The following is a 72,089-nucleotide window of genomic DNA, read 5'->3' as shown; positions in this document are numbered from 1 at the left end:
ACAGCTCCCAGCAATAAACAAGTTCAGAAAGCTGAGAGATGCTGCTTTAGATTATTCCCTGCCTCTCATTTTGTGCGCGTGTGTGCACCTATGTATGCAAGTATGTCATTTTTCATAGCTGCTTAAAAACCAATTATAAATCAAAACAGAAATATTAAGACAAATCTGAAGTTGTGTTTTTTATACAAGAAACATGGTGATTCTGAAATTCTCCACTCGAGTTGTTTGATTTTATTCTTCAATTTGTTTGTTCATGGCACACTATCTTGCATGCTTTTATTATATGACTGCAAATTATTAGATCATTATTCATAGATTAAACATGTTTTGGATTTAGAGTTGCTAGGTAACTTTTTTTTTTTTTTCTAAAAAAAAACACTTTGGACTCTTCTTAGTTAAGTTTGTATGCCTGAGAACTATCCAGAAATTAGCATTACTGAAATTAAGTGGCAAGAAATCTAGGGGCTTTCTTTGCTTTTCTGTAAATTGTTCGGCCTTACAGATGAGCACTTGGTCTGCATTGAAGACTTGGATAACAGAAAAGGAGAATTGCATGTATGCCTTCTGTTACTTGAAATTTTGTAAAAGGTGTTGAATCAAATTTCAGACATGACTGTACATCTTTCAGATTACTGAWCTATTGTATTTGGAACAAAGTAGTCTCAGATAATGTTTTTACTGTTGTGTTTTATAAAAGAGTGTGCTTATTTGCATTTCTGCAGAACATCTATCGTTGCCATCTGTTGTCTAGAACCGTTTTACTGAAATTTCACTTTGAAGTGAAATTTAGTGGAGATACGGAAATATGAAATAAGATACCCTAAGAATAAGAATGTGAAATTCTTGTGGTGTAAACTTCTATTAAAACACTGTGTGCTTCTTTAAGAGAAAAATCATGTATGCCACTCACAATGCTGTAATGCAGAAATACATGGAAGCTCTTCAAAATTACTGGGATTTTTTTTTTTTTTTTTGAGAGAGATGGCTCTTCCGGGGGAAATTGATGGTATTATTCCTTACAAATACTATTTCCTTCCGTCCAGTTGATCCAAAAATAACTAGTTAAAACCTTACTAAATGTAGACATTATCTTACAAAATCAGAGCAGCAACTTATTTAGTATCCTGAAGTAACCATCTACCTGAGGCTTGAGAAAGGGATTTTGCAAGAGGTTTAGCATGTAGTTACTGCACAGTGATTCAGGAAGACTCTTCCTAAAGGGAAGCGTTTACTGGTTGGCTCTGTGCCCTGAAGTGTGAATGTTCCAGACTGCCTGATTTTCATCTAACCTAATATAAACATGGTTTTATGTTCTCTCAGGTAGATCTCACTTTGAAAAAAGTTTGCTGTCGAGGATGTGGTGGTGATCAGTTGAAGCTGTTGTCATAACTGAATATTACACCACGTAAAGGAAGCTTGTTTTTAACTAGCAGCATTTCAAAATACTAGCTTGCTTTTTGGCTGGTGGTATTTGATTTATTTGGCTTTTTCTACGACTTTCCCTTTCTCATCTTCCCTTGGAACTCTGCTTGCTCTATTTTGAGATTAGCAGAACTGTGAACACAGTATGCAAGGAAAGGATATATAATTACTTCTGCTTTTTCTGATTAGTAACTTTAATGTCTGCTCCTTAAGCAAATGACTTAAATTAACACCAATTAGCAATCTTTCTGGTAAGAAACTCTCCGCTGAAACGAATTCCGGATGTGAGTAATTACCTCAAATGACTTACTGCACAGATCAGCAGTGGTCAGTACTCCACCTTGGTGTGCCATGCCCCTGCCCCGTGTGCTGGCTAGGATTTCCCTTGAAATTGTCACAGATGGCGTTTGCTGTTGACATGCTTTACTTTGTCAACAGCAAAATATGGCAGGAAGGAAGAAGATTGCTGTGCTTGGTATCAGTTCTACTATGAAACTTGTAGTTGTTAAGCATTGAGGGTGGGAGAGGAAGTCGCAATTTTTGTTTTGGGTGCAAACTSAGAAATTCTTCCAGTATAAAAAGTTTTTTTTTTCTGTGCATGATGTTCAGTATTTCTCTGCTTTGTTTGTATTCTAGCTCTAAAAAGTTGTTTTGTCTGGCTGTACRAGTTACACCATCTTTTCCATTCAGTACAGCTGTCCATAGGTCTATAGAAGGATTTTATGTGACTTACTGGCTGTTAAGTTTGACTTCCAGTAAAAATATTGGGTAAATTTTGAGAAATKAAGTCAGCATTTTCCAAACAAAACTGAATATAGCTGTTTGTCTCCCAGGAAATAGTTCTGATATTTACTGTATTGATAAGAAAAGAAAAATTAAGGCACACTGCTAGGCTGAGGAAAAGAAAGATATTAAGGGGAARTGGTATTTTTCCCCCAATTTGGTAAATGAACACACAAACATTCTGTCAGTAAGTGACCACCTGCGCATGATCAAGCATTTCTATGGATCCAAACTGAAGTGGAAAAGGTGAAATTTTCTTGATTTCTATAAATAAAATGTTTTACCTACCAGCTGATTAAAACTACCAGCTTTTCTGGAGTAACTTCTGTTAGTAAGAAACCTTTATTTGTATATGTACTCATGCACAAGTATTCTTAGATAATACTGTTTAGAGTTTAGTGAATTACATTAATCAGTGTGTAATTATGGAAATACAGCTTCCTTTAGGTCTATGCAATGTCCTAGCTGTCTTATACAGATCTGTCGTTAATCTCAGATGACATCTGTACTTAAGACATGTATTATTTTAAATAAAATTTGTATGCAACTACACTGATACAATTCACTCTTTCTGGAGTTCACTATTCGTATAGCTTTTCAAGCTGTAACTGTTAATATATTCTSTAACTGCAGATTTGCTTTTTGGAGTAAATGGTTATTGGCTACAAAGATAAATGTTCATATAAAAATGTATTATTTTTATAAAGCAGTCACAAATATCTGAGGAAACTAGTATTGATTTTTGTGCTTCTCATCTCTCCATGTCCTCTGCCAAATCCCACAGAAGTGCAAATATGAGTAATAAGGTTTTTTTTGCTAGCCATGTACAATGTTGGACTTCAATGATGATATTCTACTGAGTGTGTTTTGGTCTTTAGTTCTAGAAGGTAGTCAAATTTATGAGTTTTCATCACACTTTTTCTCTGTTGTCCTTCAAACAGAAGGGAAAAGAACATAATGCATTTGTAAGATTTTTTTTTTTAAAAATGCTGATTTTCATTTTGTGAATAAAATTATTGAATTACAGTTTTGGGGGGAAAAGAACAAATAGGAAGGATAAAACACATTTTTTCTTACTGTGATCTAGTTTAATGGAAGAAAGTTTCAAATGGGGTAAACCTGAGTGATGAGATTTTGATGTACTTGTTTCTTTTTATGCACCTAACGTCTTTAACTAGAAATACTRATTTGGAAAGAGAAAAAACAACTATTGTATGAGTGAAATAAGTGCACAGTAGACCAAATTTTTAGTGTTTGATGGAGTACATTGCCAAGATCTCTGAGCTTGTGTGACCCTTATCCAGGAATTTGCACAGCGTTGGGCAGTTCTAACAGCCCWCATCGTGAAGAGCTTGAAAGATGGGGATTTTTAATTCATGTACTTCTCAAACACAGATAAACTGGCTATGTACCACAGCAAGAGGATTTGCAGTACTACTCATGGGATTCTGCCTTCACAGTGCCTCTACTTCTATATGGAATAAGGATGTTTCTGCATCAACAATACTGGTCTGCTTATACTGACTGAAGATGATCCTCCTTGACAGTGAATGGCAATCCTCTTTGTACAGTTTAAAGACTTGTCTCTCTCTTTTTTTTTTTAACATTGCAACCTCTCTGGAAAATAAAGACAAAAGTTTACTTTAAACTTTAACTCTGATGTGTCAGGGAAAGGGAAGAGAATATTTATGAATTTATTCCTTGAGAATTTTGACTGAAGCTGTTGCCTAGAAAAGATTCATAGCTTGATAGTGCTAACAAAATGATCATATTTATAAATGGTTGCATAAACTAGAGGAAAATGCAAGTATGATTTTATAAAGAGCTCTTGCTTGTTCTGGAGCCATCTTTATTCTTTATTCTGCTGCAGCTCAACTAAGCTGAACTCCGAGATGGACAAACACTGAAGAGGCTAAAAATAAGGGAAGACAGTTAAAGTTTAGTGTTGTTATGCTGTTAATGGAAGCATGTAACGTATAAGTTGGCAACCCTAAAATCAGTATTTGCCTTCAGTAGCATTTGAGATAGTATTTTTTCCTTGCATATAAAGTAACAATGCTGTTTGCATCTTTATAAGATTGGTGTATGTTTTGTGCAGTTACAGTCATGAATGAAATTCTGGGCAGAGGTTGCACCTTGATGTTTCCAGGCAATAGTGTTTCTGTGGAGCCCCTCTCCTCTGGATAGGAACAGTTTAATCTTATTAGGATTGATTTGTCCCTAGGTCCTTGCTTTTTTGGACTATATGGCCTTCATTACTCTCTGCAACGTGATCTTTGATRTACTTTGAAAAAGATTTCAGCTCTTAACATTGTTTAGAGGAGAGTGTATGTGTGAAAATTACTTTGCCTGGTCTAGTGAAAAAAACAAACTTATCAGCAATGYCTGGTTATGCCAATCTGCCATTTTATTGTTGATTTTTTAAAAAATGGAGACGCTAACCAGAATGAAATGCTATAATGCAAGAGTAAGAAGAGTGAAGAGAAACATTGTCACTCCTTTAAAAAGAAAGAAGAAAAATTAAAAGTGAGGAACTGAATTTTGGGGGGGGGGAAGTATCAGGTCATTGTAAACAAGTCATATATAGCAGCCTATTTCTCTTAAACACATGATGTTCATGGTAGAAAAAGATTAGGAAGGTGTGGTGTGATAATGGATATTGTCAGAACAGAAAAACTAGCTGGAAATAAACCTTTTAAATAACCCTTTCCTGATAAAGGAGATAGAGAAACTGGGAAGAAAACCTTATGATTCTTGAACTGAAATATAGAAGAATTTGAGAGAAGACCTGAAACAGGAGGAAARAAATATGAGGAAAGTATGTGTATGTGATGAGGTGGAGGGAGAAGTGACACAGAAATGAGAAARGCGACAACCTGATTTATTGTAGGAACTGACTACATTGAAAGCATAATGTAACAGGTTAGAATTGGTTTTCTATTGATTCTTAAATATTAGGCTTGGTTGTAAGAGGTGAAAGTATTGCATGCTTTCTGGGTTGTCTTGATTTACTTTATATTATATAGTTGTAGGTGTCTGATAATACTCATGGCATCTTGTAAACTTGCTTTTTTTGCTAGATAACAGGTTGAATGTTTGGATGACTAAATATTTTTGTAACCTATTCATATCACTGTTTTCCTGGCTGTGGATTGAGCATGCAAAACTAGCCATAGGCAGCTCAGTGATGTGCTAAAAGTGATCGCATTGCAAGTCATGCATGAGGCATATGCAAGCTGAGTTAAATATTTGCACTTATACAGAAAATCTCCAAGACAGATTTCAAAAATTCATAGTTTTCAATTGTCGTCTTGATTAYTTAATGACATACCAAAGAGTCTGTGCCTTCAGCTGGTGTTGGGCTTGTACTGCAGTTTATTTTATCTAATAATATATTAAATTATTATCTAATAATATATTAAATTATTATTATGCAGATATATTATCTAATACTCATGCCAGGATCTTGGGCTTGTTGTGCAGTGGAGCTTTAATTGCAGAAGGAAAGCTAATGGGAAGACAAGTTTTGAGCCAGTTCATAGTCACAGGTGGCATGAAGACMCAATGAAGCTAACATGGATGAACGTCTGGCCCCTATTTCCTTGTTTCTGTTTGAAACCTGTCTGAAGTGTGGCATTTACCGGCCACATCTTCATGGTGGATAATTAGCTTGACTGCAGAAATTGATTAATCAAGCCAGTTCAGTGTGCAGCAGAACTGAGGTGGCACGATAAGGTTTGGATTGAGAGGCTAAGGGTGACTGAACAAATTCTTCATGTTGGCATTACCTCAAAGAAAAATGTAACATGAAACCATTGCCTGGGTTTTGCTGTTGTTAAATTGTTATTAGACTTAATTTGCACRAGGTTGAAAACCATTTTTAAGGAGTTTAAAAACCTGTGTAGGTGACATTGCATATTATAAAAAGTGGGCAAGAATTACTGGTTCTTTGTTTTTAGAATGAATGGATTTTTTGCTTTTAGAATAAAAATATGAGAAAATGCATGCRTATGCTCTGGAGTTGGATATATCAGTTTTCAGCTTGCTGGTCTGAATTTGAAATTTCTTTACTCATTTGACCTCTCATATGAAAAGGCACACTGAAATGATAGTGAAAAAGAATACTCATTTTCAGTGTAGCAATGTAGGATTGTATTTTTAATAATGTTTTTTGTGGACCTTCTTTGCAGATATTTGCAACATCCTGTCATTTTAAAGAGTGAACTTGGCCTTTGACTTTCCTGACATCAAAGATTTATTTAATTTATATGGYAATTTTTGTAACTCTTTTCTTGGTGTTCTGTACTCGGAATAGTAGATACTCAAATTTTGCCATGTTATTACTATAACAAGTTTTGTAATCTTGTCTACAGTTTTAAAGTAGTGGTGCCATATTTACTTTAATTGCCAAGCTAAAAGAAGTCCATTGTATTAATCAGGCTTTACTGTAACAGATGGTCCTTTGTGAGGGGCCAATAAATCAATAGTCTGCTTGATCTTGGCTGATAAAAGGGAATTTAAAGAAACTCAGGGCTTTTAAGTTTGTTTAATAAAACTTGAGTTGAACTTGTTACTATTTAAACAAGAAAAACCCAAAACAAAGAATCTTTTATACAGCATAGAGATTAAGCATTACTAACTGTAACTTACATTGCCTAATAACTTCTGCGTTCTCAGAATTGGTAGATGTCTTAAAACAAACCCAAAACTCAATGAGACTTCCAGTCATTTATACCAAAAATATTTGGTAAACTTCTGATCAGTGTATCAAACCATATTTACATGACTATTTGCTGTTTGATGAAATATTCTTAAGACCATTAATAGCTTTGCTCTCATTACTAGGTAAGCTATTTCTGGCAAGCATGAGAAGGGTTTTTAGTGRTGTGTGTTGAAGACTACCTTTTAATAAATAATGCTGAGGCTCGYAGTTAATGCAGATACATGAAGCAGCTGATGCTGTTTAGAAAAGGTTAGAATGAATTCTTGGAGTGTTCTGCTTAAACTCTAAATTTGTTTTCTCTCTCAGTTGCTGCTCCAGATATTAACACACAGATGAACTGTTTTCTTTCCTGTTGATGTAGATCTTTTTCTTTGTTGAAGAGCTAAGCTATATTGGAATAGATGTGGACACTTTTCCCAAGCATTGGATGCATTAATTCTGCAGATCTCCTTAATTTCATTTCAATCTATCTGACTTCTGGTTGCTCCTCTGATTGTTCTAGTACTTTTTGTGTATGCAATATACATTGCAATGTACATGTGCTATACATATGCAATCTAAATTCTACAGCATTCAAATAAAAAGATGGTTATAGTCTAAGGTTACAAATACTTTTTTTATGTTTAATGTTCTTTATATAGATTTTCTTAAGAAATTGGAAGGTTTAGTTYCTTCGTTGTGGAAGGTAAACAAGAATCTTTATCAGCTCTGTTCCTCTCTGAAATCTGTATGTTTGTCGTGAAGTGTTTTTCCTACTCTGCTTTCAGCAACTCAAGACAATTGACAGTTTGTCTAATCTCCTTTTCTATCATTTCCACRCCCTTCTCTCCTGTCCCCCCACTCTACCCCACTGTTAACTGCAACTTAACTGACAGCATCTTGAATTTTATTTTTGGTCAAGATTGCAGTTGTAATGCAGTGACTTACGTAACAGTTTGTTAAATTATCTCTCTTTCTACTTTAACAGTCCTTTCAATGATTTTATAACAGCCCCTTTTCTTCTCTCTCCTTCTGCAAACAAAAATCATTAGCCCCTCCTCCCCCCAAAACTCTTCAGCTTTAAACCCATTGTGTGGATGTTAATAAAGCTATTAAACCTTCTGTTAGTCATCCCTAGAGAATCTTAAATGCCTTGATTTTTATATCAGTGAAAGGAAGGGTGAGGCTTCTTCCAGTGTTGTTTTGGTAGATGGTATGTATCTCATTGGGGAGCTTTAGAAATGTAACAATGGGAGAAACTTTGCTTTAATCATTGCACAGAGCTGTAGACTTCTGCAATAGATGTTTCACTATTAAAACTACAGGATGACGTTTATTTGGGGGTAGATGTGGTCATATTTAAGTAGAATTTTTGCTGCTCTGCCTCTATGAGATTGAATGTACAAAATGTTTCCTAATAAAAGGTATTTCTTACGGACCTACAGGATGCAAAGCAATGTTATATAACATTGTGACTTTAAAAAAAAATGCTCGTGAATGAACATGCTTACGATAGTCATGATGAATTCTCTCTTCTGAATGGTTATCAGCCTACTTTCAAGCTCCGGGCTTTTATAGGCATAGCTGTTCTTGACACCCTGTTCTCTGAGGCAAATGTCTGACTTTTATCAGTCTTTACTGTCTTTCAGCATGCCTTTAAGTTTAGCTGAATCTCGTGTATATATAGTGTTCTGTTATGACCTGATATGACGATAAAAATGAACATATAAGTTTTGCAAAGGCATCTCTAAAAAGAGGTTCATTTGTATGCATGAATACACATTCTTTACTCCTGACAGAAATACACATGCTTATTGAAGGGCGTAAAACCTGTGGGCAGAAGTCACTGCTGTAAGGTCCAGTTGGGGACCTGATCAGAATTCTTCTGACTTAAGTTGTTCGTTCTTCTGTTTGACATCATTAGATATTTACTTAGTATTTTGGGTGGTAAATGTGGTAGTTCAGCAGCTTCACAATGGCTGCTTCTTAGCAGCATGCTGGCTTAGGAACATATTGAGAGAAGGGCAGAGCTGACAATGCATGGGTAAGAATGACTACTACTGTTACTTTCTCATTTGTATTTGTGAGTCACCCCTCAATTTTAGGTACATTGTTCTAGCCTTTGCCTTTCAAAGGAAATCAGAGATTTGGTTGAAAGGAACCCATGGAGATCACCTTCAGCTGAATGGTCTAAGCAGGACTGTGACCAGCACAAGAGCAAGTCATCCAGAGCTCTTCCTGCCAAGTCCTGAAAGCCTCCCAGGACAGGTTCCACATCCTCTGGGTGGCCTGCCATTGGGCTCACTGCTTTCCAAGCACGAATGATCTCCCAGAYGTCAAACCCCCAGTGCACAGACTGACTGACTGCCCCTTGTTTTATTGTCTCCTTCTCTTGCCTCTCCCTACTGAGGAGGGGGAGGCTTGGCTCTGCCGTTTTTGTAGCTCCTCTTCAAGTGTTGCAGGATTAGATACCCTTCCTCCCACTTTAGCCTCCCTCACATGACTAAATAAGCCCAGCTMCCTAAATACCAGTGGTCTCTTAGAACTTACACAGAATTGAACTCTCCTGTTTTCTTTTAATTAAATAGAATAACTTCATTAAGCAAGATCAGGGAAGTAAATGTCATAAGAACACATTGTAATACTGGATTCAAAACAGGCCCCCAAAACCCAAAAGAAAGTTGCATCTAGCCACGTAATGAAAATATCTGTGCTTTTGTGTATATGTACAAACTACGTAGTGTTTTGCTTTAAAAGAATGTGAATTACTTAAATCTTGTAGTTTCATAGCAGGCCAACTGCCATTCTATCATCTGTRTTTCTGTATAGAAGAGACTTGATATTTTGCTTCAAGCTTTAAATATTTTAAAATAGGGCATTTTGAAGTTTTTTTTCTGCTCAGAGATTATTCATGTATTAGACCATTGCTTATGAGTAATAATAATAAAAATCAGCTGTGGATGGAAACCAGATGAAATCATGTGGATGTGGAAAGGTTTTTTCATTCAATTGAGTTTAAGATCTTTGAGCAGAAGATGGAAACTTTTTAGTACTCCAGTGAGAGAAAAGAAAGGTAGAGAGTGTAGCATTCAGATCATCCAAACAGCTTTGGACTGTTTCTCCTGAGTAGGTGTATTTTGTATAAGCTAAGGAATTGCATGAGCTCAGAGAAATAAATTCTTTGTTTTTTTTGAAATAATTTTTTCAAGTTGAATTTCTGACGTGTCTAATTCRCATTTGCTTCTTCTAATAAATCTTTTATGTTTTTAGGTACCGAAATAAATTAAAAAAAAATTGAGAGCTAGGATAATGGTTCCCTTACCGAGCTAATAGGATAATAGGTCAGTAATGTAGTCTGTCTGGTGAAGACTATTTGTTGCCTTACCATTGAGAGTGGAAATGAAAAAAGAATTTTGGAAGATAACTCTCTACTTAGAAAGCTTAGTACACTCAGCATATTATATTTGTGATGCTACCACATTAAACTAAGAAATTAAAACGGTTCTTTTCAAACTTGTGTTCCCTTCTCTCTCCTCATGTAACAGCATGTCCCATCTTTGCCACACAAAAAATACRACCATTCTTTGGTCTACCTCAACCTTATATCCCAGATGTTTGGGCTCATATAGTTGCCGGAGAGAATTTCTGAATAAGAGAAGGGAGTAAGGAAGGAAGAGGAGAAAGAAAATAAGGACACAGACCTCCTGGAATTTTTCTGAGTGTATCTTTTCAGTTTGAAAAATTCTGATTAATTTTTTGAAAATACTAACTAAACAAACTTAATGCTGGTTAAAATTTGTTTGTGGTTTTAACAGGCTGTGTCACCTGACTTTAATTTGGCTTGGAAGTAAAATTTTGCTTTTTACATGCAGAGAATCTCAGTAAAGAGTTTAAATGAGTGATTTTATGTCTRTCTATTTCACGTTAAACTGAAACTTGTTCTTTTGGTGTTAATTTATATATTGCTAAAGAAATGAGGCTTAGTGCAAAGACGAAACTGTTTACTTTGTTTTTTAATAGCGTAAATAAGACTCTTTGGTTATGGAGARTAATATGTAAATTACCTTACAGTTTTCTGATATCAGCCCTCTATTGGTGTTCAGTAGTCTTCAGAAGTGAATAGACAAATGTTGTTTGTCATTCAGAATAGAGTGGATGGTTTGATACAACTTGTTTTAAAATAGTTAAAGAAAAATAAAGGTTTAAAGCAATGATTTATAACACATGAATCACTGCATAAGTATACCAAAGGCTGACATATTTCTGCTGGTTGATATATAATCTGTTTGATTGAAGTAATTGGTTTTTGGAGACCAGCTTTTTTCAGGTGTTGCATTTAGGGCATAAGAGTAGATTTTGGAGATAGTTTGTAGAACTTGCCTTCCATATAGTTGATTAAATTRTTGAGATTCGACTACAAGGTAGAACAGTATTACAAAACATACTTCTGAGACTTAAATGAGGAACTTCAGATCTGTTTTATTGTCTATGGAGGTCATGTGGAGATACAGTAGGGCACCCAGATAAGAACCTCAAAATATTTGGAAAAAAAAACTTAATTTAGTCAAAAGTATCTTTTAAATATGTTTTTTATTTGCAACTGTGCAGGAAATAGATCTGTGAAATTCATTTTCCAGGCTTTTTGAAAATGGGGTCTAATTAAACACACTGAAGTAGAACTGCTCAGCTCATCTTTCATAATGTTGGGTTGCTTACTTTTGCTGATGTTTAATGAAGGACGGATGGCTTTTTTAACTTTTGAAAGTTGTGTTATTTCCTTTTTGAAAATGGAAATGACAGGCTGTCTGTACTTGTTGATACTTGATATATTAAAAGAAAGGTAATATAGCGGAAACATTTATGTCTCTGGAATTTGGCACTGTGCCTGTTTTCCTACTTCTGTGTATTGCATGGAGCATACAGCAACAGAAGCACTTATAATTGTGTGTATAAGATGTCTGATTCCATTTACAGTGCGTGTCCTGCAGAGTTTAAAAAGTAAAATCAACTATATAATTTGTCAGAGATAGGTCTTTTAAACTCTGACAAATACAAATCAATATGAGTGTTTAAAGTCTTATATGAGTCTTTATATTGAATTTTGTTTTTAAATGAGCTGTATGTGTGTATATAAGTCATAAAATACCTGTTAGAACTCTTGCAAGTAGAAGTAGTCATTACCTGGAACTTACTGTCCTTCATTTCATCTTGATCTTTTTCAGTTTGTCAGGAGCAAATGATATGACAAGCAAGGACTCAAGAGGATAGGTTATATGTCTCTTACTGTATTTGATGTCTTTTAAAGATATTTTATCCCTATGGATTCTGTGGAATCTGTGCGTTGTTGACTGACCTYCATTGTCTCGGTGTTAAATTTTAAACTGTCTTTATACTTTCTCCCATGCTTTCTCTGGAGCGCTCCATAAATGTGTGGCAGGCTGTTTTACCTCCCTAGAGAACACTTATTTGATGGCTGAAAAAAAGAAACCCACAATGACCAGATCTAGAAAAGTAGAGTGTGGTGATTGCTAGTCTTACTGACCTATTTTGTATTTTTTTTCCTTTTACTCCATTAAGTGACTCTTAATTTTGTGTCATGGTTTGTCAACAGTGGAACATATCTTTTTTTATAGTCTAAAGTATTGAATTCCTTCTGTGTGTTCTGGCAGCTAGGTTTTGTAAAACAATGAAAAAGATGGAGCTTAAGGAATTATATAAATTATATTGATATGGGGACAGATATTTGCATTTAGTTAGTGGAAACCTTGAGCTAGTTGGTGTAAGCCTGTAGAGATGAGGCGTCTCTGAAGACGTGTCCCTTATGATTGGGGTTGGCTGTGGCCAAAGTGGGTTATGTCTGAAGCTTGTAAGATTTCTTGAGACTGGTGGGGAGAGCCTGGAAGATGAGACATGTTCTGAGCTCGCTGGCAGTGTTGTTAACAGCTGTTTTGTTCAATRTTTTGTGAGCATTTGTAGTGTACACTTTTATTCCAACTTCTACTGTGACATTGTAAGATCTATGCGATAGATTTTATAGGCCCAAACATGTACTTTGGAAAAGACAAATCTTTTCAAGTGGAGCAATGAATGTTTTGTTTTGAGTCCAACCATGGCATGAACTTGTTGTAGTTAACTGAATTAACATGGAATTTTGTTTCCACTTTGTTTCCTGTCAATTGTAACAAGTCTTCCAGACACAACCTTGTTCTGTGCTTTGYAACAGGGAGGGCAAGGATTCCGAAAACGGTGCGGCGGCTTCCTGTTAATTCTATTTTTCAGTTTATTGTACACCTACTGTATTGCTGGCTAGAATCATTTGTAGCATAGGACACTTCAGGCCTAGGTTTTTGGCAGCAGCACTGGCTTTAAAATGTTCTGCTTGCTGGCATCTTGCTCATTTTTGTAGGGCACCCTCCTCCCCTGCATTTGCTGTGTTTGTGCAGCATATAGAGAGACAGTTTGGGCTGAATGAGTTTCCTGGTCCTTTCTGCAGCGTGGCTGCACTAATGTGCTTAGGGTGGCATGCAGAAAGGGACAGATTCAGGGGCAGGAATGAGCGATGGGGGCAAGAACAGATAGGGATTCTTGTTTTGGCAGTAGTATTGTCTTATCCTGCCTTAGAACGTATGTAAAATTATAGTCTTGGCTCTTCCTTGCGTCCTGAATATGTTTGTGCTGTTGTGGAGCATCTGATGTTGTTTGAAACTGTACAAATAATATTTGACAATGTATATTCAGGCAAATATAGGGTGTTCAGGAACTTTACAGTTTTTGTATGGGATCTCTAGATTAATCTGCTACTTTTAACTTGTATGCAAATTGTATTTGACTCTCTTTGGTGGGAAGAACCATAAGTTTGTAGAATTAATTTGTTTTTTAAACAGATTCAGTTTGGGCTAATCCTCTCTAAAGTTACGTGACTCATTACAAGTTTTGAAGTTCTTGTTTAATTGAACATTTGTTTAACTGAACATGAATTTGGTGTGTGTGTGTTCTTCAAGTGATTCCAGTGCATGATTTTATACACAAAATGGGAGTGCTCAGTGCATGCACCATTCACTGCTGTTTTTGTGGGCCCATAATGTTAGATATATCTTGGCTGATAAGTTTGATACATGCATCTATGATTCATTCTAATATTCTAAGAATTATTAAAAATCAGTATCTCTTAACTATGAGCCATAGCATAGTAGTGATGTTATTTCCAAAGATGTGAACATCCCATTTTTTCATTTTGAAAAAATTAAATAGTGCAAGGGTAATTGGATCTTATTTACATCAATTAAGCCAAGGTGAACTGGGACATGGTCAGTAAGTTTGTCAGCCCAGTTTATCACTTGGTGAGGTTTGTCATGAGAAAAATATTTAGCAGCATATTAGTAGGAGCAAAACTGCCAGTTGTGCAATTCACAGAGTTGAGTGTAAGTGCTAAGTGCAGAGCAGTTCATGTGGCTCCTGGAAGAGGAAGGAAAGTCCTTTACTAGCTGACAACCTACACTGCCAAATCTTCACATAAGCTAGTAACAGTGTTTAAAGAAACTAGTATTTATACAYCCTTAAAATTACCGATATGTCAAATGATGCAAAAAAGAAAATAGTGCRTTATAGTTTTGTAAGTTAAATAAAATGAATCTATACAGTCAGTACCTTTGTATTTCTGAAAGCAGAGACATTGCGTAGGCTGATAAACGTAACGTTCAAATGCTATAATCCTAACATATCATGAAAATTAAAAAATTAAAAAACTACCGTCATGCTCAACTTAGTTGTGTAGTTCTGATATATCCTCTTAAAGTAAAAATACATTCTGACAACATGTTGTTACAGGAACTCTGATGGAATTGACGATGCTACAGATGGTGCTCATGGAGGATTAAATTTGATTCCTTGGTGTTAGGACAGTTAATAATATATGCGCTAGATCTGCTGGTGTCGAAGACTGAAGTAATTCAGTAATGTCAGCAATGTCATGCTTACATACCTGATTCATGGATATAGGATATGATTGTGAATCACATGTGGAAACAAATATATCAGAGCAAAGTGATATAAGTATGTGCTTTAGGAGATGTGTGTATATATTATATATATTTATGTATAGTTTTACATTAAAATATTTAATKACTAATAAACTTCTAATTTATGATTGCAACACATTTTATTAATTTGYCTAAAAGTGTAAGGATTTAGGTGTTAAAGGATGCTTTTTGATCTTAAAACCAAATCTGCAGAACTTTCTATGCCTTTTGAGTAGCTTTGAAGTTTTTTAAACTTTTGTTCTAAAACACTTCGGGGTGGAAATCCTTTACAGGTGCTTTGCCTCCTCCATTTTCRTCATGAAAAGTTTATTAACTTTTAACTTACCAACCGTAATATCATGGCCATTCAATTCTGTAGATCACTCCTCCAGAGAGATCCTTGCTCTGTTTAGCCTCTGAGCTGTACCTGAGTAGAAACTGGCACATTGGATGTTGAATGTATACTTTCATCCATTAGACTGAAGGTCAGACTTCCAGATTAATGCATAGCCTTTTGCCTTTCAGCAGTATTAGTAAGTATAGAGCTGTAAGTAAGAAGCTGAGGTTTTATCTAGAAAGTAGTTACTAGGAAWATTGTTTTAGAAGTTCAGTGGACATACTGTCATTCAAAGGGCATATGTTAATCACTTTTGTGATTTCCAGCCCAAATTAAGGAAGTGGGTTAAATGCTACTTCTTTCCTGAGTTGAAAGATTCTTGAGCGGATTCAAATATATAATGAGACRTATACTGCATCTTTTCCAGCCACCTGTCCTTAGAAAAGGAATATATTTATGAGAATAGCAGAAAAGAACTATTAGACCTAAAATATAGAAAAAGCTGAGGCTTGCTTTAGCCACTTTTTAATGTGCTATGAAGTAACATCAGCAGTTATTTTTAAGTGTATACACACCTGTAGTTCACTTTATCAGCTTAATTAATGTTCAGTTGATAGAAACAATGGCTTAGTAAACCCAGAGTCATGGTTCTTCAATAGCTATAGTTCCTGGAAATGCCGGGCAGAAATAYAGATGATCCTGTTAATTTTGTCTGAGTCAAGGGTGTATTTTATATTTTAGGTGAAACTATTTAGCTTGCAATTTGAACCGATGTGATTTTTTTTTCCCTAGGAACTATTCAGATTTCACATTTCAGTGATTATTATAATATGTACTGGGTCTATACAGGACTTTTTTTTTAAGGTATTTAAAATACTCTTCACTACTGAATTGAGCTACATGGATGAGACACTAAATTTAAACAGCATTCAGTATTTCCTTTTTTGGTCTTGTGTGGTAACACTCATTAGCAATGTGAGAAACACTTTCCTGTTACTAAGTGAAGGCATCAGATCAAAACACAGCATATCCTGTGAACATCCTTTTTTAACTGAATATTCATATCTGTATGTGTGTTTGCATAGTAAGTATTGTTAAGGGTATAAATAAGGTTGGAGAGAAGAAAGGAATGGAGTTTTCCATGGGTTGCCTAAGATGCATCTCCTGGTTTCCCTCATGCTACTTTGTTAGGGTTGGCAGGAGTTCCTCTTCTAAATGAGTCTGCTTTAACCATTGTATACAATAATTATCCAGCTTCCTCTTCTCTTCAAGCCATGCCAGTGGGAAGGGTGTGAGAAGGAGATGGAAGAGCCATGAATTCATCCTTTTGGTTTTTGTCCAGTCAAACAGAGTAGTGTTGTAATTCACTAATTAGATTTCCTAACAATCTAAACGAAGTGTTTATACAGATATTCTGCCTTGTCAGAATAATTCTTGACATGATTAATGTATTCAAAACCCTTTTCAAACTTCCTTTTTAAACAAGTATTGCTGATTTTGGGATAGTTGGAAGATGCTTTGCTCCAATTCTGTTAAATTAAAGCAAAATTACATTAAATTAAAGCAAAATCTAGGGAATTCCTTTCCTTTGAGGAAAAGCTGTTATTTCTTTAAAAAAGATTCTTAGATTGTTTTCTAAAGTAGTGTGTAATGTTTTGAATGCCTTAACAGGTGATCAGAAAGTTAACCATGGCTGCTGTTCTGGTAAAGTTTGTTTCAGTGCTTTTTAATCTAGGAAAGATTAGAAAAGCTCTAATCAAAACCTATCTTAACACATGATTTTACTAATGAAATTATCTGTTTGAACTTCTTTAAATAACCGGCTGCAATTTCACAAATATCTTTGCTTATAGTAAGTGAAATTTAAGTTCACAGTTGTGCAAAATTATTTGAGTGTGGGGAAAGCAGAATCCATGAGTTAGGGGTGACTTAAGGAAATAACAAATCCTTTTTTGCTTTGTTTCGAGTTTTTGTGTTAAAAAAAAAAAAAACTTATAATTGATCTGCATATATTAAAAGATAATAGAACAACCAGAATAAGTGAACACATCTCAATGTGGACAAAACTAGATCTGAAACTTTCATGTAAAGATCACTTGTATACATGTGGTTTAAAGAAATATATTTGGTTTATCTTAAGGTAATTTGAAGTGCTCTTGTTTTTTACTGAAGGGTGTTCGATGGGTTTTAGAAGAATTACGGGAGCTTTCGTGCAGCTAAGCTTCAAGGAGGTGGTTTTCAGTGACACATTCAGTCACTGAACACTACATGTGTATTCAGAAACAAGCATTTTAGATACAAGAGTTTCATCTTTCAGTCTCCTCTGATGCTGTTATATCAACTTGTAAACAATTCCAAAAACTATCTGAATTTCTAATGTGAAGTAGCGGAAAGATTTCATATAGCTATTAAAATTATGAAGAAGTAGGATAAAACAAGACACTGTTGTTGTCTGTCCGTCCATCTGTCCCCTTCCCCCCATTATAATTACTATTATTGCATTTTTCTTTGCAGGAAGCTCATTTGAGTAACATCAGTGTTTTGATTAGAAAATAAGTGTATTCTGCTTTTTTTTGTCAAAATTGTCTGTTGCTTTAATGTTTCCAGTGAAAAGATATGCTTTAATACTGAACTTTATTTAAATGATGAGAGTGAAAAATAAATGTCACAAATGACATTGTCAGGTTGACTGTTATCCTTCTCAGCCTACTTGCCATATGGAGGAGTTTAATTATTATGAGTAGGAGTGATTTGCTTTGAGAGCTTTTAATTGAAAGATTAAATGAAGCTCACTTTGAGGGATGTCTCTTCAAGCATTTGAAGATTTTAATGACACCTTCATGTGTAAGGATTTAAGATAAAGGCAAAAGCTGTATTTTTATTTCTTCTAATGTCAGTGGCTGTTTTGAACATCTGGTAAAATCTCTGAAAACACTTGCTTTTCAGTAATTTCTATAATCCCTGTTGTACCTGACTGTCAGTTTTGTACTTACCTGTCTTTAAAAATCATCATACTTGTGCAGCTTTTTCTTTTCAAGCATTTTGCCTTGAAGTATCACTTTGAATTGAAGAAACTATATTGAAGTACAAAGTCAAATAAAGCAAAAAAGAAATAGAAGGTATAAGGAGATGGAAATTCTAGTTAGCTGAAGATGCAGGGGGGCTGGGGTGGGTATTGTGACCACCTGCTCTGGCTCTGGAGCATGCAAAGAAATCCTGCTTATCTGTCACCAGGGCTTGCTGAAACATAGCTGTTTTAAGCTGAGAATAGCTACTTAAGAATTTGACACTTGCGAACAGCTCTCTTCTGAGAGAACTCCCCTTATCCCAGATGGCCTCTTAGGAAACAAGCAGAACATGGTATGCTCCAAATTCATCAGGAAAAAAGGAAGTCACGGAAACATTGTAGGTTTCCATGGGGCCACCATCTGTTATGTAAAAAGTGCTCTTCCTTCTCGGCGAGCACTGAGCATCTGCACAGGACAAAGATCATGTGTAGTAGCCAGTCTCCCCAAATACTGCCAACAGTTAAATTGCCCTTTCAGCAAACTGACTGGGAATTTAAAGGCATGCCTTTGGTTCCAGGTACCTCTTACAGTCTTGAAAATCACGGAGCATTTTGTGTCTCTTAAAAAGACTCCTTGAGTCACTGGAAATAACTTAGTGCTTAGGTGTTTTGAGACTAGATTAGAGCTTGAAGCACGTGGCTGGGTCCTCCTCTGCCAGGCTTTGGCACAGGCACAGTTTTTGTGCTCCAGTGCCTGTATGCAGAAGGGGGATAACTGCAGGRTTGTTACCAATTTGTTGGTCTGTCAGTCCTGTTCGTAAATCTTTTATGCTTRCAACAGAGTTTAAGGAAAAGTGAGCGCAGGCTAGATGAAAGACTGGGAGGCGATCGTATACCCTCTTGCTTTGGAACTGTGTAAATTCCTTAAAATAATTTCCAGGGCTTTGTCAATGTGAGAAGTTTAACTCCCCTTGCCTTTAGGAAGGGGAGTGGGTGGGCAGCTGTGACTGTGCAGTTCAGGAGAATTTTTAACAAACTTATCTTGTAGCGTTGCCTTATTTAAGCTTTTTTTGTTGTTGTTGTTAATGAAGCCACAGGGAACTGATCCTAGYGTTCAAATGTTTGTTTCCTCTCATCTGTAAAAGCAAACCCAATGCTTTCTATATGCTAATTGGATAACTGCACTGGGTTCCTTATCAGGCTGTGTCTTGCAAGAGGGGGTCACTGACAGCTGCGTTGGCTCTCTGGGTGGATAGTGAAGACTGCTGTTCCCTGCCCCCTCAGAGCTAGGGGGCAGCTAATGAGTGACTCGGGGCAGGAGGAAGGATTGTTTCAAAAGCCTCTGCCAAGCAYGCTGAGCCATAAATATGACATTTAATCTTTCGGTGACAAATTCCCTCCTTATCATGACCGTAAGTTCTAAAATTTCCTCACTTTGGACCGGCATTAAAGATAACTCTGTGTAGAGTGACACGTGGCACAATCGTGTGCCCCTCATCCACCTCTTGTAAACAGCACTTTTTACTTTTATTTGCTTGGTAATTCTTTAGAACTGTTTATTAAAGGAAGGAACAGATTCTAAGTTGTCAGGTTTGCTCCTGAACACTTCTCAGGTTTCTTGATATCATCTCTATTCTTTAATCTGATTGTGGTTTTGAACAACACCTCAAGCTAGGACAGCTAAACATGTAAAATTAGATTTGCCCTTAATGCATGATAAAGTTTTTGAATCCCAGACCTTTGACAGGAAGGGCTCAATGTGAAAGATGAACCATCAAGTGGTTCTCTAACATGTTGCTCTGCCTCAGACCCTTATTTAYGGCGCTTGCCATATCTTGAGACTTCTCCTCTTGTCTTTCATCTTGACTAACTGTATGTTTTTAGAAGTTCCTAATAATGCTTCATCTAGTATTAATTTAAATTTTCTTTTTTGCCTTGCAAATGAGGCAAAATTCTGCAGAGCAGCAGACCATTCAAATTCCATCAGCTGTTTTTTYGGATTGATAGGATTTTATAAGTATTAGTCTTGCTCATTCTTTAGGCAGTGGGAGGTTTTTTTTAGAGACTGTTCATTGAAGAGAGGGATGACAAGTGTTATCAATATGGGAATACTATTTAATTTTACCATATGAAGATGAGCTTGCAGATCAATCTGGATTCTCTTTAGAGTTGGTTAATTTTGTTGCAGTCTAGCTGTGGTCCTATTCTGTATTTTACAGTCACAAGAGGAGCAATTGGAACTCTTATCTTCTCTTTGAGTGGTATCAAGTGTTGCTGGGACCAGGGCATGGGACATTTGAAGCATAGGCAGCCTGTTTACTTTTTTCTATCAAGAAGAGCCATTAGCTTTTTAAAGTGCCTTCATGTTTAAATAACCAAAGATGACAAATTCATGATAGATAAGTGTACTGATTAAGAAACTCATGAACCTCAATGCTGAGAAAGTATTGACTGATAAAACRTTTTAAAGTTGAAAAACAGGATTTTCTTTTGCACATAATGGGAAAAGCGTTTGAGTAACTGCTCACAAACAGTRAATGTTATTTATCTGATAATTTCTCTATGTAAGAATACAACTCAGTACAAATTAAAGACAAGGTGTATTTAAGGTAGCAGTTTATCTGTTCTGATTATTGTGCTTTGTTCTAAGTTAAAGGTATTGTAGATCTAATCTTGCAGTAAAAAGTTGTTCTAATATATGATTATACTTAAGTAGCATCATACTTTGATTTGTTTAGGGCTATGGTATCGAAAATTTAATTCTTTTTTTCTTTTTGGAGTTACTTGCTTCTGTGTTAGATTACGTAAATGTTTTTGGAGGAGTTTGAAGAAGATATGAACACGAATTTAACTGTTAGTCGAACTTTGAGGTGATTCATTACTTTTGCAAATCCTGCTTATTCTGTAGTCTTTTTGCAGAGCTGTTCTTTTCAGCATCTAATTTTTTGATATTTCTTAAATTGTTTATAAATACAGAAAAGCAGAATCATGCCAACTTGTTTATTTTGGAAATACTAACGTCTCTTTGTGGAAACACTTGATCTTATCCATATGTATTTGTGCATCCTTTTTATTACATACATGAGCCTAACTTCTATGGTAACATGAAAGCTTAGTCCTTTGATAGACTGGCAGATACAAAAGTGCTTGCATGTTACTTCAGTCTTTAATTCCATTGATATGRTTGAAGTAGAGTGTGCCTAATTGCACTTTGTGTGGCAGTAGCCAATGTGTTATTACATTGGTGATTATAGTGGAAATTCACTATCTAACTCAAGTTGAACTTCCACAAAATAGCTTCTGTATTCTTCTGCACCTATCATTTAATGGTGTTTGATGCATTAGAATTGATGAAATAGTTAATACAAAGGTCTGTGAAAGACCTATTAGCTATCTTCAACAATGGGGAAGTCTTCGTATATTTTAGAATTTTGGAGCAGTTGTCACTTGTCTTGTGGAAGGGAAAGAACAAAAATATAATGACCTKATATATGGGGAGCCACAGCCTTCAGCTGTGCACAAATCTTATGTAAGTCTTGAGACATGAATGAGAATGAAAACAGTATGTGTTCCTGAGCTGGAATCCAGCTCCACAGTAACTCTACTGTKTTTGATCAGAGCACACAAGACTATCGGGCATTATGCATCAGTTGAATGTTATCCATTGAGTTTTCTATATGATATGCTGCTTTTCTTGGACTACTGCTTATTGCAGGAAACAGAGCTGTCTCCACCTCTCTCCTAAGCTTTCCTACTGGATAAAAAAAGTGGGTTTTTTACACTTTTTATTTCTGTAAGAAATACTATTTTTCACCTAAATTTGACATCTATGACACTGGGGGTTTGTGCAGTGGAGTGTATGTACACCTGCAGAAGCTTGTTTTCTCTCTTGCTTGGAAACTTTATATTTTGGAGCAACAGTAGTTAACATTTCTATTTTGACTCTTTCCCCTCTTTAGACCCCTGCAGTTCACTCAGCCCACCGTGCTTTACTGAGGAGGACCGATTCAGTTTAGAAGCTCTCCGCATGATACATAAGCAGATGGATGATGACAAAGATGGTGGTATTGAAGTAGATGAAAGTGATGAGGTAGGTGTGTAAAGCCTTCAACTATTGCATACCTGTGGACTGTTTTTTCTGTTTTACAGAATCCCTTTGTTTCTGAATTTGAGTGGCTGTTGCTATGTGTGTGCTGTGTAGCCCTTTCCACAGCCAAATGTTGAAGGAAGGTCTAGTTTCTAGAATTGTCAAAACCTGAATATTCCTTTATACTACAATAATGAACAAATTCTCTATGTAAAAGCTACTATTTTTGTAATTAGTGTAAAAGATGGGGAAATGGTTTGGCTTGCAGTGAGGTAATTAAAAGTTGACGTGGTCTTCTAACTGGCATTTTATTTTCTTTGCTTTAAAGTTTTTCCTGCTTAAGGCATTACTGGACTTTTGTTTTCATGTCAGATCTCTTCTAGCCACTTCATGGCACAAAACTACCTGTTACAGAAAAGAGTCTAGAAAGCTTTCTTATTTTTTTCTTTCTTTTTTATGGGCAAGTAATAAGCACCTGCTGCTTTTGGTTAATGGGAGTCCTACTGGCCTAAGGAACGTTATTGATACCTGCCTGAAGCTTTTTGGAATTGTACTTTTAGTGATTGCACTTGAATGGAGTTAGTATGTAGGCTGCTGGTAGCCCTGGCAAAGGAGTTGCGGCTATGCTTGTTTAGCTTTGCCATCTGATTCCCGAAGTGAATGGGGAGGAATGGAGAAATATCCATGTAGTTCCAGTATCTTTGTCGCTTTTACTTTCTGGCAGTTGTCAGGTACTGACTTGAAGAAAGGAAGGAGAGTGAGGATGTCTGCTGTCCCCTAAAAATGAGRGTCTTGATAAGCCTTTCCCTGCTGATGGTGAGTGGGAAAAGAATCTAGGCCTGATTTCTCCTCCAATTTTTTTGTAACATCTCAGGGAAGTAAGATCGTTCTCCCTGAATGAGTTAAGTTGTCAATTATCCTTGTCAAGTTCACCATGATACTACTTAGACTTTCTTCCATGACAACTAAATCAGGTATAAGTGCTGTTTTGGTGTGTGGCAGAACTCTGATTTTTCTGAAGAGCAGCGTACAATAGAGAATGATCTAGATTTTTTTTTTTTTTTTTGAGGAAAAATCTGCTTGGTACCTTACAGAGCACCTTCGTGAGCTCGTTCAGGCACTGGAAATAGCCTAACTGGAGTTTCACAGAAATATATGCTATTTTAGCTAGTTGTCATGGTGCTTGTTTATTTGCTGTTAGTGTTTGGGACAGACACTTTCAGGTCTTTCCAGTCTACAAACCAAAACGTTAGTGACACACCATAAGCTTTCTGAACAATTCCACAGTATTGTGCAATTTTCTTAATTTGCAGGTACTAATTATAAAGGAAAATAAAGAAAAATAAGAAAATACTGAAATATTTATACATGGGAAACTTTGTAAGGATTAAACAGAACTGTCCTTGTTTCCAGTATATTTCTCCATCTTTGAGCTTCAGTTTCATCCTCTTCCAGAGAAATGTCAAGAAAAGTTCAAGCAACAGAAGCTACTTTTAAACCTGTTAGAATGACTGAGATTAGAACAGTCATGAGGATATGCTGTTAGGAGAGACAAGTGAAGCTATATATTTGGAGTATTCTACTGTGCATAAAGCAAGAAGACTGAGAAGTAGCCTTTCTTCTACTAGTTCATTGAAGAAATAGTTAGTAAACRTGTTAAATCAACATTTTCGTTCCTACCTGTAGTTTTCACACAGAGAGTGATGACTGTGTTTTTGCATAGATGTATTTTCTTCCAGGGAGTTGAAAACAAAACTAAAATTAGAATTGCAACTTAATTGCATCTTAAACTAGTAACCTGTGTTCTTGTTTATAACATTCTGGCCAGATTTTTTTATTATTTTACTTTTCAAAAATCTGACAAACTACATTGAACAATATAGTTATCAACTTATCTGATTTACATGTCTGATTAATTTCAGTAGATCAGAATATACACTAAATATGTACTAATATACACTAGTTAAAAACAAATTGTATGCAACACAATAATGCTACTTGCTTTGATTAAGAATGATCGATATTTTAAGAACCACTGTACTAAAAGGCAAGCTTAGATGAAGTACAGCAGAGAAGTGGATTTCCTGCTCTTTCACACTCCATGGTTTTTGCTTGCAGTAAGACTCCTGGAAGGACAGTAAGAGTGTATTGATTAAATATTAAATAGCACAAAAATAGTGTTAGCAGTTTACAAGTGTATATTGACATGGAGGAAGGAAGTCTTTATAAGTTACTTTGAGAGGAAAGGCAACAAGGGCTTAAATYGTTGAACTGTTTTAACTACATCAGTTTGCTAATCTAGCTGAGAATCCAGAGAGCAATTTCAGGTGTTTCATTTGCACACCATCTTTTCTTTTTCTAATATTTCCCATGTCCTCTTTCCTATTGTAGTTTTTCTGTGCAAAACTAACTTCAATATGGAATCATTCTGTAGAGACTATATCCATTTTCAAGTAATGACTGTAATGCTAAAGGATAGTGAAAGAGTTTAATGTGGTGTCTGTTGCACATAGCTAAACTCTTCTCAGCATAATAAATGGAACTTCTCTAGGATATAAGAAAATCGAATCTTTACTAAATCCCTCAATATGCTTCAATGACTGAAAAATCCTGGGCTAAAAAATTGTGTCAGATTCTCCACATGAATTTCATCAGGTTTTGCTACAGTCTTCTCGTATATATATACAGGCTAAATTCCAAAGGTTTCCAGTATTTGAAGAAATAACGTCTTATGAAGTCTTCTAATAGAGAATGACTCTAGTTTGAGCACAGGGTAGTTATTTTTTTTCCCTTTGAGTGTTCATTCTGTTACCTAGACTAGGTGATACAACTTCAAAAACTTTTAAGCTAGAAAGCCTTGAATTTTTGYGTTCACTAGAATATATTTTTCTAATTCTACTTACTAGGATAAAAAAGCTTTTTGTCTTAGTTATGGGTTTTGAGATATTTTTRCATTTGGAATTCACAACTTCCTAAAATTTGCTGAACTGGCTGTATAATGATATACTTCAGAGCAAGAAGTACAATTTAAAGATTGGTTTGGRTAATTATGTTGTACTTTGAAGTAGTTTATGCTGTACTGTACAGCAATTGCTTTTCACAATGTGATATCTTTCTTCASAAATTAAAGAGTACTACAGAAGGGAAGGTGGTAGGATGTAGACCCCCTCCCCTCACCCCCGTGCACACACTTGTCRTTGGGGCAGGCTAATATGCCTTTCCTAATGAGTCAAATTTGCTGCTATTACTGTTTTACTGCCAACATACGGAAGGTAGCAGTTGTTTAAACTGGTTTTAAGATGTAGGCTGTAAAAGGTTAACTGAAAGAGAGAATGTTATTGACTGAGGCTTTAGTCAGGTGGTGTGGGAGGCTGTCTGCCTCAGTAAGCATCTGTTACACCATGCATATATGATTTCCTTAATGATGAAGAGGCACCAGCAATGAGACTTGTATTCATTATTTACCTAGGCTTCTTATCTGTTTCCAAAGAAACTTTACRTTTAGATCCTACACCCAAGTAATAGAATAGGCTGATGTTTTTGAAATAGTAATATCTTAGTGTGGATATTATGTGACTAAAAAGCTAATGGCATGAATTTACAGCTTTGTGTGGGATCTTTGGATAGATCACTTACTAGATTAGGCAGAGAGATTTCTTGTGGTTTTTTTTTAACCAATTTACTTGCATGATTACTGAAAGGGAAAAAAGACTTTGCAAAAAGGAAGTGAGTGGATTAGTGAAAGCATGACATGACTGGAGCATAATCTTTTAGCAGTTTGGTGAAAGAAGGCAACTTGAACATCAGAGGCTAAATGTGTAAGTGCATAACTTAAAAAAATTTGTCTGGAGGCAATAATCAAGAAACTAGCTTTAGTGATCTAAGCAACAGGAGAAGGATGATCTAAAGCAGAAAAAGTAGCTAGCTTGCTCTGATCAGGAATGATATTTATTATTTTGGCTATAGTAGGTTTAATTTGACAGCTTGACAGAGGCAGGCTGTCTGACAGGCCATGATCTTTCTTTAACTGGATTTAACTGGAAAAAATCAGCTCAGAATGGGTGGGTGCTGTGAAGCCATTTTTATGAGGACTCAAGGTCACATTTTCATCTGAGATGCAAATGATCAGAAAGATGGCACAAACATAACATCATGAGAGAGTATGCTGCATTTTTAAGGGAAAATGAAGGGGTGGAGACTAAAAAAGTCAAAGAAAAGGAAATAAAAATGGAGAAGATACTTTAGTCATGAGTAAACAAAGCAGACTAAAAAAATCTAGAACTGGAATGAGTTCAGAATTGGTGCTAATTTGTAATTAAATGTTTTATTATAAAGGAGAAGCAGTTCATGCTCTCATTTCTTTTATTCTATAATTTATTTGCTAGTGATATCCTTGATTGTTTTTTTCTTTTAGCAGTTAAGATGTTCTGTGCATGTGCACATCACAATCTGTATTACAAGTTTTTTTTTGAAATATTATGAAATTGTATCAATATTTTGGCAGAATCTGAAAAAATGAATTTTGACATATAACTTCTAAAGATGAGATTTTTTTCTAAATTACTGTTGAAATAGGACTGCCTGTTCCATTTGCATGAAAATGAGTTGGAAAAATTCTATGKTTTTTTTCATTCTTTAATTTCTTAAGTAACAGATTAAAAAATTCAAAGAAACATAGTTAATTTACTAGATTRGACTAGAGACCTGTTGCTTTCGGTATACTCTTCTGGATGTGCTAAGTACTCAATGTTTCAGAGAAAATTGCAAGTATTTCYATGACAGGAAACCCTAAAGAATCAACTGTAAGATACAGTTTTTCACATTTTAAAATTGTATATTTTGGATGTCAGGAGYGCAAAGTACAAGATTAAAGATCGCTTTCAGAACTTGCTAATCTTATATAACCCTGGATGACTTTGCTTAATGGAAGAGCCCTTTTGTATTCTTGAGCACAAGCAAATTTTTATGCAGAGTTTTTCTGATTGTTACATCTTGGAGTGGCTAATGATTTAGTGAAATATTTTTGAGGAGGGGGGAAATTCATCTGCTATATATGCAGTGTTTAAATAAAATCACAGGTAGMTGTGGGCTAGCGCATGTGGGTGTGTGGAATTAGTGAAATACATACAGTGTGAGAGTGCTGTAACTTTTCCTTTTGAAGATGAGGAGTCTGAGAAGCAGTAACGTCTCTAGGCTTACCCAGAGACTGTTGAAGAAATCCAACTAAATGTTATAGTGCGGTGTTTTTATTTATTTTTAACTTGAAGCTTGTGTGACCTAGTTTGAAAGCCTGATCTCTCTTTTTACACCATTTAGCATATGTTGGGCCCCTGTGAAATTTCAGGAACCTGAGTTGTTAGTATTTCAGCTGGGAGAGATTCTGCTATAAACTGAACTCTCACTTGCTTTTCTTGTCTGCAAACGCACATTCTCAGCAAGAAGCTACATGCCTCTAAAGTTCCCTTTTTTTGTCCATTTTGGGTTTTGTCATAATTGTTCATATAATAAATATTCTTAGATTGGTGTTTGTGCTCATGTAAACTGACTTAAACTTCAGAGTGAGCCTGTTGAGCAAAATTGTGTGGTAAAGAAATACCTACTGGAATGGTTCAGAAACTGTAAGTGTGTAACTGTTTTGCATAATACTGGGATAGTTCCTGAGTCTGTTTTGCATCTCGCTCTGCAGGAACATTCTGTTAAGAACACTTGATCTCTCAAACAAATCTTTTGAGCTGCCTAACCAATGTAACACGTTTTTGCTCCCAAAGCTGGTAGATTACTTTAAGATTCTATTGTTTTCAGTAATAATCTTCATTTATGGTTCAGCTGTAGGTCTGTTTTGATACATTTGAATATAGAGGTGGAAGGTAGCTTTATTCAACATTGAATTTTTTTCTTTTGCTAGTGGTATAGTATATTCCAATAACTTGAAACTAAGATTTTTCTCTTTGACTTTAACAGAAGAGTTGTTTGCATTGAATTTTACTGTTGAGCTGTTAATTCGTTTACCCCTGGTTGTTTGAAAGGGTAAAAGGTTTTTTAGCCTCTTGAAGTTTAGTAGCAACTCTAACCAGCCTAAGCAGGAAACAGCTGTGGTCTGAAAACATTATGRCTCTGTTAGTCAATGACTATGTCCGTGCAAAGAAGTCTTGTAGAGAGGCATCATGTGTTATCATAGGTGCAGTTGCAGAAACCTGTTCTAACGGGTTTTGGATTGGACCTTCCTCATGCCTTACCCTCTTGGAAGTGCTGGAGCTAATACGTAGCTGCCTACACCTATTTCTGCAGCACTGCAGGCATTTAAGTCTTGCTGCAATGAAATGTCCTCTCAAATGCTGACTTGCACTTCAGAAATGGCAAAGTTACTCTACAGCAGAATAGCTACAGGTTTATTTTGTGCTGCAATTGTAATCTTCTTTTTTAATAGACCTTGTAAACTATTTGGGATATAGCTGGTTCCACTTTCACARCTGTGGACCATGTTTTTCAAGTAAAGTTTTCTGTTATGTTTAAATGTTACTTTACTATGTAGCATCCTTAGAAACTGTTTCTATAATAGGAAAAATGAGAACATAATCATWGTAGGTTGTCAATTAAAAAGCACACTTGCCATAATGATAACCTAATAATTATGACTAATCTGATAGCAGTACATGGGGGATATTAAAGACTCTCTAACAGTGACTGCTTTAGGTAGAACTGGCCCTAACTGAGCATAGGGCTTCAGATTATAGGAAAAAGAAAGTTTTAACTTTCTTCTGTGGTGTTTTATTTTTGAAGAAACAGACCTAAAGGAAATAACCCTATTTAAGGAATARCTGTTCCAGGAAGATGGTAATACTAAGCCAGGAAATGTTACTAATTGCTCTTAAAGTAAACTTGTCAGTTAGAGGGTCTATTTTAAGTTTGTAAAACTGAAAATCAAGCATGCAAGCCTTCACTCAGAAGAAAGTATAAACATAGAATATGAGTGTTTCCTTCTGCAATTAATGAGGTAATCTTACTCTTCCACTGAGGCTCGCAAAAGTATGYGGTTGTTCATTTGCTTCTCCACTGGCAAGGAGCAAGGATCTCTTGTAACTTCCATGTTTCTACTGCCCTGCTTCTTTCTGCATTGTCACATATGGCTTTAGCTTTTAAGTGTTCTGTGTGTCAATCCCCTATTGGATTTTAGTCTCTCCCTGTTTCTGAAGGTTCTCTTTTTTACTTTGTTCTTCAATTTAGTTGTTGTTGCATTTACTGGATTTTGGTGCATATTACAATGCTAAAGACTTCCTGAAGAAGCTTGTGACTTACGTGATGTTTTATAATTCTCTTGCACAGCTCTACAGTTGCATTTGCTCCAGGGAGAATGTTTCTGTCTATTGCATTGCTGCATCCTGGGCTCGGGGCTGTGAATTTTTGGAGTGGCACAGTTGTTATGGTACTTTTTTGGATTAAAACTAAGTTTTGAGTGCAAACCRTTTTTGGTTGTTGCTGTTATTTGTTTTAAATAGTACTCTCTGCTTGATTTTGCAGTACCTAGTTTGACAGTTGATTACTTTTTCATTGTTTCGCATAATCTTCATGTAAGCTATCTGTYTTCTTGGTTTCAACTTCGTAGTCTTAATAGGGCCTTCTCCCTGTTGAGCAATTATGTTAGCAAAGATAATCCTTAGATGCTTTCTGTCAGAGTTTATTCTTTTCATCTTCCTGTTTAGAGTTATTTTTCTAACCTYTACTGTGTGTATTTAATGACTAGGGCAACAGAAGAGAGATTAGCTACCATGGCAAGGAACAAAAAAAATCTCGCTTTACCAGTGTGCGTGTGTGTGTGTGTACGTGGTGTGGGGTTTTTTTTATGACTTTTTTCAATTTAAAGCACAATTCTTAATTCTTAAGGAGAACTTCCATATTAGGCCAACTTTGAAAGAAAGATATTAAGAAATGCTGGTTGATCATATCATATTTCTTCATTAGTGAATGCATTAATTTCTTTGAAAAGTGACATTCTTGTATATAACTACACACACTTTAAAATTTACTGTTGTGACAGTCCTGTGTTACAGAGCTTACGGAAGTCATTGGGTTTGTTYTCATAGGAAATGAGAGTAATGTAAATAAGATCAAAAAGAAGTGGGACTTTTTTTTCTTGAAGAAATTCTCATATAAATGCATCATAACTCCTTTTTGAGGAGTAGCTCTGTACTGATTTTCATATGCAAATGACTCAGGATTCTGTTTTGTGTGCATTGGTTTCCTCTTAAAAATAAATAAATAAATAAAGCAAATACTCTGAACAGTCTCTCAGCATAAACTAGATCTTTCCCACTGTTGTCCTGTCCTCCCAGCAAATTCTGTTGTGCACTRCTTAAATTTATTTTCTATATTTCTGATGAAAGTTGAAATTAAACTTGGCAGTTGTTTTTCCTCAACTTGTTAGCATAGCCTGTGTTCCTTTCACAGTTTTGAGAACATCAGTTTATATGTTAACTCTTGCTCCCCCTCCTGGCTTTGTAGCAGAACAACATGAAAAATGGCAATTTTTGCATAAGTTCTTCTTTGCCTTGCTTTTCTAGGTGTYGAGGTAACTTAGAATAGAGTAAATTCAGAACATGTTCTTCTAGTACCTTATGGTGCTAAGGGATGAGCTGTAACACCTTAAAGGTTTTCTACTTATCTGAATTGGTATTTTCCTTCTYTTCCTTATTCCTATCTCAATATGTAGCATTTTACATATTTCCTAACAGCAATGCATCTTTTCCTTGATGGCACCTGTAATTGTTCAAATGTTCTTGTCATAAAATATTTCATGACCTTTGCCGTCAAATAGCAGCAAAGAAAAAAAGTGGGTTTGTTTCTTAGGAGCAAAACTGACTTGGTGGATATGTTTAACTGAAGAGATGCAACGTGTGCTGGAAGCCCCTTTAGATACAGCATGTACCATTCTGTTTGTTGTTAGAAAAAGCATTAGCCTAGAAGACTTGATTTTTGAGACAATTAAATGCCCACATTGGCCATCTGGAGTCTCCAGGGTCAGTGAATCACCAGCCAGCAAGTTGAAGAATGAGTGTTAAATGTTCCTTAACCTTCTTATGAAGGGAGGTAGTCTTTAGAGGAAGGAAGCCACAACATACTTGATTTGTCTTTTTAGTACTTTAATTTTTTTCAAGCTCCCATAGGACGTGTTGGAGGTGGTAGGTGCTGGAGAGGAAAGCTAGAACAAGCAACATCATTTTTTTTTTTTCCTGTTGCTTCAGTTGTGAGGCTATACTTGATATGGACAGGTTTAGAGGTAGTAGTAGGAACAGAAGATCTTTTGTTTTCTTACTGTCTAGTGCCTTTTCTTCAGCTCTGTCTTTCCTAATTGTGAGGTGTGGAAAAAATGAGATAGTTGATCTCTGTGTGCGGATTGCAKGTTAGCTGTGAGAACTGCCAACTTCAGAGTAGTTGTGCCAATTTGAGAAGTACTCAAAGCCCACGTTTGGACTGTGGGGTGTGCAACAGAGGTCGTGGGGCAGATATTTTTGTATGTGTGTACAGACATATATGTATATAGTTGGTGCTTCAGAAATTCTGTGTTTGCCTTGCCCTAACAAGCTGCTATTTTCAGTTCTCATGTATTTTGTAAAGGGATTTTGCAAAATACTAAACTAGTCAGGGCAGTAGTTGAATTTCCTCTCTGAAATGTAGGACACTCCCTATGGTTAGGATTTTAACACTGAAGAAATGAAATGATTAAAGAGGGCATAAGGAAGAATGTGTCTTTGTACATAGAATTTTAAATTTGTAGAACAATTTAGGTTGCAAGAAACCTCCATCAGTTCTAATCCTCTGCTCAAAGCAGGTTYAACTTCAAAATCAAATCATGAATGTGACCAGAAATTTTGCCTGTTTTTCATTTAAGTACTAAAACATAATACTAAAGAGCTGCATAGGTATATGGAGACTGTGTTGCATAGTGCAGCAGGAATGTGTAAGCTGAGAGAATTCAAGCAGGTGACTGAATAGGTGCAATATGACTTACGAAACGCAGTACGAGTATCAAAGTTCTCCTAACGAATTTTAACTGTTTTAATATGTAAAACTAACTAGTCCTAATTTGATAAGGAAATTGAAATGTCACCCTAACATGTAAATTCATAGTAACAGATATTATGGTTGATGTAAAATGAATTGCAAAGGGAACAGTGTCATCTGGTTTGAGCTGTTAGTGAACTACTTCAAAACCAACCAAATCACCAAGAAGAAATACTAATAAGTTACTTGCAGACCATGTAGAAAATGAAAGTGGTTTGTAGTTCGTATGTAATTAGATGTTTTTTGCTTGTATTGAGATATTAAATCCAAGTGAACCTTACGTCCATGCTTCCTTTCTTAGCATTATTGATCTGCAGTTTTGTTGCTCATAGTTTCAAGGTGTGGGGGGCACTGTACAATTCCATGTGCTCGTTTTGAGTTCTACTTCAACATCCATAATTCTAAACTTGAACTTTATTCTGTCTCACCTTATGTGAAAGGTGAGATGGAATATCCAATGCTGACAGTGGGCTCTGGTTTATTCCACAAACCTGACTACTGTACATTATTCACTTTCACTAATTTCTTCCAATTACTTCTACCTATCACTTAAATCGAGCCATGTAATCCTGTGATGCCTCAGAAGTAAACAGTAACAAACTGGTTTGGAATACATGCTTGTATGAGTGATGTAATGTAAACTAAGGCCTGAGTTTTATCAACTGTCCTGTGAGTAGTGTGTACAGCAAAACTTATCTTCCTATTTGGAGCAGTGGACATTCAGAGCTCTCAGAGAAAAGACTGAATAGTCATCTTGATGAGAATAATGACTTAAAGAATCATCTCTTTCTACTGCTGTTTGGCTGAAATTAATGAGAATTAGATAATGTTGTGGATTCTAGTGTGTTGAAAGGCACAGGCTTGTATTCTGCCAAAGAGACTGAGTTTTAATTTGAACTTTGTCTGCCACGCACCCCTCCTCGTAGCTTATATATATTGCGATAGCTTTTTATTTGAACATGTATGTATACCTATTATACATTTATCTCTCTATATATTATATGTTTGCTTATGTAGAGGGAGAATTRATGTTTTTACATGTCAATAAGTAATAGTCCTAGGTGAAGTTACTACTTTATTATTGATCTTRTGATGCAAACTGTTACATATTGTGATCTTGTTCAAGTTTTTAATTTATCCATAGTTGTTTACAGTAAATAAAGAGAACGAGGTTGTTATAAAGGAATTTTCATGTGCTTTCTCCTATACATAGTTATAAAATTCTTCACAAGCGAAGAGAGATATGGTTCTTGGCAATATGAAGTTTCATCTCATTGCATGGTATAAGGACATGAAATACTTCAGCTATGTAGCCTTTCTTTGGATAATGACAAGTTTAAATTTTGGTATACCAACATTGGACTTGCTCAAAAACAAACTTAGATGTCTCCACTTCCAGTAGAACAAGACTTAAGGGGCCTATAGTCAGTGCTTCTCTACCCTTCCAGTACTACTTTCTGTTGTGTAGTTCAGCTAACTGCTATGTCATTTATTGTACTGCTGGAAGAGTAGCAAAGGTTCCAGTTCAGAAACAAACTGCAAAATAGCTCTGAAGAATGTGTTAGAGAGCTGCAGGAGAGGCAGGGAAGCTGTAGTACTAGGTGACCAAGTCTTAACCTTAGGTGGAATAAATGGCATAAGGGTGTCTCCAGGTATCCTTACCCTTCAGAGTAAAATTAATTTCWGTTCATCTAGTCTTTAGCATTTGGTCAGTGCTGTGATTATTCAATCTTCCCTCCAACCCCAGTTTCCTGCCAGTGATGTAATCTATGGATTTGGGACCAAGAGATTGGGAAGGAGCATAGCTGTGGGGAAAATACCTCCCTTGGCAAAARGAACCTGAGACTCAGTAGCAATTTAGCAGCCATTTTAGCGTAGTTCAGTCTGAAGATGGTATTCAATTTGGGTCTTCCATTCAAATGACAATTAAATTGGTATAAAACTATTTCTTTTTCTCAAAGCCCATTTTCTAAATTAAAAAAGATATCTAGGTTTTCCTCTGTTATATTTTTAGAGTTTTATCTGCAATATTGTTCTCTTGCATTTTTCAGTGGTGTGCTACTGACTCTCTTGTATTAAATGGATCTTTTGGAGTTTCAGCTATTGGCCTCGCAAAAAGCTTATCAATGGATATAGGCTTTGATTTTTTTTTTTTTAATATAAGTGAGGTAACCTATCTGTTGCAGAAATTGAACCTTATTTGCAACAAAGACGTCTCAAAGAAAAAGTTGATGCTATCTGTTCTACAGTGAATTGTATTTTGTAGCATTTTCCTCAAGTTCTGGGGCTCAGTGTTTGTGGCATCCATTTTTTGTGGCAGTGCCCCTAGCTAACATGATATTCTCTAGGGCTATGGCACTTCTGTGGCTTTTTGCTCATATGTATGTGGAGAAAACAGTTGCTTATGGCTTGTTTAATATTGGTACACCATTAATATRTATGACATGATTACATGATCTCCTTTTTCGTCCTTTTGTTGAGATTTTGGATGAGACGTTTTGGTATTTTGGATGAGACTGTGAACTATAAGSTACTGTGAATGAGATAGCTTTGTGTAATGCTTCTGTGCTTGGAATGCAACTGTTCAGGCATTTTTAGTAAGAAGAAAATTAGGACTAAGAATACTTAGTTTTTTAATTTGATGGAATAACTCAAATTTGTTGTTTAATCAAAAGGTTTTAGTGATACTTAGTTAACCTTTCACAGATCTCAAGCAGTTGCATTTAGCTGGTGTAGCAGGATTCAAGGGGAAATTATTCATAAAGGACTAGCGTGTCTTTAAATCTTATGTGGGCTTGTCTTTCAGGTAGATAATATGCTTATATGTCTTCGGAATAGAGAAGCATGCAGTACGACCTGGTACATTCATGATAAATCACTATAAATCTAAGATATACTTAGTGTTGTCAAATTTATTATGCTAACAATTGCAGCTTCAGTTTTCTTAGGATTTAGTTGCAAAATCGATTCTAGTAAGAATGCTTCATTTCATTTTTGAGTCTCTGAAGTGGTCAGCTTCCATGAATTGTGTGCTGCTTGTATGGAGAAGTTAGTAATGATTCTGCATAATTCACTTGTGGCTTCTGTTTAGAARTCAATTGTTATATTGGAATTTAAGATGATGTTTTCCTTTCCTTCAGTTTCTAAGGGAAGATATGCAATATAAGGATGCCTCTAATAAACATAGTCATCTACACAGAGAAGACAAACATATCACCATTGAGGATCTGTGGAAACGCTGGAAAACCTCTGAAGGTATGTAAAGTGGAGTAACTAGAATTAATAGTGATTATTTAAAAAAACATAATCAGCAATTTTCATCATTAACTTACAGTACACCTCTTTCAAACATCTTCAAAATCTCTATTGATTTATATAAGCCATGGTTTATAGGATAGTATGTAAACATAATGAAAACTCACTCAAGTCAGCTAGTGTTAATTTCCTCTTAATGTGCTGGGTAAATTGAGATAGCCTACATAGACATCAGTATGAGGTGACTGTTGCAAGTATTGAATTGCAAATAAATAAGCTAAGCATGTTTTAATGTAAGCAAGCTGTAAGGATTGCTCTCAANTTTTCTTTTTTTTTTTTTTTTACATATATAATATAGTGTGTTAAGTAAAAAGTCCAATGTGCTTTCATTTTTATGCAAACTTTTTTTGACTATCAAGAACTAAAATTCTTAGTCTAAAGCATTTTGGAAAACCTTTTTCCTCTTGGAATAGCAGGCATTGGAATAACCCTCACTCACCCTCCATTTGAAAGAAACTAAGTAGGTTTAGTCAAATATTTCAAAGTTCACAGAAGTTATTCTTCATGAGCAGTATACTGTTCATTGCTGAATATGTTCCAGGACATAATGATTAAAAATGAATTCTTCAGATGTCAGAAATTAGTCAGATTTGTTACAAATAATATAGGCGACTTCTTTTTTTTTTTATTCAGATGTGCTAATGTGAACGCAGAAACCTAAAAGTTAGTATCAGTTAAGCAACTAAAAGTAGGAACCAGTGAGGAATAAAACTAGGAACATGCCATTGATTCAGCTAATGTAGGAAATCATTTAAATGCAATCTGAAGGAGTATACTGATTAACTTGAATCAAAAGTATTTGTGTAGTAAATGTACTGTCTAGTTTTTTACCAGTAATTTTTAGGCCAATCTCTTCAAATTTTCCATAGGTATTTATTTGCAGAAGACTTTGTGGAATGAATGTACTGCAAATAATTTATGACTACAAAAAAAGATAATTGCAGAGCAAATTATCTGACTACAACTGTTAGTCTGGCTTATGAGTTTATGGGTAACTCTTTAAAAAACTCAGGCTTTAATAATGTCAGAAGTACCTAATCTGTCTGTGAACAGTAGGAATTGGACTGAGAAGGTTGAGAGCTGTCATTGGAGGACTATTGTGTTTTACTGTGTCTGATTATAGTGACTTTGCTCTGCGTCCTGCTGAGTAAACTGAAGTAGCACTACCGGGAAGCCCTTAGTGAGACTCTCGAGTAGTGTTAACAGTAGTCTGGGGTGTAAAGAATGCTTCCCCCCCTCCCCCTCCCCAAAAAAAAAAAGGGTAATTTATGCTGAAGATATTTTACAGTTTTATGGTATCAAATAAAATATGACTGTTAAAGATACTTGATTACTATTTTATCCTATCCTTTCATTTTATTCTTTAAGAAGTAGTTGTTTATTTTTCTTTTCTTCCTTTCACATCTTCATTACTTAAATGCTGTCTTAATTCTGTTTCCCAAATTCATGTTTTTGATTATAAGAACTTTTTTTTTTTAAGATTTGTGTCTGATGTTCTTTTAAACTACCTGAGATGGAAAGTGGTGACTGTTACAAATCATGAAGCCTCTCTTTTACGTTATAAACTATTATTTTTAAATTCAACAGTAGGAAACATAGAAGATTGCTTTTCCTTTTTAGATGTTTTTGGAATTAGGATTCCTACAAGTGCTATAAGATTAAAATGTCAGTTTAATGCAGTTTGGAAAAATTAAGCAAGACAGTGGAAGGTAGTGTAAATGATGGTATCAATAATGCAAAACTTCGTAAGGAGTCTGTGTGAGGGATACAAGYCCTAAATAGTATTTGACAGTTCCTGTTAGTGTCAGACAGTGCCCAGAAGAGTCTTTTGGATCTACCACTCCGTAATTTGTGCTGAGCAGAATTGCTCTTTCCTTTCCATAAAGATTGCTTTGTGTGGATGGTTTTCTCAACTATGCCCGATAATGCGAAATTGCTTTCACTTTAAGATACCAATCTTAAAAGATGGATAAGGTTTGAGGGAAGAAGTAAAGAGCACAATTTACGGAATAACAAGTACACTGTTGTTGTTTCTCTTTCTGGTATTAAGAAAAGTGGAGGTTGTATTTAACTAATTGCTTAGGAAGGGGTATTTGAGGAACTGGCTGTTTATATGGAACTATGAAGACTGTGTCCTTGTAAAAAGGGTGTGTTAAAATTTTTTTAAAGAATCCTTAAGGAATATTCTTTGCTGGTGCAAATTTCAAGGCTGCTGTAGTTTTTGCCTGAAAGGAAAGAATCAAGTTCATAGCTTAAATCAGCAGCCTGCAGCCTAATATTGCTGTGTTGCTGTGCACTTTGAGGCCTTTAGTGCAGAACAAAACTGTTGCTTAATTTAGTTGTTACTTATTTTAATAGTAAGTAAGAATAATCTGTGACTTTTTAAAATTTCATATAAGGCCATAGAGAGAAGGAAAACTTTTTAGAGGAATGGCGAAGAATTAGCACAGTGTTTAAAGCACAGTAGAATACTATTTTCCCAAGGTCTTTCTACTGTATACTTGTTTTATGGTGTTTGTTTTGACTGTCTCGTTCCCTTTTTTTAACTAGACAGGATTTGTGTGTGTACTAAGTCTTTAAACAATTCAAGCTTAGTGATTGGTGGGTTAAATTTGAAGATGCATCTTGGGTATTTTTTTCCTACAGGAACCCTGAAGTGGTAGTAGTTGCAAAAGTAGCAAAGATGGTAGACAAGTGTTTGTTTTGTATGTCTGAATTTCRGTCTTCGTATAATTCCTTTGGAAATTTCTATTTCTCAGGGATGTCTGCCATCTTCTCCCCTCAAAAAAGGGGACTAACACCATGTGGATTTGGGTACTATAAAGAGAGATGTTTAGGTATTTAGTCTCAGTAGCRAGGGAGTCTCAAATTAGTGCAGGAGCCTTCGATAGCTCTGTTCAAGAGGGAGCCAATTAAATTTGACAGTAAATCAAGGTGAGTCTTCTCTGACAACAGGAAAGATGCAGCATTGGGGGAAATGTGTAATTGTCCCTTGGAACTTGATTTTGTAGCAATACAAAACTGTAGTAGTCAAACTTGGAGTTCACAGCTGATGCATTGTTGCTAGGCTAATGAGTCCTCTCAAAAATTAGTTTTAACAAACTGCTGAAAGTAGTTCTTTTTCATTATGGCTATTTGATCTTTAATGTATGCCCAGTAAACTATGAACTATTCTGAACACATAAGCTACTCCCTGGCTGTGTGTGTTTTGTTTTTCCTTTAACTCTTCTCAAGTCCTTCAAGTTTGTATTTGTTATCACCTGTTTTAGTCAGAGGTAATGCTGCACAACAAGTGTTCTTGCAGCAACTGGGAATAAATTGCACACCGTAAAGATGTTATGGTTGCATTGCATGTTCTTAATTTTTGACCATCTTGGGTTTTAGGTATCCAGACACTGGAAACGCATGCAAGCAAGGCATTGCTGAGGATGTGTTGCACAACACTGAATCCCATTCCAAACGGGACTAACACACTATTCCATCCTGTTTAAGAGGAAATAAGAGTTAGTTGTAATGTTAAACCTTTGAAAAGATAATCAGAGTCACTATTTAGCTGCTTCTGTCTCTTTTACTTTTCAATACTGTTTAAAACTCTACTGGTGACAGCATATTCCATACTAATGCTGCTGCTGAAAGTCCTGCTAAAACAGAACTAGCTTTTGAATCCTCCTATATGTTCAATACAGAACAACTTAATGTTTGTGTTTTTGCCTGTGATTTCTGCCTTGCCTGGTTAGGACGTTCTCAACTTTAAGCCTAGTATATGATTATCATTCACTCCTTGCCATAAAACACATGAATCCAGTGTAGTCTGATCTCGGAAAGGAGTAGGAGCCCTGGAAGGAGTACTGGGGTACAGTAACATAGTTTTACTCTACCACCCCTCTTCCCCAAAGCGCTGTGCTAGGTGATAAATTTAACATGAATGAAGTGACAGGTAGCCCCACCTTCTGATCACTAAATATGGGTTAGCAAGGAGCAACTTTCATACAAGATCAGTTTGAAGCTGCTTGTACGTCCCTCACCTTCAGGCATGTTATTGTACATAAAAAACAAAAACAACAACAACAACAACAAAAAAAACAAACCCAAAGCAATTGATACAAGTTTAGAAACTAAGTGCTGCATTGGTGAGTAAACAGTGTGGTTTCTGCACTTCCCTCCCTGGGACATGTTGCTGACATCCTTTTTTTTTTTTTTTTTTCCAAGCTGTCTGTGAAAATAGGTATGAGGGAAGAATTTTGATTAATCCTTTTGCGATATGCATTTAACTCACAGTGGTTGTCAGCTGCTACTCCAGTATCTGAAGGACTGTACTGTTTGGTGCTTAAAATAAGGACCAAATTTATTACCTCAGCTAATTAATAGGAGCTGTCACATTCTAATTGGCAATACTGAACGAGATGAATTTCAGCGGGTTCACTTAACCTTCAGCACTCCCAGGTTATATTGCTTCTCTAGTATCATATTTCAGTAGGCCACGACTGCTTCTGCTGAATAAGAAGGCCAGTTTACTTCTCAATACTACATGCTGTGGTAGAATAAATGTATATATTTATCACAAGTATTGCTTGTTTTGTCTTCAGTAGTGTTGTAAGAACTGGAAGATTTCAATTAAGAATGGGGGTAGGGATTAACAGTGGTCACTAATATAAATCTCCTGGGGTTCCAGTGTGATGTTGTAGAAGGGGTGGTGGTGATTTTTTTAGAATTTGGTCCCAGCTGGAAAAGCAAGGGATTTTGGGGGGCCTGACTCTGGAATTCTACTGATGCAGAACTAATTTACAAATACCACAGCAGATTTTCAGAAAAATTTTGCAGAAAACTAATTTTCTGCTGAATGAAACTGTCTGATAGATTAAGCCATGTTGTGCAACTTCATTTTGGTACCTGCAATACATTGCCTGGTGATGGTTGACTTTTATAACTTGACTAGGTTTTTCCTGCAGTTTGTGTATCTGACTTGTGTGAGACCCCCAAACAGCACAGATATGTAAAGAAATTCTTTAAGTTGAAGGATGCTTCTATGGTGTAAGAAGAATGTGCAAAAAGAAAACTCCGCAATGGAACAGTTGTTTTCAGTTTCTCAAGGGAGCCTTTTGCGTGTCTCCTCCTGACTCCCTGGATCTGTGACCTAATTGAAAAGTTGTTTTCTCTTAAGTATATAGTTGAAAGAGCAGCTAACTTTGGGAGGAAAAARATTAAAAATCTTACAGTTCATACAAAGTAGTAGTATATTTTTAAACAGGGTTTTAAGTGTAGAAAATGTGCTTCGTGCTAATGCAAGCATACTTTGTTCAGCTGCTAGATGAGATCTCAGTCTATCTGGAAGCTTGGGGGTGTTAGTAGTACCTTGTAAGCCTTTCTGCTTGTGTTACACAAGACAGCCAGTTTGCTGTGCATGTTAAGGAAAGAGAATGTGATCAATGTTTTCACTTGTTCACTATAATGTTTTCTTACTTTCTGCCCTTATTATTTTGATCTCCTGTATGCCACATATCTTTAGTTCCTCCGATTTTGATTTTTCTTTCTACTSAATTTGTTGCTCAAAGCATTTTATTTTTAGGCTGTTACAAAAGGAAAAAGTCCTCTTGCCCACTTTGATAATGTGAATCTTTTTGTATTTTATTGTATTATATTTTTTGTAATTTGTATTTTTTGTAACTATTTTCTCGTGATTGAGCCCAACACGTGAACTTCCTGAATTGCTCAATCCATTGATGGTTATCACTACACTCTGTCCAGGTTATTACCCTACTCTGTTAGCTGACTAAAAATACCACATATGGTATTTTAGATTTGGAAGCAACACACTTGCATGTTTTCTTTCCACCTGTAAAGTACTGCTTTTGCTCATTAGCTGTGCATCCTCTCTTAACTGCAGCTGTTCCCATTAGTCTGGGTAAATAGAGAGTCCCTTGGTAGAGCTTATCCTGAGTGACAGGAAGTGGTGACGGCTCTGGTAGGAAATAGGAGTATGTTCTGCAGCTGGCAAACAAGTGTGCTTTAGACAACAAAGATCAGGTGTGGGGGGWTGTAATGGATTCAAGAGCAAGGAATAAGCAAAAGCTTTTGGACTGCTTTTCATGTAAAATGCAAAAAGTTTAGAGATGGGAAAACATAAACATACCATCCCCATCTCTCTTTCTGAGAGATGAGGATAATATGTTTACCTAGCTACTCTGTAGTGTCTACTTGGATGCAGAAATTTCTGTGTCTACAGAAATGGGAAGATAATTGTGCCTAGGACTTTGTATTCAGAGCTAGTTTATTCTAAAGCRTATCTGATTCAGCCCCAACAGAATCTCTCTATTCTTAATCCTTTTAAAACAAAGCTGTAATTAGCAGGCTGACCCTTAAAACTGTTGTTGTAATTTTCTTTTGAATGCTGTTGGAGAGCTGTTGGTTCATATGGAAATCTAGAAGTCTTTTTCTCTCTCTCTCTTTTTTTTTTTTTTTTTTTTTTATGACTTCATGACAAGGACTTTTTGTTGTGGTCAGGAAAAAGGTAGAAAAATTAGATATTCCCAGAGAAGAGAAAAAAGCATTTGGTTATTGGATCAGAAGATCCAGGCCTAACTCTAACCAGGTCTTAGCTTTTAAAATTAATTTTGATTGAGAAATACTTACAGTAGAAATAGTTGTAAGACTTTCTCATGTACATGGAAACCGTGTGGTGCACTTYATAACTCAGTCTTCCTGAATCTTAAATTCTTGTTAGTTTGGGGATAAGATGGATTYGGTAGGGTATTATACTGTTAGTTTAACACTAGCATTAAATTGCTAAGCCTTCACAGCATGATTTGCAGTTTTTTAGTCAGACAGTTAGTCAGCCATGGAACTTGGTAAAACTGAAGCAAATATTCTGACCTGTTCAAAATATAAATACCACTGTTTCTTCATTTTTGAAGGGTTTAGAATGTCAGTGACTGATTCAGGTGTGTTATAGCATAATGTTGAAGAGGGAAATACTTACGAAAAGAAGGAATAGTTCTTGCTTATGACCTTGTTTTACCCAGCAAATCTATATTTCTTGTCAAATGTGTAGATAGTTTCAGAATGTAAAATCCCAGAATAAGGATTTATTCTCTACGCTAATACTATTTAGTTTAAATAGGGAGTAGCCATTTAAAAGGACAAAACATATTAAAAAGTAATTAGTATTAACTGTTCTGTAAATGGATAACTAAGAAGAATACAGCAAGTATGTGTTCTGATTTTTGTTTGTGAGACTTTGTAGTTGCTACTTTTCTCAGATTGTGTGCTAATGAAGGTATTCAGTACAGCTGGACAATGAATAGGAAAATGTTTTTTTCCTAAATGACTGATCTGTTTTGAGAAATTATCTTGAGTTTCCTACAAAGGAAACATCACACCAGTCTAAATAGCAGAGCAGATATGTAATTGTTACTCTACTGAAAGCAGCTTCAATATACACTTCACTTTTTACAACAAGTTGTGAAAGGTAAGAAGTTACTGAAATTATGGCAGTGTGACTGCAAAATAAATTCAGGAATAGAAGTGAAACTTTGCAATTTATCAACATATAAACTCAGTGAATTGTGCAGCTTCCAAAATCACAGTTTCTGTACTTTCAATATCTGAAGTGCATGGTAAAGCCTGTGTTGTATAGCAAATATATTTGGTGATTTTTGCTATGTCAGATTAAACCAGTGTTCTTGCTGTGAAGTGCTCTGTTTGTGAAGACACTTCCAGAAGAGAAATTAGGCTGACATTTTTCTGGAATCTTAACGTTCTTTTGAGATGCTTAGAATAACTTGTAAATATACTACTTAATTGTTTCTCAGATATGAAATAATCTTTGATTGCAATGTGAAAATGACCTGTTTACAAATGGAGCAGGAATATCTTGCATCAAAGGTTGGAGTAATATGATGAAATAGTCTGTTGTAAGGTCAGTACCTGGAAAGCAGTTTGCAGTACAAAAGCAGAGAAGGAAATGGAATAGTGTCATGAAAAGGAGGTATAGCCATTCATGTAGGTATAATTCAAACTATTTTGTATTGTGGATTTTTTTTTTGAGACATAATTGGGCCTGTGAGATGTGTTCTGTTTCTAGTCATTTGGAATGATGAAAATCTGAAGTGTTTAGGCTTGACTTTACGCAATGCCAAGTAAAATGACTTGTCCTTATTTTGGTTTCAGCGTACACGTTACTAGACTGTAATATGGATTTGAACTAATAAAAATTTCTGCTGTTTGTAACTTACCTGTTGAGTTTTAAGCAGCTCTTTCTAAAGAACGATTGTCAAAATTCACTGAGAATGTACCTGCAGGATAAGATTTCCAAAGAAATCTGTGCCCAACATTATCAGATTATCAGTTTTAGGGAGGGCAAATCTTTCTTGAAAAATCAGATGTTTCTTCTTGCACGCATGCGTTTGTGCACRAGGAGGCAGTCACATGAATGTCTTTTGCAGTGTTGACAAACTTAAGAAGTGGAGAGAAAAGTTGTGCTTTGGTTTTGCCAGTGTAAAGCTGTAAGCAGAAGCAGCTAGAGACCTGTAATGGCCAGAAGCTCACATTTTTAGTAAAAATCTTTGGATTTTTACTGATAGGTAGTGTTTCCTTATTTTCTTACAGCATCCGTAGCTCTGAAAGGCTATGTGGACTGTTGCTATTATGAGTAATGTACATGACAAAAATTTACTTAATTCTATGCACTTTAAAATAACTTTTTTTCTCAGTGGGAATATTATTGTATATAATGCAGGATGTCCTTGGCATATTTGGGATTAATTTAATGGTTTTACTATCGCGTATGTGCTGCCATATTTTCTTTCAGTTTACTTTCTCTCCCTTTTTATTGTTTGAAGGCATGAGCTGCTATGAAGATTCTAGTGAAAACAAGTGTTCAAGGCATTGTCCTGGGAGAGATCAAGAAAGAAAKAACTGGGGTTCAGATCTGTTTAAGTAGCTAAAAGTCACAAGATACTGTACTGTTTGAGAAGGGGGGGAGAGGAATCTAAATTATTCTCTGAAATTTTTAATAACAAAATGTTTCTGTTGGTTACACGCTTGTTTGTTTAAAACTTGCCTGAGCTGCTTTGAGGAACATATAATGAAAAGGCAAAATGTTGTTTTTASTGAATGTGAGTACTAATTTATCTATAATTATATTCAGATAAGTTTTTGTTCACTGTAGCATGTTTTTTTACCCCTTGTCTTTTAAATCATGTTGCTGATATTTCTGATTATCAAAGTTACTAAGCAGATGCTTTTCTTCCAGTTCATAACTGGACTCAAGAGGAGACTCTTCAGTGGCTGTCAGAATTTGTTGAATTGCCCCAATATGAAAAGAATTTTAGAGACAGTAACGTGAAAGGAACAACACTTCCCAGGTGAATATTCCTTCTGTATTAGTTTCAAATGACTCCCTATAGGTGGCTGTTTTTGTCCATATGTGGAACAACTGTCTGAACCTAATAGCTAAGCAGATGTGATCAAATGCAAGAAAAGAGAAGTGCACTTGCAGTTCTGAAGAGCTGGGTGTGTTTTTTTTCTTTTCTTTTTTTTTTTTTCCTGCCAAATTATTTATTATTTCCAGGTAACTTACTTCCTACCACTTCTTTCACCTTGTTTCTTTCTGCTGAAGCAGACAGTCACATAATTCTGTGTGGTACCTAACTCTTTTGCACGATTTCCAGTATATTGTTTGGGTAAGCATCAAAACTATCTGCAGAACCCCTTGAGCATAGCTACTAGATTTCAGTATTGCATATATTTAGAAGAGTTGGTGTTACAAGACTGCAAATAAGCTGGTACCATTTATCTATGCCAAGTAGATTTATTTTGTGTTTCAGAAAGAGAAGAATAAGAAATATAATTTGATACTTCTGCCACATGCTGAGATGCTTTTTGATAACAAAGCTATCACTGTATTATATATCCTATTCTAATTGTGTAACTGTAAAAGTGTATAATACTGTGTGGAAAATTTAATACACTGTATTTTTCCTCATTGACCAGTTCTGGTTAGAGCCTCTGAATAAGTAGGTAACATTGCTTTATCATTAACAGGATAGCAGTAAATGAGCATGCTTTCATGATCTCTCACCTGAAAATAATTGACCGGAGCCATAGACAAAAACTTCAACTGAAAGCCTTGGATGTTGTTCTGTTTGGACCGCTCACACGTTAGTATTTTTTTTTTCTTAGCATTAATTGTAAGAATTCAATTAAAATAATTTCAATGACATTTCTAACTGTATGTAGGACAGCTTATTTTGTTTTGCAGATGTATTGATGGATTATTTGGAATGCATTGTGGAACTAGGAGGAAAAAAAAATACTTAAGTTGTTGGATTTGGGGAAATTATCCACTTATTCTGCAATAGTTTTAGTATATTCCCYCCTAGACTGGGTGTTGGCTTTTCTGTTACAATAAGTGCCCTCTGTATGTGTTTGACTGTGTTTAACTTAGACTTCTAGCTAATGTCAGTCCTCCAAAATAAAGATGTGATGGTGGTGCAGAATCAATCCCAGTGTCTTTTGCACAGACTGTGTTTAAATGCGTTTGGATTTAATGTTCAAGTTCAGCATTTGACTCACTTTAGCTGATGCAGATGTTTCCTCACCATATCCGMAGTGGTCAACATGCTTGTTTGAACATAGTTACAGGTCTGTCCTGGTTCTGTGCATGTCAGGTATCCCTGAATTAGGAAGCCCTTTGAGAGCTTGGTGGTCGTCTAGGAGACTAGTGAGTGACTTTGCAAAAATCAGCCCAGCTCTGGGCAGTAAGATTTTTCTGAGGGGGAAAAAATACATAGTCTTCCCATATACCTTTAATACTCACTATTCCACTGGAACAATTTTGAGATGTTTAGWTTTCCGTATAGGTGGCTTAGTTTTGCAGCATTTTCATAGCCGAGGTTCTTTTTTCTGTTCTCTTGAAGCAGTTAAACTGCTTGTGAAAATTAGATATCCCTGAAATCGGTATAGTTCTTTCACAGTGCTTTACCTGAACTAATAAGCTGTGACAGATTTTCCCCCATATCCGTTGTGATGTTGAGACACATCTAAACTGTCTGTGGAGGTTAGGATATGCAATTCTTAAGTTGTAACCATGATCGGAAACATGCTATGAAGTTTCATGCTATGCTGTTAGTTTAGTCAACTATTAGGACATTAAAATCAGTCCTAGAGACAAAAAGYCAAGGCCTGGTTAAGTCCAATCTTAAAGTGGCTATTCTTTGAAACCAAGCCCCAAATACTTGAAAAACTGATGTTAGCAGAGCGTGGACTACATGCTATACTGGTTATATTGTGACAATTTAACCAGGTCTTCAGATTGGGAAATGAAATGCCTGTTTTGTAGTTAAAATTAACAAAAACTGTTTTAAGTGTTTGTTTTGCAAAAGTTCAAATGACTGTAAAAGTTACACTAACAAGTGGATCATCTTTGGATCAGAAGTGGTTCTGAATCTTGGATATAGCAGTTCTACAGTTCAGATTTTGCTTTTTAAAAGTGTCACTGCTAGCAATATACTTCTTTTAAAATCTACTTTATTTTGGACAAATGCACTTTCATCTCGTTACAGGATACTCTAAAGGGCACAGATTAAGGTGAATTTACTCAAATCATAAAGCAGGACTTCAAGTTCCTCCTAGCCTTATAAAGTGTAATTGGGAAAACTATCACTAAATTCATTATATGGACTGTCATATAAAAGATTAGTAAGCTTAATTCTATGTAATGTAAAGTTTTAGTACAGATTGTATGAGTAGCAAGGTTGATTATTATATGGGAAATCCTCTGGGATGCATTTGAAAGGGGGTTGCTGGGGATCATTTGAGATAAATGAGCTGGAATTCTGTTTAGCGTCAGGTCAGGCTATGAACAGAAAATAATTTCCATGGTGCTTTCTGTATCAGCAAAGCAGATRATCGTGTTGTTCTCTGTTCAGGTCCCCCTCACAACTGGATGAAGGATTTTGTATTAACAGTTTCTATAGTTATTGGTTTTGGAGGCTGCTGGTTTGCATATACTCAGAACAGAACCTCAAGAGAACATATCACAAAAATGATGAAGGACTTGGAAAGTCTCCAAACAGCAGAACAAAGTCTTCTTGACTTGCAGGAAAGGTATAAGAACTAAAATCCAACTCTTCAGTGAGTTGTCCTTGTTTTTGTTTTGAGGTGAAACACAAAAACAGATTCTTTAAAGTCATGAGTGACTTGTTTTCAAGCTGACTTTGAATTTTGTTCATTTTTCACAGAAATGTTGATCTTACAATGGGTTTTTTGGTTGAAATTGCTTCTGGATATTTTAGGATGTAAAATGAACTCAAGGAGAAAAGCAGRGAATAGAGTTTGAATTTTATTTTTATGTATTGATTTTTCCACTTGAACACAGAAAATGCTTCTTTACTGTGGGAGTAGCTGAGCATTGGAATGGATTGCCTAGAGAGGTTGTATAATCTCTGTCTTTGGAGAAATCTRAAACCTAATTGGACATGGTCCTGGGCAACTTGCTGTAGCTGACCCTGCTTGAGCAGGTGGCTTGGACTAGATGAYCTCTAAAGGTCCCTTCAAACCCCAGCTATTCTGTGATCCTGTGGTTTAGAAGTATGTATTGCTGTTTTGATAAAATTATAATTTACTTTGAAATTTGTATTTGCTTTACATGCATAGAAATGAGATTCTCATATCTTTCTCCTGCTTTTTAAACTCTTAAGAATGAAACAGAGCTTGACTAATTATTTTGTACTGCTTATTTAGCATTATATAAAATTGTTAGCTTCTCTGATRTATCTGTAACTTGGTCTTGTAGGAGGATTGGTTATTTTGATCTCTTCGTACCTTTAATGAAGATTTACCTTAAAGTTGGTATATTTTGTCTGGCACTGTGGCCTGCGGTTTACTTACAGGCTTGGAAGTAATTGCTGCTGATTCATGCAGTTTACACATTCTTATTTATCCTTCTGTTGACTGTAACTTTTAGTAAATACACTGTGTATTTCCTCATATTCTTTTTGTTCAACTCTGAAGGCTTGAAAAGGCACAAGAAGAAAATAGAAATGTTGCTGTGGAAAAGCAAAATCTGGAGCGCAAAATGATGGATGAAATCAATGATGCAAAACGGGAAGCTCATCGACTGCGGGAATTGAGGGAAGGAGCTGAATGTGAGCTAAGCAGGCTCAAATATGCAGAGGAGGAGCTAGTACAGGTACCTGCAAACTGTAATTTTAGCATTGACTTTAAATTCATGGTTTTATTAGATGCTTAGTAGTGTTTGAAAGTAGCATTTCTCTGAGGCTAAATTTGAATGAAAAATAAAAGCACTTAATGACTGTCCATCAGTCATGTGCATTATCTAGTAAAATACTCTTGAAGCTATGAAAAGCAGCACACTTTGTATATTAGCCTATGGCCATAATGCATTTGAATTCAGGGAACATAATATGCACTAGAAGAAAGCTTCTTCTTATCTTGTAATGATATCAGAAATAAGTTTGTCATACTCTTCTTAGTAATTTGTGTAATTTATAGTACTAAATCAAAATGTATTGCCTTAGAAGTATATTGAAGCTTCAAGTTAGTGGCTATACTGATCGGAACAAAACCTGAGGGTAATACAGAATACTGAGATTCGTATACTATGTTTCAGAAATGCCTGATCTGCCTTCTTGGCAGCCACTGGCACACATCAAAGTTCTGTAAACTTAAAGATACTGTTTGGGGGAGAGGGGAGTGAAAAGTGTTTGTTTCTTCTGCTGTCAGTTCTAGTGTGATGGTCTTGATGAAAATTGTGTGTTTTTTTTTTTTTTGATAGGTTCGAATGGCTTTAAAAAAAGCTGAGAAGGAGTTTGAGCTGAGAAGTAATTGGTCTGTTCCTGAAGCTTTGCAGAAATGGCTTCAGTTAACACATGAAGTTGAAGTACARTATTACAATATCAAAAGACAACATGCAGAAATGCAGTTAGCAATTGCCAAAGATGAGGTACGGACTTTTATTATTTAGCTACTTAAAGACTCTCTGATCTGTTGCTTCAGTATATCGACTAGTAGGTACAAATTATTCAGATGAGAAYTTGGATATATTTTCTGCTTTGAGGTATATGCTACCTGTCAGTATTGCTCGTGTTTTATCATCTGCGTTAAAGGGATAACTTCTAGTTTTATGCATTTCATTTTTCTTGCATTTTAGGCAGAAAAGATAAAAAAGAAGAGAAGCACTGTATTTGGAACACTGCACGTTGCACACAGCTCCTCTCTGGATGAAGTGGACCATAAAATACTTGAAGCAAAGTAAGAGTTACCAGGATACGTATTTTTTGTGATTTGTTTCTGGAACAATGGAATTTGCAAAGAGTTATGCCATGGAATTTAGCCTCTGAGGGTGGTGTGGTCTCTCTCCCTCTTTTTTTTTTTTTTTTTTTTTTTTATTTTAACATGAAATGAAACTGAATGTTGTAGTGGGAATACTTAGTCTTAAAGCTACCTGGTATGCTAAAATGATTGCTCTCGTGTTGCTTTGTTGTGTGACTAAGAATAGTATAGCAATTTTAATCTTGTATGCTTTTTTTCAGGAAGGCGCTGTCTGAGTTGACGACATGTTTACGAGAGCGTCTTTATCGATGGCAACAGATTGAAAAGATTTGTGGTTTTCAAATAGCGCACAATTCTGGACTACCAAGCTTGACATCCTCTCTCTACTCTGAACACAGCTGGGTAGTGATGCCTCGAGTTTCCATTCCCCCTTACCCAATTGCAGGGGGAGTTGATGACTTAGATGAAGATACTCCTCCAATAGTTTCACAGTTTCATGGTAAGTGATGTGTTCAGTAAAAAAGAAAGGGGAAAAGTTGTGGAGGTGAGGGAATTCAGAGGAAAATGTAAARGCAGGGAGGAGGGGGAATGCTGGAATAAAACAGAAACGGATCAAAGTCAGATGGAGCAGAATGCTATTTAGCTTTCCAAATACATGCTTTGGGATTTGTAGAGAGTAAAAGCTAGGGTTTGCAATGAAGATAATATAGAGAAAAAGCCTTTATTTCCTTTCTTTTTTKGGGGGAGTGGGGTTTGGGAAGGAGGGAAGGGCCTTCAGAAGAAGGCAGCTGAAGTTTTGAAAGTGTGTTTGTTGTGCTTGGTTGCTCCTAAACAAAAGTTTTTAAACTGAAATGCAAAATTTCTTAGTGCCTGTTTTGTACCATATGGAAGGGAATGGAGGTTTTGTAGGATCCCTTGAGCTACTAGGAAGATCACACCCTTTGAGAGAGGCAGTGCTTTCAAAACATTCTTTAGTGACTGGAACAGAATCCTGTTTTTATCCAAGGGAAGCTTTCAGGCAGAATGTTTGTGTTGGGATACATGGGGTTGTTTGAGAGAGGCTGAGAGGCCAAATGTCAGAGGGAGGGAAATCTAGTTTCAGTTAAACTATGATCAAAAAGATATACACTGGGGATTCAGACCACCCTTGTGCCTTGAGTCATTGCGTCAATAAGAGAGCCTGTTTTATGGAATTTGTGATTAACTGGACTCTAGAGGCAAATTAAAAAGATGAGCTCCCACGTAGCTGTTGAGACAAGCAATATCAAGCTGAAGAATGAGTAGGGAAGAAACCTCTATCATATTTGTACATTTTTGCTTCCTGGACTGTCATTCTCAGAATAAATGAGAACTATATTTTAAAGGGAGCATAAGGAGAATGGTTGCTACTTTACTTGCTTATTTTAGTGTAATTGAGGCACATTTTATTCTGAATGTACCAACCTTTTCACAGTATCTTTACATGCTCTTTTGAAAAATCCATTAATCTCCTGGCAGTGCTATTTCTTTTAAATTTTAGTCACTTTTAAAGAATAGTATTGCTTTAGCTTGACCTTCTTTACTATCAAGGCTTTGATTTAAACTTTTGCAACAAATCTCTTGGAAGAAACAGTAATTCATGATGCCTAGAGTCAAAATTTTAAGTCCAYATGGACAGACTTCATCTGTATGGTCTAATTTCAAAGTGAAGTACTCCATTTGTTGTCAGAGTTTTCCAGATTGTCTAAAATGTCAAACCATTTAGATAAATACGTAAGATTCAGACCCCTAATCTTAGTCACAGTCTTTAAGAATACTCATTCTTCTTGTTTAGATATTTCAGGAGAATGAAGCTAGTGAGCAAAGTGCAGTTGGTTCAGAGGAACTAGGATCAGAGAAGGACTGTACAGTTCATAAGGGCATACTTAGATGAAATTTGGCTATATACTTATGCATTTATGGCTTCATTTTTTTTTATTTAACGTTTTGGCTGTTCTGGAAGTCTCTAGCTAATGAATACTATTTAAATTAGTGATAAAAGATGTCATAGTTTAATTACAAGAACTTCAAATGTATTTTCTGAGTTTTGGCAAGGTATTGTAGCCTTCTCTTATGCAAGTGATCACATGAGAGATTTTTTTAATTTTTACTCAGTAAAAAACCTGGACTTGGGCATGGGGAAARAGGGGAAAACATGCTAAATGCTCTGTTTGAGACCAGCAATTTAGGTGGAGTCAAGCCCATCCTTTAGCCAAAAATGACCAATGCATGCAAGGAAGGACAAAGGGGCTTATCTCACTCAGGAGGCTTCAGGCAAAATGCAGTGTGCAGACAGGTCAGTTGAGAGCAAGACTGTTTCACTGACTGGACCTAAACTGAGCTATCTAGTCTGGACCATTACCTGGCCAGCATTCTTTGATTTCTTAAGATTAGCAGAGCTAGAAGTCTGTCAGACTTTTTTATGCTGCTGCAATCAATGTGATAGCCTAAAGCAGTATAAAGCAATAGATCTGTTTAATCAATCCTCAGCTAAAGAACAGAAGGGTCTCAGGAAATAGATAAACTAGATTTGGAATGAGATCATTAGGAAGAAGGAATAGTGAAACTTCTTGCTTTCCATTGACTGATTAGGATTCAGCTGTTTCCTTGATATAATAAGTTTCATTTGTACTAAAAAAATTCTAAGTGTTAAATTTTTTTAGCTGGAGTTTTCATAATCCTGCATATATAACTTAAAAACAATCACAATGTTTGTAATTTCTCTCAAAATTCAGTAGTAAGGCACTTTTTGTTTTATTTCAGCAAACAGGATAGCATCTGATTTACTTAGACGTGTAGTCCAGATTTCTTCAAGGGATTCTCTAGTCTTTTACCTCAGTTCACACTTTTTAAGAAATATTTTTTATAATAATATAAGCTTATTTTTGATCTGTAAGCACCTGTTTCTCAGGTCAGTATAGAATACATCAAAAGTAAAATCAAAAGTTCGAGTTACRTGAAAACTGTCGTGTTCAGACTTGTGAGCCATCCTTTTATGTTCAGCCCAGCAGGAAAAAAAGTCTAGATGTTGGTGAGGTGCAGCTAAGTTGCAGCTGCTTGTCCTTAAGTGGTGGTGACATTCTGCATTCAATGCAGAAATGCAGCTGAAACTTCTGAGATTCCAGGAATGATGATAAATTTAACTGAGGTGAAACTGGCATCTCAAAGGGAGATACGTTTTGTGTGAGGCCAGACATCCTTGTCAGCAAAAATGTTGTTGTTGTTACTATTTAGTGTGCTCTTCTAGGTAAATATTTTGATCATAAGAGCATGGCCTATCTTGTCAAAGCAAAGTGATGCATTCTGTGGGATAGTTTGGGGAAGGGTATAAGTTAGCCTGAAAATATGTCTATAAACGTATTTCTGTAAGAGTATTGCTATCTGATCAGCTTCCGAAGGAGGTATTGGATTAGGAGGTTATAACTCCTTGCTCTGTCAACTTGAATGTTGTTGTGTCCACCCATTGTTAGTAATTTTTGTCCTGAAATTCACAGTTAGTCTGCAAAAAGGAAATGTTATCAAATAAGAAATTTTCCTCCTTGAAGTGAGGTTGAACTAGATATTTCATATTTAACAATACATAAGAAATATAAYTGATCTCTTGTCTAATGTAACTTTCAACTGAAGTAGTGTATTTCAAATGGCTGTTTGGTTACCTTGGTTACTTACCTTGCAAACTTTTTGAAGATTCTTTAARCTACAAATAACTATAGAAGTAAAATGCAGGGTGTTGAGCAACATGCTAATCTMAGCACCCCTATTTTTAGTGTACAAGGGGATGGGAGTTTCAGTAGAGCCTTTGTCTCTCCTCTCAAGAGAGGATAGTGAGCCAGAAGTTTTGGTGCACATAGAATAATGCTTGGCAGGCACAAAACTTTGCAAGTTGAGTGTTGAGTGATGTCATTTGGGGGTTTTGGGGTTTTTTTTTCTTTACCTCAGGGTCCATTGTAAAACCTCCTAGCACACTGGCAAGAAGCAGTAGCTTGTGTCGTTCAAGACGCAATGTTGTGCCATCATCTCCACAGTCTCAACAGGCTTTGCACTCCCCTGACCCTGACATCCTTTCTGTGTCAAGCTGCCCTGCTCTTTATCGAACTGAAGAGGAGGAAGAAGCCATTTACTTCTCTGCTGACAAACAATGGTATGGAGACTAGCAAACAGCACTTGGAACACTGATAGGATTATTTGTGACTATCAGTGCAGAATTAAAAGCTGAATTGAATCGAAAGTTGAGTTCTTCTCTGCTGTGTGTTTGTAAATAGCTAGCATGTTGTATGAAATTAATGTTACAATCCAGGGTGCACTGAACTAACCCTGATTCTCCATTACAATATGTTACTGGCTTTTACATCTGAAACTAGGATCAAAAGCAATGTCAGCTACTGGGCGAAGAGAAGATGGATGGTAACACAATTCTTACAGCATGTTGAGCGTGTACCTACTCTTGTTACATGGCCTCATAGGAAAAGGTTAAATTCCTTTTGGAAGGAGCAAATGAGCTTGTTGAAAGGTAGGGACACTTGTCCTGAAGAAACTTTTTGCATATGATAGGCTTAAATCTCTTTTGATTTCATACCTTCTCTGATTTCATGCACCAGCAAAATAGTTTTTGTTCCTTGAAGTGAGATACAAATGACTGATTCTGGGCAGATCCTGATGCCCACCAAAATGAGATCACAAAATTAATTATCTTAAGATTTGATAATCAGATGATTTAATGGTGCTTCATTGTATCTCTAATATTATGATTCAACTGTATCTCAGTAAAACTGTAAAAAAAAAAATATATTGTAATTAAGACAGGCGAGGGAAAGAACCTACCTGCAAAAGCAAAGGACTATGCAATTATGTATATGGTTTTCTTTAAATACAGTAAATTCTAGATGTTGTGAATTAAAATATTCAACTTAATATTTTTCCTCAGCTCATTGGTGAGGAAAAGTGTGGGTAGTGCATCCAGGCTAATGGTATTGATTCTAAATTGTTTTCCTTTATTTGCATGAAGGAAATGATGGCTTGATGATGTTTCTCCTTTGTTTGCTCTGACTCAGGGAAGTACAGGAAACAGGTTCAGAATGTGACTCCTTCAGTTCATCTGCTGGAAGGAAGCAGTCTCCTCCATCAAGTCTTGAGATGTACCAGACACTCTCTCCTCAGAAGGCATCCCGGGAAGAACTCTCACTGGAGGAATCGTCTACGGGAGACTCCACTTCTCTAACTGCAGATATTTCCAGGGGCTCTCCTGACTGCGTAGGCATGGCAGAAACTAAGAGCATGATCTTTAGTCCTGCAAGCAAAGTGTATAATGGAATACTCGAGAAGTCCTGCAGCATGAACCAGCTTTCAAGTGGGATCCCACTCCCAAAGCCTCGCCACACCTCATGTTCCTCAGCCAGCAGTGACAGTAAACCCAACCATGAAGCCTCTTCTGTCCCTAGGATAAGTAGTATACCACAGGACCTATATCAAAATGGTGAAAAAAACAAAAAGCCATCGAAAATAAAAAGCCTCTTTAAGAAGAAGTGTAAGTGAGGTGGGCAGAATAAACCTACAGTAATGTTACAAAAACTATCTTTTTAAAATGTTTGGAATGTAATTCCATTTGAGCATTCCAGACTGGATGCCCTAATGGAATGCTTTATAGGTCAACTGTATTGACTCTACTGTCAAAGATCATGCCAGCTGTCAAGGAGAAATCATTAAAAAGTTCAGACAGTTTACAGTCATTTCTGCCTATTTATTTCTGGGTTTTTAGTTTATTCATAAACCTTTTTTTAAGCCACTTTGGACTTCTAAGCTTTAATGGACTAGTAAGCCTTCCTGGGCTTGCCAAAGTTTCTTGTTTACCAGAGCATCTTCTTATCTTTCCATAGAGCTAGGACATTTACCTACTGGACTTTAAGAAAATAAAAAGTAGAACTAATTGAATTGCACTACTGTTTTCCAGACTGGAAAGTCTCTCTGCAAGTGAAACTGAAAGACTTACAAGTGACTGAGAAGATGGATCTTTTCACTTTTAGATCTTTTGGCATTTTTAAGTAGAACCTGTAATTTCTAATTGACTTGATTTCTGGAAATGGAAATGCCACGCTTTTATTATGGGAAGCTTTGTTAGATGCATTTATTATTAGAATGGGTCAAGTCCTGCTGTAAAGATCATGTTTTTCCCAGGACTTTCACTGTGATTTTACTTCACTGCAGGCTGTAKGATAAAATATATAGATAATTTAACAAGAGAAGAGGCTCTTGATTCCTTATGCAAGTGATGGATATGAAACTTGACTGAGGACTGAAAATATTCACTCTCTTAAATGAAGAGGGGGGGTAGTAGCTTTTGTTTACAGACTGACAGACAATGGACAATTGGTTTGTAAAAGTTTGTACTGTGGTAAAGATAATAAATTGGAAACATTATTGTGCTTGGGAATGTTCCAATTTTAGCTAATGCTTGTTTCAGACATGTTTCAGAGATCCTGTTTGTTGAAAGCTGTTGTAGGCTACATTGCTTATGCTTACTGCTGTGTGTAAGTTATTGTTATATTTTTTGGATTAGCTATTAATGTCTTAATGTCCTCCTTTTGTAAGATTTCATACACTTTATTTTTGTATAGTTTGAAAATTTAGCTGTTCAGACATGTCTGAAGTAAATGGTATAATTTTATAATGCATACTGTTATACTAACTCATAATTTTAGATATAAAGATAGATATAAAGGTGAGACTCTAGACATGCTTTGGATAAGCAGTTTTTATGTTAAGTAAGCTTTTATAGGGAGAGATGAAATTACTATGGAGTAACAAAGAAGCCTTCTTAGGGATACAGTAGCTAGTTGTTCAAAAACTTTTTTTTTTTAAACACTCGGAGACAGCAAATGTACTGCTTGAGTAACAGTGCCTTTTATTCAGTTTGTCTGAAAAATGTTAATACTGAGCAAGAATTTCTTTTGAGGTACATTCCAAAGAAATATTTCTTGCTCTAGTGAACACAAGCGATTTATCCAGTGATGACTAAATAGTTTCAGCCCTTCCATAGGGGTATGCTAGTTGCCTCAGTAACAGCTGCTGCTGCCAGTGACCTGTGATTAGGGGCTCGCTCCTTGCCAATACGTACATGCTGTACTGTATGAAAGAATTAATTCACTGACTGCCTAAACTGTTTGCTAGAGAGTAGTCTTCAACAAAACCTGTAGTTAATCAAAATTGATACATTATTTTCCTTTCATTTTCTATTTAGGTTCCAATGTACATAATTGGTGTTAGTTGTGTCCTCGTGAAGTGGTGAAATTAATGGAAGCATTTACTGTGGCCAGTGAAACAGAAGAGGAGGACCATTAGGGATAGATTTCAAAGTGTTTGACAGTCTCTGGACCACAATCCAAAGGATGTGGTAGGCCCCTTATCTGTTTTAACAAGTGGGAGTGATAGCTTTGGAAATAAGGGACATGGACTAGCCAAACCCTAGGAAGAAATCCAAGGATGACCTTGCTTTAAACATTGCTCCCCCAAGAGATGTGAAGTTCCACTGATCAGGAGTTATAGTTAACACAGGCCATTAAAGAGTGGATGGGGACGTTACAYATGCGTGTGAATACTTCAAAGTCTTAGAACATCAATGTATTTAAGAAAACAGAAAAAACATCCAGAGTTTTACTGTCTAACAAAGAATGAATGTTGTGTGTATATAGAAAAGAAGCATAGAGGAAATCAAATGCTTGGTAAAATTTGGAGAAGAGATAAATGGGAATAGAAAATGAGAACATGATATTCTTCTCCGAGTCATCAAACTGAACAACTATAGCTGCAAAAAAGTCATCACAAGGTAACATGGCTGTGAACAAAGATTGTACACTCTGTACRTGTTAGACTGTCAAAAATCAGTGATGCAGAAAGATGTGCCACCAGAGATAACCACCTCAATGCTGAGTCTTTGGAGGTGCATCAGGCTTTTTAAATGCAACAACTGAGCATGTACAAAGGGAAACTGTAAAAATAGGGAACTTATTTTGCCTCAAATAGCAGCATGACGAAGACCGCTACCAGAAAAACATTCAGTTTTGATGTCTGCTCTTGAAAATGCTATAGCAATAATTGAATTCAAAGCAAAATCTGCAGCTGGAGAATAGATCTTCCAGTGTGAGGTTTGAGCAACTGTGTCTCTGTCACTACCAAAGATGATGAGGGAACATTCTGATGCTGAAGAGTAAATATTTATACATGAAAAGAAATCTTGATACTTTGGAGTGGGTAGAGAGCACTGCTTAATCCTGACATTGAAGTTATGCAAGCTCCCATTCTGAGAAGCAAAAATGGGCAAATTCAGTTTTATATAGTAAGTATAAAAGAATTAGAGTAGTAAAAATGGCTGACTTCTTACTGGCTTTGAATCCTTAAAAACAATGTTAAGTATCTTTTCAAACTGCACAATTCAATGCAACTTAAGAAAAAAATGTCATGGTGTTGTATAAACAAATCAGATGAGATTATCGTAGTGATAGGTTTTGGCTTCAAAATGGCTTCCCAAACCTTTAGAGCACAGACTACTCTCAACACTCAGTTTGTCACCAACTGTCCTGTAACTTTATAGTTGCTACTTCAAAAAACAATCTGCTTTTTGAGTATATAAAATAAATATAATAGAATTAAAAGCTCAAGTTGGTATGATCAGAGAAGTAGTGAGCATTGTATGTAGACTGTAAATGATTTGGAATTCATGGACATTTTTCATTATTTTAATACAGCCCTTAAGCATCTTGCCACCTACATCTCTTCACATTCTGTATGACTTGCGTTGAGTCTAATGTGGCTGCTGTAGAAGGACACTTCATACCTTTGGCATCCTTTATTGCATTAAAATTTTTATTCCATTAAAATCATTTGGCGTCTCATGCGGTAGAAGAAAGATTTCCTGAACCAGTGCTGTGAAGCTGTATATGAGAAGGAAATGTGTTGAAATCTCTAAGGAGGATTTTTAGTGGCAAATGCCAAATCCAGCCTTAAAGTTGAAGTACCTGGCATTTGTCAACATCTCATAGAAGTGAGGAGATGATGTGCTTTAAAAGATTCTCCAAGGTTTTCCTCTATATAACTAATGATGTAATTTATTTGAACTGGCTGGCAGTTGGTGAATGCAACTGCTAGGATTTCTGTAAGACATGCCAATCATCCTAGATGCAATCTTCTAGTGTCATCAGCCTTAAATGGCTCAGGACTTCCTAAGCTCTCAACTCAGCCTGATTGTGATCAGTGTTCGAGATTTTATAGCTAAAATCCACATTCTGAAAACTATTGAAGAATCTAAAATAATTGAGGATTTTTGCTTACTTAAATATTGTTTTGAAACTTCTGTCAGGAAAGGGCTGCTTTGTGGATGCTGCTCAAAAAGATTCTCCCTGAAGAGATTACTTTCATATATAATAGGAACTTCTTTCATATATAATAGGAACTGTCAAAGGTATAGTTCTTTTACATATCAGGAAGTCCACTGGCAATTTGGGATGGAGAGGAATGGGAAACCCAATCCTCCATAACTGAACAAAGACAGACCTTTCCATAATCTGTTTGAAGCTGATGTGATTTTTCTTTTCTAAGATTTTTTTTCCCCCCTTTTCTTTCAAAAACTTCAAGAAGGGCATTCTGGTTGCTTAGGCTCAACTTTGAAATTAAAATGATTAATTCTTTTTCTTTGGTCAATATTGGAAATTAAAATTAAACTTTCCAGTGTTCAGTCATATATTGGGATACTCTTATCTCCCTACTTCACTGGTACCTGAGTAACAGATTCCCCTTTACCTTTGCTGGGCGCTTTGCTGAAACAGGGAAAATGTATAGATTCCCCATCTTAGTCGAAGTTATAATGTCACATTAAGWTATGCTCTCTTGTTTGGAGCGCAGTGAGATGGTAATAAACCTAAGGGAACTTGATTCCTCTTTGCTTCATGGTATTTATGATGCCATCCTGAGTTAGGCAGTTAATCTTGCAACTGGTAGAAAGCCTGCAAAGATAAAATTAATTAGAAATTGAAACTTCCAGATTCTGGCCTTTTGCTTCTAAATATATGGGAAAACAGTTTGCACAGGACAAAGATAAGCTCTAATTAGTATTTCTTATGCAATCAGCTTTTAGAGTTTCAGCATAGTTTCATTCCATTTCCAAGATGCATTAGAGAAGGATTTATGGCCTTAATTTTATAATGTAGGCAAAGAAACATTTATTTTTCATTTAAACTTAAGAACAGGAGAGAAGATCATAAACCTGAATTCTTAACTTCAAAGCTTAAAAATTTTTAGCCAAATAAAGGAATTACTGGTTCATGGACCTTTTTACTATTTGCTTGTCTACAYGTACAGCATGTTAAATAGGTTGAACTTGGTTTTCTTATCAGTTGCAGTTGCAATGACTGAAATGATGGATTGCTATCTTCTGTGTGAAACACTGCTTGGTTAGAATTGCTCCAGACATTTTAATCCTGAATGTTGCATTTTCACCGAATAGCCTGCTAAGCCTGCATTATTCTGAGGGCTGGCAAATTTTTCTGCTAGTGGCTGTTAAAACAAATTTTGGTCCTAACCAGAAGAGGTTTTTATCGATAGTTTGACTGYCTACGAGCCCATATGTTTAGGTCATAGCTCTTTGAACTTCGGTAGCCAGGTCAACAGTGTCATACGCATTTTCAATAGATATCTTTCCAGCAACTTTGAGATGATGCTGATCTGAAACTGCACTTAATTCTCTAAGTTTTACATAAGCAAAATGCATGATTCATAAATTTTAACAGTTACCTTTAAACTGTTGCTCCCAGTTGCCCTTGCATCTGACATTACTTAAGCAAGATGGCAGTACTTACCAGCCCACTTTTGTGTCTTGTAAATAAAAGATTTATGTGTTCATTTTACTACTGTGAATCCCAAGTTTACTGAATTTGGAGAATATGTGTGTCTGTTTTTACCATTTCTCTGAGTTGAGAAGTGGGAAGGCTGGTCTCTGCTAGATGTTAAGGAAAGTACATCTGAGTAGGGTAAAAAGAAATTCCTCTTGTTTTTCCCCATAAGATGAAAAAGAGTGCAGAAGTCTTTGATTGTTTCTGAAGTCAGAAGGCTAAACAATGCTTACAACTTAGGTCACGGGAGATGCAAGGTACATTCCATTGTGAAATTTTCAGATCAGTGATTTTTTTCTTTGTCCAAACTTTCTTCTTTGGAAGTACTCTGCAGGGCATTGCTATTTTTTTTTTTTTTCCATTTTATACTCATTTGGTAGTTACAGCATTGTTACATGGTTGCCAGACCTCAGAGTAGTTTTGAATTATGATTTCTGTAGTGTATCTTAAAGCTGATTTTTGGTTTAGTATGTGCTGAAGACATCTGAAATAGGGTTTTCTGCTCTCTACTTCATACATTCCTCTTATTTTAATTCTGCACAGTTGAGATCCCTCTACTGTTACAAAAATACAGAGGTACTGTTCATTCATGTTCACGTTTACAGGATGTTTTTTCAGCTGAGAATTACTAGTAGATAAGTGGTAGAAATTTGCTTTTTAAAGAGTAGATAATGGTTGAATATCTCTATAATAAAGCTACTGTACTTCACTTGGACTAGATATGGCATTGAGTCTGCAATTTGTGCCTGAGTGGTCAGWTTATCCTTAATTTCTGATTCATTTGTTTCTTATAACAAACAGGTTATTTACCAATCTGAATTAATCTAAAATTAAGGTCAGTATACCCAGTTCTACAAGTCAGTCTTCAGCTGTCAGTCTGTTCTTACTGAAATAAGTTAAAACTAGTCTTCTGCAGAAACATCTATCTACAGCATTAAAAAAAAAGAAAAAAAAAAAAAGAAAACAAACTTGTTAGATGGTAAAAATAGGTTCCTGGAAGTAGCAAAGCTACATACTGATTGAAACTTTGTAGTTAATTATATTTGGCTATTACAATAACTTGCATGTGTGTTTACTTCTCAATAGCTGACAAGAATTATGGGAGATCATCGGGGGTTGTTTAAAAAGTTGGTGTTTAAGAAACAATGTAACAAACAAACTCAGATGAGAAACATGCCAGGTTGTGGACTGACTTGAACCAACAAACATCCCAGGTTTTGGTCTAAATTTTTTGGGTTGTTCTTAATGAAATTAGTTGGTTAGCTTGTGTATTTTCACACTGCTTTCCTGCAGGCAACAAAAATTAAAAATTAAAACACCTTATATTTCAGCAAGGCTGTTTGGAACATGTAACTTGCCCTGTTCTTATTTGTTATTTAAATAAGATTGAATGGTAGTGAATATTCAGCACATTAATGTAGAAGTGAAAGATTAGCAGAATGGAAATGATGTGCATTGCTTTTCAACTGCAGCTTTATTAAAATGTAGATATTTTCATAAAGCCAGTCATTGGTTCCAGATGCATTTCAATGATATAGCAAGAGAGGACCAAGACAAGTAAACATGCACAATTTAAATCTTAAAGTATTCTAATGTTTTGGGAAGGTATGTTGTCCTCCATGCAGATTCTGCTCTTCCTCTATTTGCTCTTAGCTGCTGTTTGTTTTCTTTAGCTGAACTAAAATAAGAAACAAAACCCTGAGACTGACTAGTTTCTCTAGTATATACACATTGTACTTGCTTTTAACTTCATCTGCTGCATGTTGTTAATGCTGTACACAAATGCAGTTGGAGTATTTCTTCGGTGTTGTACAGCATGATGCATTTCATTCCCCTTTCTAGGTTACCTCCCATTAGTTATATATTGCTTATAACTGGAAGAAACTGAGTTTTGGGAATTAAGTCTTTGTTTGCATTAAAAAAATCATTTTTTTCTGTGAGTCTTATGAGAAATGTCCTGCTTGAAGAGTCTCAGACAGTATTTTCCTGTGTTTATTCATGTTGTTATTTTGCTTTGTTTCATAAATGGATATTGATTTCTGATGTGTTGTTACACTTAATGTTAAATAAATCTGACTTCCATTTTGAAAAGTGAAACTGCGTTAGTGAAAAATGTTATGTAATGTAATTTGTAGACTGTTTCCTAGAGTATATAAACTTCATTGATTTTTTTTAATTATTATTTATTTTCTTGGGATAAATTTTATTCTGCTTAGGAGTTTGGCTGGCATTTCTTTGCCTACCATGTTATATTTAAGTTTGACAATGGTCGTACTGGAAAAGGAAATATGGAGACAGTTTTAGTAGTTAGGGTGCTACAATGAGGATGATAACACATACTGAAATTTATGGCCTTGTGATTTTGAGCACGAGGGAGCAGTTTGAGAACCTGTGGCTCTTTAGGAAAAAAGGTCATTATTCATTTTCTAATATTCCTTTTAACTTGAAGCAACTCTGAGAAGGAAGAAGCAGTATATAAAGAATTGTTTATTAAAAAGTGACTTCTCCTGCAACCGATACTGCAGACTTGACACTTCGCTTCTAAAGTTCCATCTAAGTGAATGTGACAAGACTGCAATGAGATAAGTTAGTGGATAACAGCACAGGAGAGGAACGTGGGGTCTTTCTAAATCATGGGTAGAGATCATAAAGTGCAAAATAAACCAAGTTCTCTTTCCTGGGGAGAAAAAATCCCAGTCTTACTGGTAATTGCAAGCATATGTAGATTCTCCTCTCCCCCAAGACTGTGGTGATCTAAGATGGTCTACTTCAGAAGCAATAAATATTTGGTCTGTGTGAGATAGTTCCCTTGCTTCACTTGGGGTTGCTTTTAATATCCTTGCTTAAATATGCTTTGTTTTTCTATACTAATGGAAAAAGCACGTAGGCTGGCAGAGCCTAACTTAAGTTCAACTGGTTTTGCAAGTCCTACCTGTTATCTGGCTGCCTCTTCAGAGATGTAGATACCTTTCTCTATTGGAGGCCTGCTATTAATTTCTTGTGTGACTTGTGGATGAGCTATTATGGCATAGCTTATTTTTTTAAAAAAGTCTTATTTTACTGTAACACTTGACACTCAGGCAAGTGGAACAGAGCCTTCGAATCTTACAGGATATTACTGAACTGTTAATTAACAGTTTAAGCAAACTGGGATTCAGTCACTGCGCTTAGAATTTTTCTTTCTAGATGAACTGCTTCTGATTGCTCTTGAATTAAATTTATTTTCCTTAACTTGTCTAATTTAGTCTTTTAAAYTGATAGTTTTAGCAATTCCATTGGGTCATGGCATTACTTGTTCTGCAGCATTCTACAGCATCCTGCTTGCCAGGTTAAATGGAAAACGTGGAATAGAGTTGAAATGGGGCGGGTAGTCTCTTCTAAGGTCCTTCTGGGAGTTGGAGTTGTTCCTAGGGGACAGAATACTTCCAGTTAAGCCACTTCTGCTTTAGAAGCAGCCTCCCATGAGGCTGCCCTTCTGAGTGCCTTGTAAGAATGCTGTAGCTGTATGGTGGAAAGCATGTCTTTAYTCAGGGAATTTGTCTGCATTAAAGGTAAAGTTTGGAGGAATTACCTATCAACTTGATACTGCAGTACTTGTCTGCTGCAGTCTCACTGTTTCTCCCCTACTCTTGTACTTAGAGAATTATCAAATTTTTCCAGTGTTTCCAAGAGGAAGTTAAATGGCTAACAAATTAATCTAARACAGAAATACAGTTGCTTGAGTTCAGGAGGCCTGAGTTTACCTTTATTCTAAGAGAGGTCTTATCTTCCAGCTAGTGTCTTGCTACTCCTAATTTCTGATTCTCACACTGGATTTCTATAGGTTTCCTTATGCTGCGTGTACTTGCATATATTTAAAAGTACTCACTCTACAGTAATTCTCATCAGTTCTGTACAGGGTTGGCTTATTAAAATCGCTAAGAAATTGTAACTCAAGTGCAGCATGTGGGTGAAGGTGTGTGGATATGTGTGAGTGGAGAAAGGCAGAGGACAAGTGCGCAGTAGAAAGTATATCACTATTTGTATTTTGAAATGCAGGAGCCTAGAGGAATGACTGGGAAGATGAGGTACATACGAGGGAAGCTGGAGGACAGACTGTTTAATTGTTGAAGAACTTTAATTTTTCTTACCACTTCTGTTCACATTAAAAATACCATGCTTTTAAGGTGCAGAGTCCTAAAGAGGATTGTGAATGAAAATACTGCTTCAGAGGAAAAAACTTATTTTCTATCAAACTATATTATGTGTTAATCTTTTTTCTTGTAGCAATTTTAGAGAAAATGAAATAGTTTGAGAAAGAACGGTATTGGAAATGCTGGAATTGGAATGGTATTCAGTGGAAATGCTCTCAGATAAATGACTACCCATGATCTATACTCTACGTGATCTATACTATAAGCAATTTGATTAATTGCTGTCTGGGGTAGAAGAAGCAGCAGAGACAAGAAAGGAGCACCTTGACTTTTGGTGAAAGTTAAAGAAAAATGAAAGTTAATGTAAAGCTAATGCATCCCCAGTAAGCGGCAAGCAAAAGTCTTCTGAATATTGACTTTTTCTAATAAGGTTCACTGCGCGCTTTAAAAGAACTTGCATTTATAAGTCTAGGCATTGCTGAATTGTTCAGTCAATAAGGTTTGCTGCAACTGTGTAGCGCTTCTGCCTTGATTTTTTTTTTTTTGTTTTGTTTTAAAGCTGCATTTGAGAAACTTCAAATACAAAAGAGTGGGTCCTTTAAAGACAATTTCCTGGTAAGATACTCAACTCATCATTCCCAGCATCCACCTTGACACGAAGCTTTGCTTCATAGTAAATTTAACTCTTTTTTGTCTTCTGTAATGTGGAGAAGAATTTTTGCAGTCCAGTTTACCGTAAGTGTTGCTTCTGCAGTCTCCATTGGCTAAATCAGGCCTGAGATACCTCTGTTACTCTGCTGCTGTCAGCGTATCTCCATTGTGTTGCAGRCCAACAGAGTTCAAAGTTCTTGTTGAAATTTCATTTTGTTGAGTCTAGACTACTTCATAGCAAGAAACTCTTGGCAGTAACTACAATCTCTAATCAGGTTATTTTCTTGAGAAGGTGAATTAATAATGTTACTCGATCTTCCAGTACCCTGAGGTAGTGAATAAAGGTATTTGCCTCTTTCAAAGAGCTACAAAAYATAATGCTCATGACAACAACCAAGAGTTAAWAAACTAAAAGTAGTAATATGCAAACTACTTCTGTAACTGATGGAAACAGTGAAGGTGCTTCAAGGTTCCATGTTAGATTTATCGATCTTAATTTCATTGATGATGGGGAAGATAGGATGTACAGTAAAGGAAGCTAGTAACTCTAAACTGGATGAACAAGTRCAAATGAACAATTAGATGATTAGTTTCATGAGTATATATTAAAAATTTCAACTTCTTGGTCCACAGTGTGTTCCAAATGGAATTCAGAACTCAAGAAAGAGGCTTGGCAGCCCAAACTGGAATTCAGTGTTAAGCTGTTGTCAATAACTCAAACATGCCAGATGCCAGGGTTGGAGTTAGGTGCATAGTAAATACAGTATGATAYAACTGGTTGTTCTTCAAAATAATCATTAGCTGTCATGAAAGTAATTTCTCTCGAGAGAGCTAATTTGCTCTTCTAACATCTTGAATCAATCATATTGAGATGGATAATGTACCCTTCAGTAACATTTGGCCCCGTTTTTATCCCTGTTTGTTGAACAGCATTAGAACAAGCCAAAGAGAAAGCCAAACTGGGTTCCTTGGCATGTCTAAAGAGGTGTATCCGTACTACGTGATACTTGGTGGGAATGGTCCGTGTTTTAACTTTTTTATCTATGCTACCTGGTACTTGGTGAGAATGGTCTAGTGTTGTAACTTTTTAGTGCCTAGAACAATACCGCTGTGTTAAGCAGAATACAAATAAGTAACAAGGTCTTGGAAATCTGTGAGAAAGAACAGCGGTTGGTTACATATAGATTCTGTGGCTGGTCAGAAGTTGAAGAGTAATGAAATATAAACCCCCAAAGTCAATGTGGCCCCCAAAATAAGTCTGCACACGTGCGCAGTATCATAGCCCGGTTATGCAACCGGGGYGGAGTTGGGCTAGACTCCCTGCACTTGTTGGCCCCATGTGCCGGGACTCCCGCCTACCGCAAATAATCATAAATACCAGAATTTTTCCGAAGGAGAGTGAGACTGCTACACAACAGAGGACCACGTTGCCTCCTCGGGGACGCCCGCAAAGATTGTGCCTGCTGACTCTCTCTCATCGTGCAGACAATCGGGATAAGTATCGGAGTGGTCCTTCTTGAGATTACCATTGAGTTGCTCTGTTTGTAAGTATCTACTAACAAACTACTTGCTACTGAAGAAAGAAAGAGAGAAAGAGAGAGAGAGAGAAAGAGTGCGTGCGTGTGTGTGTGTGTGTGTGTGTGTGTGTGTGTTTGTGCTGGCTTGCCAAACTGGACGTTCGGCCCCTGGGAATCTAACTAGAACAAGAGGCACTTGAGGTTCAGAGCCCTCATTAACAGCATTGAATGATAATAACTTGAGGAGATTCTGGAGATCCTTTTATTTAAAAATAAAGGTGATTTTCTGTCCTGCAGCCCTCCTACGGGAGCCCTGTGAAGGGGAGCTGCACAAAAGCAGAAACTCCTGCTGGCATTTTTTCTAAACATAGTCATAGACCGTGTATTTCCCTGGTTGTTGTTCTTAGTGTATAGTAGAGAATACAGTTCTGCTGTTGCTTATAATCCCTCTCTGTTTCTATCTAAAGCTATTGAAATTTTATTTTCCCTTCATAGCGTTCCCCACATAGTTACTTCCAGTCACACGTGCTCATTCATTACTTTCTGTAGACTCTTTCAGATACCCACTTCCAAACTGGGGAAGAATATTTGCCCCAGGCTGCTTACCTGCCAGACGCATKTGTTGCTAAAAGATGGTTTACTTTGGTTCAGTCACCTGCGTTTTTGTCTTCTGCCAGACCTTTCAGTATTCCTGTGGCACCAAACTGTTCTGCTGAGATTTGTATGGAAATAATTCAGCTTTACTTGACACTGATTTGCTGCAACTGCAAAGGCTATTTTGGACTTGCATCTACTGTAGTTWAGAATACTCAAGTGTCTTAGTTTCCAGGGGAGCTCAGACAAACCCATTATCAAAGAACTGTGATTGATTTTGTTGCATTACAACCAAACATTAATTTTCTTTTGTTCCAGAGGAAGAAGGGGACKTATGTTTCCCATCACTTTAAAGATGTTCTTCATCTCCAAGCACTGTGTAAGCTGGCATATGTTAAATTCGGAACATCAGTGRTGAAGGCAGCACAGTAATTCACACATTTTGGTTTGATGGCTAGGTTGTGAATATGCTAGCGTTCAACCTGGTGATTATTGCGCCATTTCTCAAGGGAAAATTAGCATGCACATTTGAGGATGGCTGCTTTACAAAGAATAATATAAACTAGGAAGGTGACTCAGTTTCTTAGTTCATGAAAAAGCTGTTTAATACTTGCTGTATTCTCTGTCTGGGAAAAGTCAAACATTCATTYGAATGGAGACTTGGAAATTAAACAAACGATTTCTTCACTTATGTGCAGCCTGGACTCTTTTGAAAGACTAGTTGTTTCCTTTTTTTCTTGAGAATCTTGCACTGGTGAATTRTTTTTTCAGTGCTGCACTCCTGATATATCACATCCATAAGCTGCTTAATGGAACCCTTAGGAAAATCTATCTTCTAACAGCAGATGCTTTTCCATGAGAGAGTTTCRCTTGTTACAGTTTAAATGTTGTAGTTCGCAGGTGTCGTAGCTATGTTGGAAAGCTTGAGCTGGTTATTTATTATAAGAGTCTTCTCTGAGTTTGAAGTAGAACCAGAAATGCTAGATGTAACCCAGAGAAAAGCCTCAGGAAATGATAAATCTCTAAAAATATGAAAAATGAAAAAAGCTTTTCCCTGTACTTTAGTTCCTAGAAAGCAACAGTCTGTAGACTCTGCTACTTAAATTGGTGAACTAACTGACCTCAGTGGAATGATTTCAGATTAGTTTGGCTTGAACTTGGGAAGCCATATGGTGAATGGGCATTCTTTACCTATTTGCTTTATCTCTTTATACTGTCATTTTGAAAAATCTTTGCACAATTTGTGTATTTCTTGCAGCAACTTTAACTAGTGTTAAAGCTCCTGGTAACTGCATTGTTAGGAACTTCTGCTCAACAAATCTGGATGGTGTTGTTCATTGCTTTGAGGGGATCAGTAAATTTTTAGTAAGCTGCTCTTGTCCCTGAAGTTTTAGTGTTTCTTGTGGCCAAGCAGCAAAGGATACCTGCTTTGATCAATACTCTGCCAGAGGTTGTAKTTAGTTGGACCAATGAGAAATTGAGAGATATGGAAGAATCAAGAATTCAAGTATTGGATCTGTATCACTTTTGAGGAAAAGATTGTTAGAATGAGAATTTAAAAACAGAAATCTCTTTGAATTTTTATAGTTTAAGAGGACAGTATGGACACTGGAAGATTTTGTCGGCATCTGTCTTTAAGCTGATTTAAAATAATGTATTTCTRTTAACTTGAAACACTTAAATGGTGGCCACATCAACTTGCCAGCTATGAGTCATAACTCATGCCAATTACTTTGGAAGAAGATACTCAAGTGTCTTTCAATAAAATCGTTTCATGTTACGTAATTCTCTATTACACACCTATATCCAGTGGTACARTATCAGGGCCAGCTGAAACTACCTCTTGCAAAATCATGCTGGAAGTGCAACAAAAACTTACAATTTTTGAGTTTTTTATAGATGCCTTCAACAGCACCATAAAATTGAATTCTAGAAATGCATAGTAAATGGCTTTTGTGTATGAAACTGCACTTTCTTAATAGTACAGGAATATGACTTTCTTATTGCTTTATATGCTTTGGCTCATTGCAAATCATTTATCTGTCATCTTCAGTAAAAACAAGGTGATATGTTTTTCTTTATTTCTTTCAGTGATAAAACACAGCAACAGTGTCTCACTCAACTGTTGGCAACAAATTTGCTTCAAGAACCTTACACAGYCCTCTTTATGTGATAATGGCTCTTTTCCTGCTCTGGAAATACTTGACAAAACTGAAGACCTTTCAAAGCTGCTTTTAATGAACCACTAGGAGTTGCTTCTTTTCTGTTTCAGCAGCCAGCCCCAGCTGAGCTTTGCCAGTCACTCCAAGTCAGTATTTGATCACTCTGYCTAGATCCTTACTGATTATGCTTTGCTTGTTTTGAGGCCCTGATAGGATCCACCCCAGAGCCAACTCAGCTGAGTTCAGTCTAATGAGATAGCTACTACCTAGCATGGCAAGTTTCACAGGAATAAGACAGGGGGGAATACTTCCTTAAAAGAAACTCACATTGCTCTGAACTCAACTTCAGCTAACTTGTGTATACATTTATACATATAGTTTCTACAGTTAAGTGTCCCACTAAAACCTTAGAGTAGTGAATTTTTCAAGCAAAATGATTTTTCCCATTGTTTCTTGACTCTGCAAAGGAGATTATCAACAAAGGTAGTACGTTTGCATCTGTATTTCAATGGATACCAATAACACRTTTAATCTAAACTTTAGAGAGGAAGTTAAGATCTGGTTCTGATTCATGTACCCTGACTTTTAATTAGATACCTCAGTTTTTCTGTAAAATGAGGATAGTAGTGACCTGCTTTCTACAGTGGGCTGAAGGAATGTAAAGCTTCTGTTGATTAAAAGTACTATTCTGAGTTCTAGATATTAGCAATTTCAGCAGATTAAGAGATGAAACTATTTGGAGAGCTAGGCATTTTCTCTTGCRGAGAGAAGAGTTGGTGTTCAAAGCTATGTGTAACTTTGTCTTTCAGGAAACTAATCTATCCATTTGAAGGGGGAAAAAAAGTAGAAGGAAAGACCAGGAAAAGAGTATAAAATAAAAAACATTTCTGACCTTCCTTGATCTTAAATGGARTGTAGCAAAATCGCAAATGGGGAAGGAGGAAGAGAAGGAGGAAATGTACTGAATATGTGAAGTAGACTGAGGTTTTTGAGCAGTGTGCTGTATGTATTTCACAGCTGTGTTGATATTTACTCTGAAAACCCATCTAAATTAATGGAATACAAAAGCAGAAATGACTGTCCAGGCTTTTCTTGTCATTGCTACTGATAAGCTTACAACATGAACATATACGTACTATGCTAAAGCATAGTCTCCATTTTTAGAGTTTGTGTTGCCTTTCTTAGAAAAGAGCCTTGAAGTTTGACTTCCTTAATATGCAACTTGTGCAATAGGCTCATAAAGACTTTCAAAAGTATTTTGAGATTTTATTTTAGGGTAGATGTCTGATGGCTTAACCTTTAAGTTAAAAAAACAACCAACCAACCAACCAAACCAACCAACCAACCAAACAAAAAAAAAACCCTTATGTTTAAATGGAGATTCCTATATTTGAATTCATGGCCATTTCCTTGTCTCTTTTCACTGGAACCACTGAGAATAATCTGGCTGCCTCTCTACACCCTCCCATCGGGTAATTATACACATTGATAAGGTCCCCCGAGTCTTCTCTTCTGAAGGCTAAACAACCGCAACTCTCCCACCTTCTGTTCATATGTCAGGTGCTTCAGCCCCTCGTTCACCTTTGGAGCCCTTCACTGAGCTGGCTCCAGTCTGTCCGTCACTCTTTCATACTGCTGATCCTAGAACGGAACACATCATTATAAGTGTAGCTTTATTAGGGCAGAGTAGATGGGAAGGATCACCTCCCTTGGCCTGCTGGCACTGCTGTTCTTAATGTAGTCCAGAATATTGTTGGCCTGCCTTTGTTTCAATGGTGCAGGACCCCCAGATGGACAACCAGCTGGTTGGCCCCCAGCATGTACTGATGCTTGGGGTTTTTCCTACCCATATGCAGGCATGTGACATTTCCCTTTGCTCAGTTTTGAGATGCCTGTCAGCTCAATTCTCCAGCTTGTTGAGGTCCCTCTGAATGGCAGTCCAGCCATCTGRKGTATCAGCTACTCCTCCCAGCTTTGTATCATCRACAAACTTGCTCAGGGTGCACTCTGCCCCATCATCTAGGTATGTTAAACAGTGTTGATCCCAGAGTGACATTTTCTATGTTCCAGATGTCAGGAGCCTTCCCTGATTGCCATGACCTTTCAAAGATGATC

General features: G+C 36.2%; 1 protein-coding gene across 1 annotated transcript; it reads left to right on the top strand.

Moving 5' to 3' along the window:
* Positions 1-22,218: 22,218 nt before the first annotated feature.
* On the top strand, positions 22,219-56,708 carry STIM2 (stromal interaction molecule 2). Its single transcript, XM_085322901.1, has 11 exons — positions 22,219-22,359; positions 35,556-35,670; positions 44,981-45,092; positions 45,772-45,887; positions 47,658-47,835; positions 48,742-48,919; positions 49,526-49,693; positions 49,901-50,001; positions 50,283-50,521; positions 53,980-54,181; positions 55,092-56,708. Exons 1-11 carry the CDS (start codon positions 22,297-22,299, stop codon positions 55,570-55,572), a joined length of 1,953 nt encoding a protein of 650 aa, XP_085179027.1. The 5' UTR covers positions 22,219-22,296; the 3' UTR covers positions 55,573-56,708.
* The last annotated feature ends 15,381 nt before the right edge of the window (positions 56,709-72,089 follow it).

The sequence above is a fragment of the Rhea americana genome, unplaced genomic scaffold, assembly GCF_003343005.1.
Source record: "Rhea americana isolate MKP2758 unplaced genomic scaffold, rheAme1 scaffold_8, whole genome shotgun sequence".
NCBI lineage: Eukaryota > Metazoa > Chordata > Aves > Rheiformes > Rheidae > Rhea > Rhea americana.
This window is presented reverse-complemented; position numbering and strand designations above follow the sequence as displayed.